This window comes from Budorcas taxicolor, chromosome 22 (genome assembly GCF_023091745.1).
Source record: "Budorcas taxicolor isolate Tak-1 chromosome 22, Takin1.1, whole genome shotgun sequence".
NCBI lineage: Eukaryota > Metazoa > Chordata > Mammalia > Artiodactyla > Bovidae > Budorcas > Budorcas taxicolor.
In genome coordinates, this window is record NC_068931.1 from 62,538,625 (window position 1) to 62,610,333 (window position 71,709).

At 43.8% G+C, this 71,709-nt stretch overlaps 2 protein-coding genes across 2 annotated transcripts; both read left to right on the forward strand.

Annotated features, from left to right (window-relative positions):
- The first annotated feature begins 9,394 nt into the window (after positions 1-9,394).
- LOC128067537 (plasminogen activator inhibitor 2-like) lies at positions 9,395-21,350 on the forward strand. Its single transcript, XM_052660574.1, has 8 exons — positions 9,395-9,565; positions 13,464-13,583; positions 15,569-15,697; positions 15,784-15,921; positions 16,335-16,452; positions 19,432-19,574; positions 20,255-20,419; positions 20,946-21,350. Exons 1-8 carry the CDS (start codon positions 9,395-9,397, stop codon positions 21,348-21,350), a joined length of 1,389 nt encoding a protein of 462 aa, XP_052516534.1.
- A 9,873-nt stretch (positions 21,351-31,223) lies between these two features.
- SERPINB10 (serpin family B member 10) lies at positions 31,224-50,616 on the forward strand. The gene is made up of 7 exons (XM_052660596.1): positions 31,224-31,391; positions 35,598-35,663; positions 36,108-36,245; positions 37,271-37,388; positions 44,722-44,864; positions 48,083-48,238; positions 50,212-50,616. Exons 1-7 carry the CDS (start codon positions 31,224-31,226, stop codon positions 50,614-50,616), a joined length of 1,194 nt encoding a protein of 397 aa, XP_052516556.1.
- The last annotated feature ends 21,093 nt before the right edge of the window (positions 50,617-71,709 follow it).

Below are 71,709 nucleotides of genomic sequence, written 5' to 3' on the forward strand. Positions count from 1 at the left end.
TGCCTTTTACAACTTTCTCCAGTTGCTTGATTGGTGAATGTCTTTTTCGGATGTTGATCTCATCAAATTGCTCTAATCTAGGCAGGGTGGTGACTTCCACACCTGGACACCAGCAATCACTCTGTCATACCAGCTAACACCATGGGGCGCTTGCCATGTGAAGGGTAGTATGTGAGGTACTTGACAGCCAGTAGCTCATTCAGTCTTCAGAAAAGTCTGTGTCTTTTCGGAGTGCTTTTGCTGCAAACAAGGACCCAAGATGCCTCACAACGCCTAAACAGTACAGATTTATTTACTATATAATATGACAGTAACAACAAGAGAAAAAACCGGAGGTAGGTGCTGCACCGGCTTAGGGACTCTGAGGTCAGGTTTCTGGCTGGGCATCTCTACAAGCCTTTCCGCCTTCCCCGTGGTTGCCATATGGCTGTAGCATTTCCTGGTATCACACTGCCATACAACGCTGCTCAAAGTTGGGTAGGAGGGGGTGGTGTAGAGAACAAGGGGTTCTCTTCACATATCTCCCCCTTATCAGGAAGGAAAAAGTTCCCCAGATTTTCCCCAGCAGGCTTCTCCCACATCTCATTGACTAAAACCATGCTATCTATCCACTCTCTAGATGAGCAACAACTAGATCCTTCTTCCCAAGATCAAGAAATCTCTGAATAATACTAAAAATCAGGAAGAAAGACGTGAGCAATGAGCTGCTCTTGCCTAAGCAATACACAGTACCAGCTGTGGGGCACGTTAGGAAATGTAGGCGCAGAGAAGTTGAAGCCTTTGCATAAGATTACCCATTCCAGCATTCTTGCCTGGAGAATCCCCATGGACAGAGGAGCCCGGTGGGTTATAGTCCACAGGGTTGCAGAGTCAGGCATGACTGAGTGACTAAGCGCAAGGACAGGACATACAATTAGTAAACAGCATCTTTGTTGTTGTTTCATCACGAAGTTGCGTCCAACTATTTTGCAACCCCATGGACTGTAAGACCACCAGGCTCCTCTGTCTATGGGATTTCCCAGGCAAGAATTCTGGAATGGGTTGCCATTTCTTGCTCCACAGGATCTTCCTGACCCAGGAATCGAACCTGCTTCTCCTTCATAGGCAGGTGTATTCTTTACCGTCTGAGCCACCAGGGCTTCCCACTAAATGGCAGGAAGAGGATCCAAATCAAACTTTCGGAGTCTCTCAGAATCCACATCTTTGCTCATCACACTATAAGGTCTTTCTAGAGAGTTTTAGCATCTTATTAAATTCATCAAAAAATATTCAGTACTCACTTGATGCTCAACACTGTTCTTGCTGCTAAAAGGAAATGAAGTATATAATCTAGCTGGTGACAGAAGCTCAACCTAGATGAAACAGCTGGAACACACAAGGTTAATTAATTAATAATCATACATTTTTATGTTGCAGGTTCAACTTGAAGGGGTATGGTTCTATGTAGCAGAAACTCACCAAAGTTGGTAGAAGTCAGACTGGACACTATGGAGTGTGAATCAAATCTCACAGCCTTGGTTCAATGGAAATAAAAGTGACTAATGTTCTAGGTATTAATATGTTCACTTTTTTTCTTTCTTTTAAAAAAATTATTTATTTTAATTGGAGGCTAATTACTTTACAATATTGTAGTGGTTTTTAACATACATTGACATGAATCAGCCACAGGTGTACAAGTGTTCCCCATCCTGCACCCCCCTCCCCCCTCCCTCCCCACCCCATTCCTCAGGGTCATCCCAGTGCACCAGCCCTGAGCACCCTGTCTCATGCATCAAACCTGGACTGGCGATCTGTTTCACATATGATAATATACATGTTTCAATGCTACTCTCTCAAATCATCCCACCCTCACCTTCTCCCACAGGGTCCAAAAGACTGCTCTATACATCTGTGTCTCTTTTGCTGTCTCGCATACAGTTATCGTTACCATCTTTCTAAATTCCATATATATGTGTTTGTTAGTATACTGTATTGGTGTTTTTCTTTCTGACTTACTTCACTCTGTATAATAGGCTCCAGTTTCATCCACCTCATTAGAACTGATTCAAATGTATTCTTTGTAATGGCTGAGTAATACTCCATTGTGTATATGTACCACAGCTTTCTTATCCATTCATCTGCTGATGGACATCTAGGTTGTTTCCATGTCCTGGCTATTATAAACAGTGCTGCAATGAACATTGGGGTACACGTGTCTCTTTCAATTCTGGTTTCCTCAGTGTGAATGCCCAGCACTGGGATTGCTGGGTCATATGGCAGTTCTATTTCCAGTTTTTTAAGGAATCTCCAGACTGTTCTCCATAGTGGCTGTACTAGTTTGCATTCCCACCAACAGTGTAAGAGGGTTCCCTTTTCTCCACACCCTCTCCAGCATTTATTGCTTGTAGACTTTTGGATAGTGGCCATTCTGACTGGCGTGGAATGGTACCTTATTGTGGTTTCGATTTTCATTTCTCTAATAATGAGTGATGTTGAGCATCTTTTCATGTGTTTGGTAGTCATCTGTATGTCTTCTTTGGAGAAATGTCTGTTTAGTTCTTTGGCCCATTTTTTGATTGGGTCGTTTATTTTTCTGGAATTGAGCTGCAGGAGCTGCTTGTATATTTTTGAGATTAATTCTTTGTCAGTTGCTTCATTTGCTATTATTTTCTCCCATTCTGAAGGCTGTCTTTTCACCTTGCTTATAGTTTCCTTCATTGTGGAAAAGCTTTTCAGTTTAATTAGGTACTGTTTGTTTATTTTTGCTTTTATTACTCTGGGAGGGGGGTCGTAGAGGATCCTGCTGTGAGAACACACTCACTATTGGCTTAGCAGACTGTTGTGCTGCCTGTGTGGTTAGACAACAGCTGAGCAAATCGGTTGTGGTGTCAGGGGTGCCCTCCAGGGGACTGAGCCTGAAACAGAGAGAGACCTCGTCACCAAGCGACAGCCCCACTGAATGCTCACTTAGAGAAGTGGCTGAGCCCCACTGAATGCTCACTTAGAGAAGTGGCTGAGCCCCACTGAATGCTCACTTAGAGAAGTGGCTGAGCCCCACTGAATGCTCTCTGAGACGGGGAAGTGGCTGAGTGCCGAGGGATGTGAAAATGCATAAAAGGGTCAGTGCTGCCTGCGAGGTTTCTGTGGGCTAATGAAGAAACCGAGGATTTGAAAGGTCACCCTTGAAGTGAAATTTCAGCTCCTTTTCTTTATGTGACCTGAGATCTTCCAGAAGTTAATAAACTGAATAATTTGGCTTTTGAAGGCCAGATTCTGAAGAACACACCTATCTCATGGCCCCTTTAATAATAATGAGACATTTGGGTTAAGTCTGGTGGTTCAGATGATAAAGAATCTGTCTGCAGTGCGGGAGACCTGGGTTCGATCCCTGGGTGGGGAAGAGCTACTGGAGAACGGAATGGCTACCCACTCCAGTATTCTCTCCTGGAGAATCCCATGGAAAGAGTAGCCTGGTGGTGTGTAGTCCACAGGGTCACAAAGAGTTGGACACAACTGAGCGACTAACACTTTGGGTTAAGTCAGTCCGCTCCTTTTTGGCCAGAGACTCACATTAGCAAGAAGAGTTAAAGATAAGTCTGGCTCTGTGGACCACAGCCAAGCTAAGAAGCTCACACAGGGCTCAAACCCACAGGCTTGGTTTCAAGGACACTCCAGATTGTCAACACAGCTCTTCAAGAGGAGACATGGGGCTTGCGACACCAGCAGAGAAGAGGCATGTGCTTTTGCTTCTTTCCACCCTTATCACTTTGGGCATTTCCTGTGCATAAAAGTTAAGTGTGCAGCTAGAGATGGTCATACTAGGTGAAGTAAGTCAGGAAAAGAAAGACTAATACCATATGGTATCACTTATATGTGGAATCTAGAATGTGATGTGAGCGAGCATCTGTGAAACAGACTCAGACCTAGTGATCAGACTAGTGGTCGCCACGCGGGAGAGAGGAGGGGCGGAGGGACGGTTGGGATTTCGGCGCGGGCAGATGCAAACCGCTGCAGCTGGAACGGCATGGAGCCAGGCCTTACTGCGCAGCACAGGGAGGCACACCCCTCTCCGGGACAAGCCATCACGGTGCTCGTGCGTGCTCACTCGCGTCTGACTCTGGCTCCTCTGTCCATAGGGTTTTCCAGGCAAGAATGCTGGAGCAGAGGGCGATTTCCTACTTCAGGGGATCTTTCTGATCCAGGGATCGAATCTACTATTAGTGTCCTGCATTGGCAGGAAGATTCTTTACCTCTAGTGACACCTGGGAAGCCCATGGTAGCAGAATATTAAAGACAACAGCAACAACTATATATGTGTATAAAACTGAGTCACTTTGCTGTGCAGCAGAGATTGGGAGAACATTCTAAAATAACTGTACTTCAATAAAGAAGTAAAGTGAGAAGAAAATCATCTTTACAATGTGTTGCAAACACTTTTCAATAAGCTCTAACAATATGAACATTTAAAAACTCAGACTCTCTTTCATTGTGCATATCTTTTATCTGTTTTTATCAGATTCCTTTGGCTGTATCTAAGAATCTAGTGATTTTCAGAATCATGATTTCAACATCACAGATTCCAATTAACACCTTTAATTTACCCACTTAAAAATTAACTTAAAGTGCACAATGGCTTTTCACTGTTTAATTAAGGATCAGATTTATGTTCTAAAGAAACGGTGAATGGAATGTTCTTTGGGTTGATTTGTGACAGATTAGGGTGGAACCCAGAATTATTTAGGGAATTATAGCTTGAGAAAATGTAAGACGGTTTAAAATAGAGAATTTATAAGGAAGAAAAGTGTATTTTTCTTCCCTGTTCCCAAAGAATTGTTTGGGGGCTGTCTAGATTCAAAAGAGAAAGGATTCCATTGCTTTTAAGTATTGCAAAAAGCTCCCAGGCTGATCTTGTCAAAAGATACAAGAGACATTGTAGAATTTCTTACCAAGAGAGCAAGCTAAAGAGGGGACTGTTGAAACTGGGGCTGGCAGATTTTAGCTAATTTTATTTTATTTTTAATTTTTTTTTTAGATTTTAGCTAATTTTAACAGGCATGTGTAGGTATTGCTAAATTTTAAAGTTTCTGAATGATGTCATCTTCTTAAATGATGCCTTAGCAAACAAGCATTTCTATTCTAATGATGTCTTTCTGAGTAAAATGTTGAATCACTCAAAGGACACAGATAGATACAGAGAAAAAAAAAATGCCACGTGGGAGGGGCAGAGCATTATAAAACCGGTCATTGCCATGTCTGAACTCTAGCAATGCTCAGAAGACCGTTTCCTGTCAGGCAGAGAAGAACCAGGTATTTCAGCCATTTCCATGTCTCTCTCTGGGAAATAGGGTTTTATTTTGCATACTGGTATTATTAATATAATGAAAATTAAACTGTGGGATGTTTTTAGAGGATGAGTAAAAGTTTAATGGTGTTTTCTTGTTTAGTTGCTTGTTTGAGAATATTTCGGTTCAAGATTTGAATTAAATTAAGTTATACATAATCTTAAATCTCAGAGATCAGAAGATGCCTATGTAACATTCACCAAACCCAAATGTACATTCTGGTTGTGATGTCAGTTTTACTGAACAGCTTAGAATGTGTGTGTCCTTTACTAGTTCTTGTTTGGCACTGAATTTAATGAAAATAGCTAGACCAATTAAAATGTATTTTTTTAGCAACTGAAAGTAATTTATAAATTGTACATAAATATAATAAAGACAAAAAGAGGACTCAATTTTTATCTTAAACAACCAGAAATAAAGCAGAAAACTGAGTGGTTCAGTTCAATGCCAGCATATACTGATTGAATTTAGTTTGATAATTGGTCAATATGGTGAAAGAGGAAGAATAGCCCAGTTAGTTGCTGGATGGACTGAAGTAATAGTTCAATAAAGAATTTAATATCCCATAAGCAAATAATTATTCATTATGAAATAAATCAAATACAGAAAGCCTTTTAATTTTATGGGGACAACTTGGCAATTTGGAACGGGGAATTTCCTTGAAGTTATTGTTTTCTCTGTGTCGCTAATTTTTCTGATCAATTTCAAATATTTACACTGTGTTGCTGCAAAAAAATTCACTTAAAAATGCTACAGCAAACTCAAATCTAACGTTCGATGCCAGTGAGCAGAGGGAGTGTGGCTGCGGGTCTGAGCTCTTTGTCGCCTGTGCCAAGTTTCAGTGGCACGTTTGTGAACTTGCGTTTTAGGAACCAACACAAACATCACAGAGGCCAGCCCACATACGCTTTTCATCTGTTTGTTCTTCTAAGATGATATCAGATGTTGGTTAGGAGTATAATATCTAGAAATTGGTGAAGTTGTGTAACTCACTCTAGTGTGAAGAAATCACAGCAGGTATTTCTTGTTCTGAGAGATTCTGATGTCACTCAGTGGCTTCGACTGTACGCGGTCTTAGGCAGATTCCCACTTAAATGCAGGGTGGACGTGTGGTAGAGTCAGAAGACACCGTGTATGTATACATATATGTATTATACATTCATAGATTCTACAGACGGGAGCTTCCCAACCCTTATTTGAAAGGTCTGTAGGGACGGCACTGGAGCTGGGATTGGAAGCCAGTCTGCGCTTGGAAACCAGCTGTGCTATTGCCATCTTCATAGTTTCATTGCTTTAACAAGAATTACTAGGTTTACCAGGCAAGTAATTATGCAAGGTAAATAAAACAGTGAGGCGAAGGAATTTGGTAACTGTGATATAGACATCACACATTATTTTTTATGTTAAATGCAGTTAATTGCACCTATCTGAAAGATAGAATTTAGACTATTTTTAAAACAAGTAAATACATCTGGGGTGATTTAATTCTGTCCTTACTTTTTAATTTTTTTTTTAACAAAATAGTCACAGTCAACTGGACTTCTAACTTGGCATTAAAAACCCTCACTCTTTATTTGTCTTGACAAATTTTGCTAGTGTCAAAGTGACTGACTATTTAGGTCATTATAAAGAATTAGGTATAGGAGAAGCCTGCACTAACTAGTTAATTAATTAATTGGTCACATGATGCAGCTTGTGGGATCTTAATTCCAAAGCCAGGGATTGAGCCCATGCCCTCAGCAATGAAAGTTCTGAGCCTTAAACACTGGACCACTAGGGAATTTGCAGGCTTAAGTTTATTTTTATAGCTCCAAATCTTTATTTTATTGCACACAATAGAGAAATATTTATGCTATTAATTCTCTGTTTTTGAAATGTTTTTGAGAGGAATAATTCATTATAAAGATGGTTTTAAAATTGAGAAGGAAGAGGAAACAAATTTCTGAGTCATCCAGGTTAATCTAACCTCAGTGATGAAGCAAGAGAAAAAAAAACCTGACTTTTTGAAACGTAAGCCTTCTAGTAGTATTACAAACTGGCTTCCTTCCTCTTTTTATTTCCTCTTTCCAGCATTTCTCAAACCAGTAACTGGCTGAAACTCTTACACGTAGTAGTTAAACATCAGCAGGTGAGGTGTAAGTGACGTTGGACAGAGTGGGTTTCTGAAGCTTGAATCCTAGGCTTGAATCCCTGCATCATTACAAACTCTGTGACCTTATATATGTCTCAGGACATCAGGATGTAACCTATAGAATAAAGATTAGAATATGTACCTCACATTGATCCTGTGAATATTATATATTAAAGGAGACAAGAAGACATGAGAGAGTTTTGGGGATATGTTTTCTTTAATTTACTATTTTGTCTTGATAAAATACAATTGGGTGGTATCTTGCATGAGAAATTTTGATACAAGTAGCAATCATTTTCTTCACCAGAAATGTTTGTGAACTGAGTGTTCAGGTGTCAGCCCTGGACTGGGGAGATGTGAGCCTGGGAGGCCCCGCCGAGGGAGCCCAAGGCTGTAGAGAGCCTCCTGCAGGGCCTCCCCCAGCGGCTCCCCAGCCACCGTCCCCAGAAGGCTCCTGTGGAATGATGAGTGTCAGCGTAGCTTGGTACATTTATAGATTCTGGTAATTGCAGGGTGTGTTTGAAGCCATTGTCAAAATGTAAGATATAGTCTGTTGGCTAGAACCAGCAGGTACCCACCCACACCCGGGTGTGTCCAAGCGTTTGGCTGCTGCGAGTCTTAGGTCACGGTAGGTGTGACTGTCATTTATCTTCAGATGGTGGATGGGGTGTGTGTGTTCATGTGTGTGTGTGTGTGTGTGTGAGCTCCATAAATCCAGGACCACTCCTGCAGAGGGACCTGGTGTTGGCTGCCCTGCTAGGGGTGGTGGGAGGAGGGGGCCTTTCCAGCATCTCCAGCAATGAGCTGCTCAGCACAGGGGGCGCTTTGGTAGAAAGGCTGTGGTGTGTGAGTGAGTGGAGGGGGTGTAGGAACGGGAGATAGGGCGGTGTGAAATGCTCACTCTCAAAAGGTGAGTCTAAGCCACTTCTAGAAAGGAGTTTGGCCATCTCTGCTGGGGCCAACAAGAGTATGTGTGCACGTGGCTTGCATTTGGATACGTGTGTGTTTTCCTCTGGTGTGTGTGATGATGACGGTTTAGTCACTGATCATGTCCATGGACTCTTGCGACCCTGCGGACTGTAGCCCACCAGGCTCCTCTGCCCACGGGATTTCCCAGGGCAGTATTCCCAGAATACTGGAGTGGGTGGCCATTTCCTTCTCCAGGGATCTTCCCGACCCAGGGAACAAATGTGGGCTTCCTGCACTGCAGGTCGTCTTCTGCATTGCAGGTGGATTCTTTACTGACTGAGCCACCAGGGGAAGTCCTAGTGTGTGTATCTGTGTGTCTGTACATGTGACGTGTGTCTGTAGGTACAACACAGAGGCTGAGAGTGTGACCCTGAAGGCCACCCACCCACCCGGCTTCAATTTCCAGTCCTGTCCCTTATAGTTGAGTGACAGGGGTCACTTTTCTGATTCTCTCTGGGAAGTAGATTTTTCCTTTGTAGGCACAAGAATAGCAGTGCCTTCCTCACAGGGCTTGTGTGAGGACTGACTGGTTTAGTACAGGTGAGAAGTTGAACACAGCATCTGTTACACAGGAAGAATCCGGTAAGGGCCACTCACTGCTACTGCTGTCATTGTACTTATTACGAGGTGGAGTGTCACCAGGCACCCCAGGACTGCTCCCTCTATCTCAGGGTCAGCTGCGTCATTTGCAGGACCCAGTGCAAAAGGGAAATGCAGGGAGGGCCCTTTGTCTAAAATTTTTAAGGAATTGCCGGATTGTGACCGCAGTGCACTGCGCCGAGAGTGGAAACTTTAGTGGCTGCACAGGTCGCAGGGTCATGATGCTGCTGGCCCTGTTCAGTTAAAGGAGAACAGAGAGGGACCCCCTGCCCTGTGCAGGGTGCAGCCTGAGCTACGCCGCTGACATCCCTCAAAAGGCTGAGTCATCTTTTAGAGCTGTTGCTTTGCCTCGTTTTCCTTCCAGATTGAGACAATGGAAGACCTTTATGTGGCAAACACAATCTTTGCCCTCAATTTCTTCAAGCACCTGGCAAATACAAGTGCCGACACCCAGAATCTCCTCTTCTGTCCCTGGAGCATCTCCGCCACCATGGCCATGGTCTACCTGGGCGCCCGGGGCAGTACTGCGGACCAGATAGCCCAGGTGAGTTTCTGTTAGGGTTCCCAACTGGGACTGAAGGGCTCCTGAACCGAATTGCAGAACTGCTCTGGTTATATGCTTGCAGGGTCTGGACTATAACAAAGTCCGCAGCTAGTGGGATTAGTTCCCCCACCAGGGATCGAACCCATGCCCTCAGCAGTCATCACAAGCCACTACAACACAAGTTACTCAGATTTGAATGCATAGAAGAGCCAAACCATGAAAACCCTCAATGGTGGATACAGTAGAAGGGTTATCAGTTTTCTTATCCTGCCACGTTAGAAATAGTTAATTATGACTATATCTGACATCTGATAATGTTTATATTTCTCAGAAGGTTTGTCTGCTTTATCTCTTACTGGTTTTAAGAGCATCAGTGACAGGTGCGCAGTGGGACTGAAGCACCTTTCCCTGGGTTCCTCTGGTTTCTGCTGTCTCATCTCAGGCTCTTTCCATCTATGTGAAGAATTCCTAGTAGTGGTTTTAAGAGCGTGCCATGAGGAGGAAAAACTGTCCCAGAGCTTGGTCCCTGCACTCTGGGGGAGGCACCGAGAGCAACACAACTTCGGAGGGCCTCAGCCAACACTCTCCGCCCCATGAGCTCATGTCAACAAAACGGGGCTGACGGGATGGCCAGTCTTCAAAGTCAAGGTGGTCGGGGGGGGGGGGGGGCGGCACTGTGGGGTCCTTCTGTCAGGGCCGCTGGCTTCCTTCCTTGGTGAATGGACACCAGCTCAGTCAGGGGACCCTCTCACTGGGTCAGGGACTGTGGAAATACATTGACCTACTTCACTTGTACACAGCGGTCATCCTCTGGGATGAATGTGGTGCTATTAAAGTTCACACGATCTTGTCTTCCCTGGGTCCATGAGCAGATGAGGTAATTATATCGTTAAAATTCTTTCCTAGTCCCGTGTGTACAGACGTCAGCACTGAGTGCTGGGCGTCCAGGCTCTGTTTCTCACAAGCGTGGATGCTGTCCTCAGTCACACCGGAGTTTCCCGTGAGAATCGCACCTGAGTGTGTGAGTACCGGGAGATGGACAGTCTTCCAGGTACACGGTTACCCACTTGAGGCGGGCCTTGTTTGGAGTGGCTCACTCAGAGCATTAGCCAATCTCACCGCAGGAGGAAAAGGGCTGGGAGCTTCTCTGTGGCAGTTTGAACATCAAGACTCACAGCAAAGCCCAGTTGCTCAACTCTCTGATACCAGCCACATTTTGCAAAACTCCTTTCCCTTTATTTTCTTTGCCTTGAAAAAAAAAAAAAATAAAGGCAGTGAACTCCATTAAAAACTTTGGAAAACATCAAGGACTTCAGTTTTTATTTTTATTTAGTTTTTGGCCGTGCTGTGTGGAATGTTAATTCCCTTCGCTCTGCACTGGAAGCATGGGTCTTAGCCACGGGACCTCCAGGGAAGTCTCCATTTTTTAAATGTAAAGGGATCAGAAGCGATTTTTTTTTTTTTTTTTTGAGGACAGATGCCAAACAAAATGCTCTAGGTGCTAAAGAGAAAATCTTAATTTTGCTACCAGAGGAAAATCACTTATTTGTCACTCATGGTACAACACAGCTTTTCTGTGTTTGGAAAGTATGTTCTGCATGTGGGACAAGAATTTTATATACAGTAGTTTTCTTGTAACTCTGCTACATGGGAAGATTATAAAATTCAAAGGCAAATTGGTTTAATTCTCTACCAAAAAAAGGAGGAGATGCTTTTTGGTTTGGATGTGGAAGCCTGGACTTTGGGGACAGACCTGCCTGTCTTTGGTTGGTGGTTTTGCCACTTACTAGGCGTGTGAATGAAGCCATTTAAACGCTCTGAGCCTCAGCTTTCTTATTTTTTATTTTATAAGAACAACTTTGTTGAGATATAATTCACATTTCATAAAATTCACCCATCTAAAGTTTACAATTCAGTAGCTCTTAGTATATTCACAAGGGCTGTGCAGCCACCACCACGGTCCAACTTTAGAGCATCTTCTTCCCCAAAGGGGGTCTGTGTGGTCTGTGGCTATACTGCCCTGAACCCTCCCAATCCTGGAAGCTAAGCAGGGCTGGGCCTGGTTCATACTTGGATGGGAGACATTCTGTGCCCACAAACTATATTAATTTGATCACACATAATGCGGATTATTAACCACCTATTTTGTACAATAGTTGCAGACCTCTCGAATACCATTTGATAACTCAAAAGAGTCTAGTAGTAACTTTCTTATTTTTAAAATGTAAGTGAAAATGTGTATTGGTCAAGATGAGTATGAAGATTAGAGTTAACAGGAGAGGCATGTGGTGGAACTGTTTTCATAGCTGATACTTACAGTGCCCCAGTCAGGCACCTTGCTGAGAATGTTCTATGAATTTATCCACAGAATACAAAATCCTGTGAGGTAGGTGCTCTGATTGTCTTATTCACTTTATAGATGAGAAAGTCAGGGCAGGAAGAGGCTGCCCACATTTGGGAACTGGTGTAGCTGGTAAGGCTGGAACGGTTGTAGTGGCGTAAAAGAGGAAATAGAATAAATAGATACTCTCTTACAAAGCACAGGCCATGTGAGATTTGCAGGAGTGTTTTCACCCAGCTCTTTCCTTTAGGATAAGGCCACTGACCGGCCTGGGCCAGGCCAGCTCTCTGGGCAGGGTGTCTGCCTCAGCCTGGCTCAGGAGCGTGACACACCCCCCGCCCCCACCTGCAAGGACTCTCGTCATGCCTTGAGTGGGCTTCAGTGCTGCCCAGAGACCCCGACTTATGGGTCAGCTTCCTCGAATGGTGGGACCACCAGGGAAGCTCTTACACGAAGTATTCCTCCCTTTTACACTGTCAGTCAGACTGATTTTCAGCGAGTATTAGGTAGGAACTTACAATATATGATCTGAAGAGCAGAGAAAGGCCCCAGAAACCCTAACACCTCTCCTTCCAGCCTAGAAATCCACCATCTGCTGGGTAAGGTTGCCTTCCCTCCCTTGGCAGAGCCTCCACCATCAATGCTTTACCAATAAGTTCCTCCCTGCCTGGGGCCCCATGGCGCTGGGACCCAAAGGATGCTGGGGGTAGGGGTGGGTGGGTGTCAGGGCCAAGTGGAGGAGTCTGCTGTACTGGGGGCGGGGGCTTGAGGCACCTTCCAGGGCCAGGCTGCACCTGCCAGTTTCACTGTTAGCTGGACCTGCCACTTTCACCATAAAGAAACTCACACTGGGATGCAAGGGGACCTGGGTCTGATCCCTGGTCGGGGAACATGTGGAAACCAAAGATCTTGCATGCTGCAACTAAAGATGCTGCCTGCCTCAACCAAGCCCGTGGGCAGCTGAATAAATACACAAATGAAAATAAATATTTTTAAAAAGGAATTCATATTGTCATCTGACCCCTGCCATCTTCCCCCAACATGGACAGAAGCGAGGGATTTCTTTATGTGTAAATGATGTATGTGCAAATGCTTTAGGTGACCCTTGGCAATACTGGGCACCCTGTTTTTGTGCTTAAGCTAGCTGTGGCTGCTAGTTGTTAACAGTCTAGAAGGGTATAATGTGTAAGGCCACTCAGCGGAGAGATACAAGGTCAGGAGTTAACCTTATTACTTCCTTCAAAATACTGGGATGTTTTCAAGGAAGTTTATGAGTTGGGTGATAATTTAATCAAGAGGTTATAAATCATCTCATTATATATATTTTGTTAAAATGGCCACTGTTTGAATTAGTATAAAATAACTCATGCTAATTCCCATGAAGGGAATGTCACTGACCGACACATATTATACTTGAAGAGCATCTGTGCTTGCTGCCCAGACACAAAGGCAAGGAGCTTGACGTAGGACCACTAAGAGGTACTCGACAGCCATTGGTTTAGAAGCTAAATAATGCAGCAGAAAAACGTGCCCAATTTTCTTGAATTCCGGTTGTAGGTGCTTCAGTTTAGCCACGCTGGAGTCCACAGAGGCGCCCCAGCGACCCCACGGAGCCTCAGCAGCTGTGATTTCTCACAGCAGACCCAGAGGGGCGCCTGTCCTGATGCTATTTTGCAGGTATTTGACTCATCCATTCCTAGTTCTTTCGTATTTTGTTTTCAGAAAATTCTTGTCTTAAAGTCACAATATTAGGGAAGGAACCTAGTACAACTTCTACCTTTCATAGGAAGGAAACTAAGACTCCCAGTCCTTGAGCAAATATCTTACAGTCACTCTCATAAGGAAGGGCAGAGCTGGGGTGGAATCTGTTTTTTGACTTCCAGGTCAAGACTGTTTGTAAATTCTGTCACATTACTCTGCCATTAGTTGGGTTTGTATAATTTATTCTAAAGCCACGGTGGAGACTCCTACAACACACATGTGTGAATGCAGTCCAGAGTAAGAGGTGGCAGGTCACTGAGGAGTGGAGGTGGCCAGGCCTGGTGACTTCAGAAGAGATCACTGGCCTTCCTGTGTCCTTTGTCTCCTCTCTCCCATCTATCTAGCGCTTCCCCGAGGCTCAGTGGTGAAGAGTCTGTCTGCAGCGCAGGAGACGTAGGTTCAGTCCCTGGATAAGATGATTCCCTGGAGTAGGAAATGGCAACCCACTCCAGTATTCTTGCCTGAAACATCCCACGGACAGAGGAGCTTGACGGGCTAAGTCCAAAGAGTTGCAAAGAGTCGGACACGGCTGGGCGACTGAGCACAAACACACATCTATCTCCATCCCTCCCTCCCTCCCTGCCGTCGTCATTGTGATCCTCAGCCACTGTCTGTCTATCTTCCTTCTCTCTCCCTATCTATCTCTCTCCCTCCGTCCCTGCAGTCGTCATTGTGATCGTCGGCCACTGTCCATCTGTCTATCTTCCTTCTCTCTCCCTAACCTCCCTCCCTCCGTCCTGTCGTCATTATGATTGTCAGCCACTGTCCATCTATCACATCTCCCTCCCTCCCTCCCTCCGGTCATCATTGTGATCGTCAGCTACTGTCTATCTATCTTCCTTCTCTCTCCCTATCTATCTCCCTCCCTCCCTCCCTACGGTCATCATTGTGATCCTCAGCTACCATCTGTCTATCTCCCTATCTATCTCCCTCCCTCCCTCCCTGCGGTCATCACTGTGATCGTTGGCCACTGTCCATCTGTCTATCTCCCTTCTCTCTCCTGGTCTGTCGATCTGTCATCATCATTATTAACAACAGAGTGACGCCAATCTATCCACCTGTTGTGATCATCGTCTACTCTCTGTCTGTCTACCCTCCGTTCATCTCATCAGCCTCGAGCCAGCATCTTTCCCCAGTGCTCCACTTCCTTAAACACCGCCCAGCTACATTTAGGAGCCTGGTGTAGATGGGATCCTGTTGGTAAATAACGTCCACAGTCACACCCTGATTTAGGTCCTCTCACAGGTTAGGAACGCTGATGCTCCGTCTACCTGTCACTCAGGGAATTACAGACTCAAGACGAGGACGAGAGGGCTTCTTCAAAAGGCGACTCTGTCAGGCCTGAGTGGACAGCTGACGGCCCATCTTCAGGGCTCTGACCTCAGCCTCACCCCGCCTCTGCTGTGACTAAGCCCCTGTCTGTCATCATGCTCGCAAACTTCAGGTTGGGGATTGGGATTCCCCTCGATTTCAAGTTTTCTAAACTCCAGATTCCATTGCACAGACTACCCCTTAACTATGCCAAGGGGCTTGTAGAAGTTCTGTAAACTTTTAGAAGAGCATTTCTAAGGTAACATTTTAATATAATAAAAGTTGCTTAGAGACTATAGCTTAGGTAAGTATCAAAGCAGCCTGACTTTTTCTAGGATCTCAGTTCTGTTACAGTTAAATCCAATCCTATGGGCACAGAAAAATCTGAAACAAGTAAAAAATTATCTGGAAAGTTTTAACGTACTATATCCATATCAACATTATTTCCTGAGTTACTTCTAAAGTGCCAGAAAAAAGTATATTGTAATACAGCATTTTATTGATATCCTAGAAAAAAATACTATTGCTTAAGAAATATCTTGTTTAGAAGTCCTGAGTTATATAAAATGAATCTCTCCTTTCCTTTTAAGGCACAAGCTGCGGGGGTAATCCATTCATCCTTCCATTCTCTCAGCAACGCCATCAACGTGTCCACGGGGGAGTATTTATTGGAAAGTGCCAATAAACTGTTTGGAGAGAAATCTGCAAGGTTCAAGGAAGTGAGTGAAACCTGCGATCTAAATGGCAGGGTCCCAAACTTGCAACGAGGTCACTTTCAAAGCTGTTTTCTCTGATTCATTCCCAGAGGGTCAGAATTCCACTAGGCTCACAAGGCTCCCTGAGGCCATGGGACATGATCCAACACAGTCATGCTTATGTTCCCTCCGTGGGTGCCTCCTGTTTCTACTGTAAAAACCCCACATGGAAAGTCACAAGTCAGGAGGTGCGCACAGGTGTTCCCAGAACCACTAACCCCACGCCCAGCCTCTCGCTCTGCATTCAGTGTCGTTGCACAGAGCGTGCAGGAGAACAGAGGCCGTCGGGACTGGACTGGGGGGGGGGGGTGGTCAAGAGAGCACACAATCAGCCCCAGCCAACCTCCCCCTACCCTGCTTCAGGCTCCCAGTCTTGACAGGAAACCTGCAGTCTACAAATGCACCACAGATGGTTGGATATCCCAGAGGAGGGCATGGCAGCCCACTCCAGTATTCTTGGCTGGAGAGTCCCGTGGACAGAGGAGCCTGGCGGGCTACAGTCCATGGGGTCACAAAGAGTCGGACACAACTGAGCAGCTAACACTTTCACTTGTTGGGTATATATTCTAAGTAATCTTGTCATTATTTTTTCGCTTTAAAGGAATACATGGAACTCTGTAAGAAATATTACTCTACAGAACCGCAGGCGGTCGACTTCCTAGAATGTGCAGAAGATGCCAGAAAAAAGATTAATTCCTGGGTCAAGACTCAAACCAAAGGTAAAATCAAGAAATAGTTTCTGCTCTTCCTTCCATGTAGAAAACTCTGATGTGTATATGTTTTAAAATCCTTGGACTTTGCCCTTAATCCTAACCTTAGTTATTTTGGCTAATGTAACCTGATTCTTGTTGAGCTTTGTGGTGTTTGAAGTGAGAAAAAAATAATCAAGGTCTATTAATAGAAGATATATATTCAGTACTTCAATAATCTGGTTTGGATTATTACTGAATAGAATGTAAGAAGAGGCAGACCTTTGCTAATTTAGGAAATATCAGTGTTGAAAGAATTGTGACTTTATGCACATTGCAAACAAAAACAAAGAAAAAAGGAACACTATCCAACTGAGCAATTGGCGTGAGAAAACGGGCAAGGGAAAAAGGAGGGATCATAGAACTTTAGCTTTCCTTCTGTTTCCCCGTCCAGAGTCAGTATGCTGTCCGGTTCTGTCAGTCCCTTCTTTATCTCCCATTAATCATCTAAGCTGCCTCCGCCTTTACTATGCGTGTCCTCAGTTCCTGACTGACTCATCCAAGATCCCAGTATCTTTTCGTGGTGCAGCTGGGGTTTCCTCTTCTTCTGAGCCTTAGTCTAATTCTGAAATTCTTCAAATTAACATTTAAAGAGTTTGATAATACAGAAAACTTATTTTCACGTATTTCCTATGCTTGTTTATTTACTTTAAAATACATTTTTATCTGGCGTGTTGGGTCACAGTTGTGGCATGTGAAATCTAGTCGCCTGACCAGGGATTGAACCTGGGCCCCCAGCATAGGCAACATGGAATCTGAGCCCCTGGGCTACTAGGGAAGTCCCTGCCTCCTGTGTTTAAAACATTGTTTCAGACCATAGTATGCTACCCTCGTTTCTTAGCTACCATCATAGAAAAAGCACTTGTATTACGTTCTGTAGAATTGAAAAAAGAATTATTGTTCCTCTAAAAACAGTTGGCCTACTTTAGTTCTTCATTTCTAGATTTTTAAATTACTGCTCTGAAAGATTGATGCACCACTGACAAAAAGGAAGCAGAGAAAGTGAAGATTTAACAAAAATGAAGTCAAAGGAGATTGCAAAATCAAAGAGACGCATGAAAGCTTTGCTCTTTTGAGAACAGCAAGAATCTCTCTTCTTTTTAAGCGTTGTGGTGAATGGCTATAAATCAATCAGTGAAATTGCAAAAATGCCAAATAGTCATTTAGATTGATTGTTTTACCAATTTTTATAGTAATTTGAGAAAGATTTCTTTTTTCCTTGCTATGATCAAATATTATGTGTGCCAAAGTTAAATAAAGTCCCAGTAGGTTTCCAAGTAGGGACCAGGAGTTTTATTTGCTAGGGGTTTTACTGATGAAGATATTGAATAACTATACTGAAACTGGTCAGACTACAGTGACCTTTTTGCTTGAGTCCTGTATCTGTCAGCAGAAATGGAAGATGGTGGAATTCTGACCAGCTCTCAAGCATTATGACCTTGGAAAGGTCACTAATATCTCACTATGGTGCCCGTTTGTGCTGTTGTTCAGCTGCTAAGTCATGTCTGACTCTTTGCCACCCCACGAACTGCAGCAAGCCAGGCTTCCCTGTCCTTCACTATCTCCTGCAGTTTACTCAAACTCATGTCCATTGAGTCAGTGATGCCATCCAACCATCTCATCCTCTGCTGCCGCCTTCTCCTCTTGCTCTCAGTCTTCCCAGCATCAGGGTCTTTTCCAATGAGTTGACTCTTCCCAGCAGGTGGCCAAAGTACTGGAGCTTCAGCTTCAGAATCAGTACTTCCAATGAATATTCAAGGTTGATTTCCTATTTGTGCAAAATGACACTAATAATACTCCCTTACTTGAATGGTTGTGAGGAGTAAATAGAATAATGTGGTTGAAATATTGCAGAGCAGGTATTCACTATAAATGGGCTGTTTCTTAAATGGACTTAAAAAAAAATCACAGTCAGATATCATCACTTCTGGGAACTTTCTTGGACCCGGTCATTCATTCCCTTCTCTGCGTTGTTGCAGTTCTCCGCATTATTCAGCTCTCTTGATAGAACTCACCGCACTTTCTTTCCTGAATGATTTAGAATGTCTCTTCCAGTACTCCAAGCCTGCCCTGCCCCTAGGACAGTTTTTCCTTTATTACTTCATGAATCTGTGCTATTCCTGATATAGGTGTAGCGCAACTTCCAAAACACTGTTTTTGGATGAATCAATGAGTTAGACCTACGGGCTGTCTAGAGCAGATCTAGAAGGGGCCCTACTGACATGCTGGGGAAATGCACTATTAAATACCTTGGCAGCGCCAGCCACTCAGTCATGCCGGACTCTTTGCAATCCCATGGACTGTAGCCGGCCAGGCTCCTCTGCCCATGAAATTCTCCAGGCAAGAAGACTGGAGTGGGTTGCAATTCTCTTCTCCAAGGGATCTTTGCCACCCAGGGACTGAACTCGGGTCTTCTGCGTTGGCTGGCAGATTCTTTACCATCTGAGCTACAGGGACGCCCATTATATTCCTAAAGTCTCTTTTTCACTCCCATCTGAATGAACTAACTTCATATAACTGTAAAACTTTGAGAAAACAGTATAAAAGGAATTTTAAAATTTCTGGGACTTCTCTGGCAGTCCAGGGGTTAAGACTCTGTGCTCTCAAAGCAAGGGATGAGGTTTAGTTCTTTGTCAGAGGACTAAGATCCTGCATGCAGCACAAAGAGAAAAAAATAAAAGAAACTTAAAATTTTTTTCCAAGTCTTCTAGCAATTCTAAATTTTAGTTACATTTCTTCTTCATTTGCTCTTGAATTTCACAAACCTGAAAAAATTTTACTTATGTTTTAAATAAATTAAGAGAAAAATTTGAATGTGAATATCAACATCTCTGCAGAGTTTGATAAATGTGGATGTCAAGCTTGATGGTGACTGAAAAGATTCAAGCAATCATAATGACTTCATAATTGTTGATCATGAAACATAAGCATACATCATATTTTCTGTAGGCAAAATCCCAAACTTGTTACCTGAAGGTTCTGTTGATGCAGACACCAAGATGGTCCTGGTGAATGCTATCTACTTCAAAGGAAAATGGAAGACTCCATTTCAGAAGAAACTAAAGGGGCTTTATCCTTTCCGTGTGAACTCGGTATGAGACAATGACAACAAAACAGATTTTCTTAATATATATTTTAGGGTCTTTGACAAAATAGAAAAAGAGAAATTGGGACCACTCATTGATACCCATACATGATTTGCTATTAATAGTTATAAGTTATACACACTGGATAGTTGATTGACTCTTTCAGGTTACTGAATAGCACTTGGTAATTTTCTTAGAGGTCATATGAGTAATGGTAATGACCATGGGCTTTATAATTACACAATCTTGGACTTATATGTAGGCTGTACCAACTATGATGTTACTTGTGGTTCATGCACTCCTTTTTTTGATCTGTGAAACTAGGATGATAATATCCAACTCAAAATGTTGTTGTAAAGATTCAATGAGATTTTGCAGAGTTCTTGACCCCTAGGAGGTCCTGAACAAATGTTTTAGTATTTAATTATAATTGTCCATTTTATTACTAATGGGTATAATCTTGAAAAGAACAAAATAGGTTAGAGTCACTGTGAGAGTATACAAATAACAAATTTTTATTTTTTAAAATATATTTTGACTTTTTTAGACAAATTTCAAAACAAATTTTTAATTAAAAAAATCTATTTCTTTAGCATGAAAGCAGAACCCATTCTCTTTTATGTCCGACTGTAAATTTTTTGACATCTTACTATCAACTTTCATATTTTACTTTTTAATTACTTTAGACTCAGCGCAAATCAGTAGAGATGATGTTCCTGCACGAAAAGCTAAACATTGGATACATAGCAGACCTGAAGGTCCAGATTCTAGAACTCCCATATGCTGGCGAGGTCAGTATGTTCCTGCTGCTTCCAGATGGAATTGCTGAGTCCTCCACGGGCTTGGAGTTGGTAAGAATTCCAGCTTACATTGTCTTAAACTCCTGGGGCTAAACGTGCCTTTGCGCATGTCTGCTGCTGCTGCTGTTCTTTAGCCGCTAAATCATGTCCAACTCTTTGAGACCCCCGGGACTGTAGCCCACCAGACTCCTCTGTCCATGAGATTTCCCAGGCAAGATTGCTGGAGCAGGTTGCCATTCCCTCTCCAGGGGATCTTCCTGACCCAAGGATCAAACCCACGTCTCCTGCATTGGCAGGGGGATTTTTTTTTATCACTGAGTCACCTGGGAAGCCTTTGCACATGCCTACATCAGAGGAAATGGTGTGTAGTTTGAATATGCGAACTTGTTTGAGATGAATTGTTCCAGGTTTCCCGGTCATTCAGAAGCCTTAAACACATCTCATATATGCTATCTTGCAAAATTTTTACCTAACTATTAAATTTTACTTTAATATAGTAAAGTCATTGGTTGTCAACATTAGAGGTTGTTGTCCTTCTCTGCTAAGCACTCAGTGGTTTTATGTTTTGGATTCATAGCTGGAGAGTGAAATCACCCATGACAAACTCAGCAAGTGGCTCAGCGAGGACACCATGGGTGAGGATGACGTGGAGGTGTACATCCCCAAGTTCAAACTGGAAGAGCGTTATGGACTCAAGACCATTCTCACGAGCATGGGCATGGGCGATGCCTTCAGCCAAGGCCGAGCCAATTTCTCAGGCATGTCAGAAAAGAATGACCTGTTTCTGTCTGAAGTGTTCCATCAAGCTTCTGTGGATGTGAACGAGGAGGGCACTGAGGCTGCTGCCGGCACTGGGGCCATCGTAACAGGGAGAACAGGCCATGGAGGCCCGCAGTTTGTGGCAGACCATCCTTTCCTCTTCCTTATCATGCACAAGATAACCAAGAGCATTCTCTTTTGGGGCAGATTTGCATCACCCTAAATTGAAAGTTTCCGTTTCTGCACAGAAATTTGTAATATGAGGTATAAGCCTCAGGATTTCTGCAAGTGCCAAAACTTTAGAGACCTCTGCATGTTTCTGCTTTTCTGAACTTCTATTCCACAATAACTAGAAACACAGACATGGTGTGACATCTGTCAATCATAACATCACCTCCCCCCCCCCGGCCATTAATCATTTGGCCTCCTAAAATGGGATGATCTCTCATTTAGCTCTTTCTTACTCTCAGTTTATTTTATAGCATTAACCTTTACTGTATTATTTATTGTTTTATATACTTTTTTAAAAATTATGGTCACTGTCTACTGTAGCTGATACATTTACAGAAGCCGGTCATCACTTATTCTTCTTTCTCAGGAAATATATGTATTTGTGGGCGTCCCTGGTGGCTCAGAGGGTGAAGAATCCACCTGCAATGCAGGATACCTGAGTTCGATCCCTGGGTCGGGAAGATCTCCTGGAGAAGGGAATGGCTACTCACTTCAGTGTTCTTGCCTGGGGAATTCCACGGACAGAGGAGCCTGGCAGGCTACAGTCCAGGGGTTGCAACAAGTGAGGCATGACTTAGTGACTAAGCATGTAGGCATATGTATCTGTTCTTATGATGAAGGATAAGTAGGTGGCCTCCCATGCCCTTTGGTAGGAGAGACCTAGAAGAAAGCATTGAACAACAGGGAAATGCATACTGCGTGCATTTCTAGCATGTGCACCCCATGCACGTGGCTGTGACTTACATAAGGTTGCAAAAATATAGAAAATAAACCTATTTTCACAAACCATCTGTTTGTTTACATTCTATTAGGTCTTTAGATTACGTGCATTTCTAGCACTGTGCATCCCATGCACGTGGCTGTGACTTACATAAGGTTGCAAAAATATAGAAAATAAACCTATTTTCACAAACCATCTGTTTGTTTACATTCTATTAGGTCTTTAGATTATGAGATCTGGCTATCTTGTCTCTCAGAAATCAGGCGTCACAGCTCTTTTGTGAGAACCAAGTAAACAGAATAAAGGAGCCAAAGGACTAACCGACTGCTTTGCAAGGGGCCCCGTGTCGGGGGTGGGATGCAGCTGTGTGAGAACCTGATTAGAGCTGCCTTCTCCCAGCAGGAAAAGTACAGCAGTGCGAAAGGATGGTTTGGGTCAGAGTCTTTGGGGGCCCCTGTGTTCAAATCAGGACACCAGGAATCAACACTGAGTCTAGCGGTGCAGACAGCACCAGGGTCAACTCCCTGAGTGCACCGAGCGAGGGAGGGTTCAGAGGGGTAGAGAAGAGCTGGGCACGAGGGCGGAAGGCAAACGCAAGCTGACTTCTTTTCAGTGTGTTTGCTTCGAATAGCACTGAGTACTTTTGAGTGGATCAGCAGCACAGAAAAACATAATTTAAGTCCTGAGAAATAAGGAAGATCTGAGGTTTAGGGAGTCTGACCTGGCTACAGTAGTGTGGCTGGTCCTGAAAATGCATTCCAGGCACTGCCCTCTTTATGATGAAATCTAGGGATGGGTGACCCACTGGAGCATCATGGCCAGAGAGGCAGCCTTATGGCCTTGACTTAACTGCACCTAAATCCCAGTTCGCACACTTCTGAGTCCTCTGACCACGAGCTGGGAATGATGCTTCTTCCTGCTTCAGTTTCCTTTCAGTGCTTTTCTCATAAGGTGGTTCTGATGCTGGAATGAGCTCATGCCCGACAAGAAATTCAATGAATGCTTAGCACATACAGCACTTAGCAAATACTAGTGAGTATAATTGTTTTCTTAGTTGGCAATAAAACTGTCTCACTGTCAGCTGGTCAAGCATAGAGTCCCCCAAAATTATCCAGCTAATTCTTTAAGGCTTGAATTGTGATTTATTTCCTCTCAATCAAACATTGTTAAAAATTAGAGGTTCTTCCTTGCTTTCTCCTACCTACTTTTAGATTCATTAAAAATATGTATTTTACCAATCCATTCAGCAAGGTGATAGATAGTAACTTGCTGAATCATTGTGAGGTTGTGAGTCTTAAGATGTATATCACCATCATTACTGAGTTAGAGCATGAGCATAGAATTCTAGGTTCAAATTGTTCTTCACACTTTGTTGTTATTTGATTGCTAAGACGTGTCTGACTCTTTGTGACCCCACGGACTGCAGCATGCCAGGCTTCCTTGTCCTTCATTATCCCCCTGAGTTTGCTCAAATGCAAGTCCATTGAGTCAGTGATGCCATCCAACCACCTCATCCTCTGTGGTCCCCTTCTCCTCCTGCCTTCATTCTTTCCCAGCATCTGAGACTTCTCCAATGAGTTGGCTTTTCCATCATGTGGCCAAAGCATTGGAGCTTCAGCTTTAGCATTAGCCCTTCTAATGAATATAAAGGGTTGATTTCCCTTAGGACTGACTGGTTTGATCTCCTTGCTGTCCAAGGGACTCTCAAGAGTCTTTTCCAGCACCACAATTCAAAAGCATCAATTCTTCAGTGCTCAGCCTTCTTTATGGTCCAGCTCTCACATCCGTACCTGACTACTGGGAAAACCCTAACTTTGGCTGTAGGGACTTTTGTGGGCAAAGTGATGTCTCTGTAGTTTTGCTTCTTGTAGATTAAATTATTAAAATTTAATAATTTTATTTTTGTTTTTGATGCTGTTCTTGATATTTTATTGCATTAGGAGTCCTTTTAAATAGTTTTCAAAAGTTAGCTTATTCATCAGGAGATGTTTTCCATTTGGAAACCTGTGTCTTGGTTCAGTTCTGGGAAACTCTCAGCCACCACTATGGCCCGAATATTTGTTATCTTCATTCCAACACAGATGTTGAAACCCTAATCCCTGATGTAATGTAGTTTGTAGGCTGGGCCTTTGGGGGGTAATTGGGATTAGAATTGGTCATGAGGGTGAGTCAAGGATGTAATCAGTGTTCTTATGTAACCGGGAAGGGTTAATTTTGAATTCACAATGGATCTGCTCTGTGACGTTAATCCTTATCTTGCCAGCTTTGTTATTACAGGCATACATAGTGGTCTGCCTCAGGGAGATAAGCTGACTCTGCCCACCTGTGAAAGACTGTGACATTCTTAAATTCTTTGTGTGGCATATGGTGAGGCTCCCCTCACCCGCTGCTTACTGGCGTGGCCCAGAAATTCACATCTGGGGAGGCGGGAATTGCAGACAGATGCAGCATCTTTGTTTGTTGATATGACAGGAGATATTCCATTTCACACTACCCATGAAATCACTGTAAGAAAGTGAAACCACATCCTCCTGCCTGAGGCTTGCCATCCTCAGCGACATTTGCAAGGTGACATTTTACTTTGTGGCCTCACCACCTCCCCATCTTTGATCCATAAAAGAACCTCGCATCTAGGCTTGGACAAAATGGTTATTTTGAGGTGCTAGCCTGAAGTCTTCTTGGTAAGCCAGCTCTCGAATAAAGTCCCTTCTTTGACTTAACACCTCGTCTCGGATTTATTAGCTTATCATAAGGTGAGCGAGAGAGCTTGGACTCTGTAACACCTACGCATGCTAAGTTGCTTCAGTTGTGTCCGACTCTTTGCAACCCTATGGACTGTAGCCCTCTAGGCTCCTCTGTCCATGGGAGTCTCCAGGTAAGAATAGTGCAGTGGGTGAGCCATTTCCTCTGCTACGGGATCTTCCTGATCCAGGGATTGAACCCACATCTCTTATGTCTCTCGTGTCTCCTGCACTGGCAGGCGGCTCCTCTACCACTAGTGCCATCTGTGAAGGCCTGGTGACTTATAGAGAAAGGGGAAAAAGACAAGAGCTCTCAGCCAAGTAAAGACCAGGAGGCAACCACCTGTGAGCCAGGAAGCAAGCCCTCGCCAAGCACCCAGTCACATGGCACCCTCATCTCAGACCTGCAGCACCCAGAACTGTGAAAAATGCATGTTCACCAGGCACCTAGTCAGTGGTGTCCTGTTACCCAGCCAGTGGTTGAATGACAGCCGTCACCCACACAACTGTCTCGGCTCCTCTCTATCTCCTCTCTTCTTCTGGTTTCCATTTGAATAATCCTGGTGGACCTAGAGTTCTTTTTAATGTTCTAATAGATTTTGAATACTTAACAAATTCCTGCAATCTTAACATCAAATATTGTAAAAACAAAACAAAAGCTAGAGCAAAACTCTCCTTCTACACCTGTTCTCCATTCATAGAGCCCCTATCCCTTCATTGTCATTAGGGACATTGGTACATATTGCTAAGCATACACAGGGCAGGCCATAACTAACAACAATAAATAAACATACGGCAAAATCCTGCTGACAATGTTATATTGTTGACTTAGGATAGCATTACCTCTTTCCCAGCCCGCTCCAAACAGCCATCAAAACAATGCAAAACCAAAATTTTATCAGTGTAGCTAGCAAGTGTACTCTGTCACTTCAGTTGTGTCCAACTCTTTGCAACCCTGTGAACTAGAGCCCACCAGGCTCCTCTTTCTGTGGGACTCTCCAGGCAAGAATACTGGAGTGGGCTGTCCTGCCCCCCTTCAGCCAGTCTTCCCAACCCAGGGATCAAACCTGCCTCTCCCGGGTCTCCTGCTCTGGCAGATGATTCTTGCCTACTGGCGCCACCTGGAAGGCCCATAGCGAGTATACCAACGTACACAGATTCTAGTTCCGTACTCACCTAGTTCCGGCTGCAGTGCAGCCTCTGGGACCTTGGCTTCCCTTGCAGCGGAAGTGCAGAGTCTTAAACAACGGCCTGCCAGGAACGTCCCCGAAGATTTTAAACAAGAGGTAAGTGAGAAAGGAACCTGGCGAAGGTTCGTGGGGAAGCATAAATAGAACCTAGTCTGTGGTTTTAGAGAAGAGGTTTTAGAGATGAAACAATTTCTTGTTTGATCCCCCAAAATCTATATAGATGCATTGAATGTAATGCAAATAACTATATCTGTGCAGTGATGAAGCCTGAGCCACTCTCTGGTGAACCACGGGCAGTCAAGATGGACAATCCCTCTATCTGGAGCCTCCATATGATGCGTGTGTGTGTGTGTGTGTGTGTGTGTGTGTGTGTGTGCTTGCTAAGCCGTTTCAGTTGTGTCCAACTCTTGGCGGCCCTATTGATTGTAGTCCACCAGGCTCGTCTGTCCATGGAATTCTCCAGACAAGAATACTGGAGTGGGTTGCCATGGCCTCCTCCAGGGGATCAGACCCAGGGATTGAACCAACATCTCTTAGGTCTCCCACACTGGGAGGTGTGTTCTTTACCACTAGTGCCTCCTGGGAAGCCTTGAGATCTTCCTGACCCAGGGATCAAGCCCGCGTCCCCTGCACTGGCAGGCAGATTCTTTACCAGATCCAGTAACTTCATCTAAAACATCCATCCAGACCCCATGTCCCTGGAGTGGGGACAGTGGACACGAAACAGAGTTATGCTTGGGGGTCAACACCAGAGCCCAAGTGAGAAGAACAGAAACATTTCTTGGATACTTCACTCAATACCTTGTGAGCAATTTAACAGCAAACATGCTGTTTATAATAATCTCTATTTCATTGCTCATAATTATTCTACTAACTTAAAACTTTCTGTTTTTATGGGAAAAAAAAAAAAAATCTAGGGGAAGCCACTAATCGCTGCCAGTTGGCAGACTAGGGAAAACATGAAGCCAGGAACGTGTGAGTTACAATTTGTCAGAATTCCAGGCTCTATGTACAGACAGACTTGGAAAATGTGGGCAATTAAGTAATTTTGGCAAAACCTTGTCTACCTTTCTTTTCATTTGAGCTTCTGGCCAAGATAAACTTGAAAGGAAGAGTGTATGGGCTTGTAAAAGTGAATCAGAGGGTGGGGCTAAGAAAAGGGTGGTGCTAAAACTGCTAAAAATTACTCCTACAGTTAAGAGGTTACTTAACTCAGCCACAGTCTCTTACTAAAGGGACCCACTGCCAATTCTGCTCCAGTGGAAGAAAACAAGGTATTGTAAATATTTCTTTGTTTAAAACGTTTATGTTTTCTTTCTTCATTGAACTGCCTAGATGAGTAACAAATTATCAAGACCTCCACAGAACAGAAATAATAGTTGAGGCCATCCCCCAAGAATTCTGTGCAAGTCAGAGATTTATCCCTAAACTGGTTCAAAGACTGTGCTGGGAGAGGCTGAGCAGGAGGGCGCCTTCGTTTCCGAAGCTGTGAGAGGTGGTTTGGCCGCGAACTGTGAGATTGCGAGTGGTATTTTTCCAGCCACATTTCTGGATTTGCTACCTCTGTATCTGTCACCAGGGGCTGAAAGAAATAGGATGTTCTCAGAATGACTGAACCAAAACCCTTCTATCCCTTTGAAAGAGTAGGCTTGGCAACATGAACTTGATCTCACTCATTTGTGTAGGGAACTAATGATTTGACTCTCTACCCCCTACCCCTACCCAATTTCAAGTCTTGGCCGTCATTCCAGGGGCTGTTAGCTTTCTTCTCTTTCATGGAATAATCAAGACCCTAACCTTATACTACATGCTCATCAGAAACCCTCCCAGACGACTAATTCCTTCAGAAATGGCTTCGGGTAAGCTCAGAAGTGCTGGGGGTGTGGAGAGGTCATTATCTGACATGCACGACTCCACCAAGTGGGCAGTATTATCAGCACCCTGGGGAGGTCAGGAGGCCTTGACTGTCCTCTAAGAGGAAAGCAGAGCAGAGTCCTTCTTGCTCCCTCCTCCCGCTCACCATCACCCCTCCTTTCTCCCTCCTCTTGTTCGACCTCTTTTGTCACCCAGTCCCTCCCTTTCACCATAAAACCTTAAAGGCAATAAAATATAGTGGCAAAAGGATTTGTATTTAGAGTCCAGAGACTGGGATTGCAATGATAGCCCTGCTGTTAGGTAGCTGTGCATGTTAGCACATTTTATCTCTCTGGGCCTTAGTTTCCTAGCAGATAAAATGAGACAATTTGATTAGGATTAGGAGATTCTTTCCAACACAGATTTGTGGGGAATATGTGTATCTATAATGAGACATTTTGATGAACAATACTATTCTTTCCTTATTTTCATATTTCTTTGGTTAAGCCCCTTTACAGACTGAGATATTACATATTTTACATAAATGTATGGATACTGATATATGGGTTAGGAAATGACAAGCCACTCCAGTATTCTTGTCTGGAAAATTCCATGGACAGAGGAACCTGGTAAACTACAATCCATGGGGTCACAAAGAGCCAGTCACGACTGAGCAACTGAGCAGGCATACTGATGTATCTATATTCCTCCTGGAAACGGCAGAAGAGCAGTTCGTTCTGCAAAGGGCACACATGGTTTTTGATCTAGACTTTAGTCTTTATTTATAGTCTCCTCTGAAAAGATCACTCTCCATCCCTTGAATGGATAAATTATTTCATGAGAATTTCATCCCCAAATTCTGCATCTTTCAGGAATCACTTTTAATGCTGGCTTAGCACTTCAGTACTTTTTTTTAAAGGCAAGAATTGTTCCTCTTGTATGTTCTAGGCTGCATCTGCTATATTAATGATGATATTAATGAGAGAGTTAATGAAGCTGAAGATAACTGTCTATTAACTTTCCACAAGAAATTAACTCTTTTGTCAGAGAGAATGATCATTTTCAGGAATTCGCTACCGGTATCTAAACTCTAGAATATTCATAAATCATAGGTAGAAAGATAAAAGTCCTCAGCTTTAAAATAATAATTTCTCCTCTCTTCTCTTCATGGTGATTATGCTTTGGCCATGGAGCCGAGCATTTTCCATATGAAAAATTCATGAGTTCTTAAAAGAGAAAGCTTAGGGGACTTCCCCAGTGGTCTAGTGGTTAACAATCTACGCTACCAAAGCAGAGGACCCGAGTTTGATGACTGTTCAGGGAACTAGACCCTACATTCTGCAACCAAAGACTCCACATGCTGCAAATAAGACCCAGTGCAGCCAAATAAGAAAATTTAAAAATAGAAGATAAAGCTTAATATATAGATAGTAAATAAAACATCATTTAAAGGTATATAGCTGTAAAGAAAACAGGGAGCTTATTTCCAAGATGGCACTGGATCTGTCAGGAGAAAGTGCTTATATGTAAATTTCAAACATTTTATGAGGGTGTAGAGTTATTACCAAACAAGAGTTGTTCCTTTTTCTCATTTAATAAAATAGTGTTAGCCTAGAGTTATCATCAGCTTCTGCAATAGGTAGAAGCTATGACTAGAGATGATTTAAGGGCTGAAAAGTTGTCTGGTTAAGGGTAAGCCTAGGACTAGGAGGCATTTCAACAGTATCACTGTTAATTCAAGTCATGGAGAAGTCAAGACTTTGTCTGCACATGTCTCTCCCTTGATTCAACCATTTAGCTAGAGAGATCTCCTGACTCCTCTAGAGTTCTCGTTCTAGGTTTCTCAGAGGGCCAGATGACATCAGTGCAAGACCAAGTTCTAGACAATGCTTGCCCGAATAGGACTCTCTAGACCTAGGAATTTGGTTTACTTTCAATTATTTCATCAGTTTGAGAAATTATTTGGTTATAAAATGACAATAGATTGAACTCACTATTTCTTTCATAGCAATCCAGTTTTATTAAAATTAAATGAGAATATCAGGGTGATTAGAGGTGAAATTTAGAAGCTGAAAACAATATTTTAGAAAATGAGAAAGCTTGAGTTCCTTTGTCCATTATGATTGGTTTCAGGGGGTCTCAAGTGAGTGAGAATAAAGACAAGAGGCTCTTGACTTCTCTACTTCTCTATAAGCATTTCCACTAGCTTGTGAAAGTTCCAGGTTTAAATAGGTTTTAAAAAATGATGACTAGAACCTTAAATATAAACACTCTAAATAAAAAATAAATAAATATTTGGAAGTTTCCATTTTGTACAAAGTCCTGAGCTGGGTGCTAGCAGATGCATAAAGCAGAGTAAGAAAATTTTGCTCTCGGGGAACTTATTCTAGAGATGGAAAGATGCGAACATATGAAAACAGAACTAGCAGTGTGATAAGCACCAGGCAAGTGGCAAAAGCTACGTTATGGGACTTTGGTGGCAGACACGCCCCTATGAACCCCAAAGTTCAGAAAAAGCATCCAGAGGAAAAGGTCTGGAGCAGAGTTGGGTTTCATCTTATTATGAAGGAGGATAAAGGGTCTCCATAAACCAGGATACCATCTATCAAGGTGCAAATGGATAAACAAGGTTAAAAAGTATAAAAATAGGGATGAAAGATAAGTGAGAAAAACTACAAAGTCAGAAACGTGTATAATTATTCCTCATTTACTGGTAAAGCCAGCAGGTATGTGGCGTATTGAAAAGAAGCACTTGGCTGATTCTGCTGCAGTTTAAACTCTGGAATTTCAACAGGGAGACCCAACTGGCCAGAATCCAGTTGTCCTCTCAGGTGCTTCAGCTCTAGAATTTGAGGGAGTCCTCTTAAACTCTCTGGACTTCAGTTTTCTAAGATTTATAATAATATTGGAATTATGTTCGTTCAGCTCTTAGGAGGGCATAAATACAGATATATAGATTGTTGTTGTTGTTTAGTTGCTAAATCATGTCTGACTCTTTGCAACCCATGGACTGTAGCCTACCAGACTCCCCTGTCCATGGGATTTCCTAGGCAAGAATGCTGGAGTAGGTTGCCGTTTCCTTCTCCAGGGGATCTTCCTGACCCAGGGACTGAACCCACGTCTCTTGCATTGGCAGGCCAATTGTTTACCACTGAGCCACCAGGGAAGCCCCATATAGATTGTTACATAGGTTATTATGTATATAATCAGGTTGGATAATACATTCTTTTGTCATTTCAATGAAGGATGATAGAAAAGATAATTGTGTAAGCCAAAAAATCCATTTACAAAAGTAAAATAAATGGAAACGATTATTAATGTGTTCTTTAACTCTGCTTCGTTTTTCTTAGATCTTCCCAATGGACTCTCTAGCAAAATCTATCAACCAATTTGCTCTGGAGTTTAGTAAAAAGCTAGCTGAATCTGCTGAGGGTAAAAATATCTTCTTTTCTCCCTGGGGGATCTCAGCCTCCTTGGCCATGGTGTATTTGGGCACAAAAGGGACCACTGCAGCCCAAATGGCCCAGGTGAGTAAGAAAGGTCAGCTATTCTCTACTGGCTTAAAATGAAATGCTTTTATTTGGCTTTTACCTTCATTCCTCTCCTGGAACCCAAATAGTCCACATTTTATAATCATGTCTTCCAAAATAAAAGACACACACATTTCCAGACCTTAAAAAATAAGGCTGAGAAAGTGAATCAACAAGCAACTGTTTCTAGGAAAGCTATTTAAGAACCTGTGTTCTCTGGCAAAATCACATGGAGACACGAGGTTATCAAGTTTGGTTCAATGTTAAAATTTTAAAAAAATTTTGATTATTAAAATATTTCAAGAAAGTCATGGCTCATACTTTAATAGAGTTAGTCATCATCTTTCTAATCTTGGAAGGATTTTCTTAAAGACACAAATAGAGGACTTCTTTGGTGGCTCCGTGGTTAAAATCTGCTCGCCAGTGTAGGGGACATGGTTTGATCCCTGCTCGGGGAAGACCCACAGGCTGCAGGGCAACTGCTGTAGCCTGTGCACCTAGAGCCTAGGCTCCAAAACAAGGGAAGCCCCACTCCGAGAGTGGCCTTCAGGCACTTCCAATAAAGAAAGCCTGCATGCCCACGCAAAGCAGCAAAGACCCAGCACAGTCAAAACTATATAAACAAAATAATAAATTGATTTAAAAAGACGCAAATGGAAAAATCAGGTGAAATCTGTTTCTCATGCTTTGTTTGGTTGTTACTTTGTTCGATCCCTGCTTGTCTGGGTGAATCTAACAAATACATGAAGAACATTAAAATAGTAGAACAGTATTACTGTTTGTTTCCAAGGCAAACCATTCAATATTGCAGTAATCCACATCTATGCCCCAACCACTAATGCTGAAGAAGCTGAAGTTGAGTGGTTCTATTAAGACCTTCAAGACCTTCTAGAACAAACACCCCAAAAGATGTTCTTTTCATTATAGGAGATGGGAATGCAAAAGTAAGAAGTCAAGAGATACCTGGAGTAACAGGCAAATTTGGCCTTGGAGTACAAAATGAAGCAGGGCAAAGGCTAACAGAGTTTCCAACAACACAAGAGAAGACTCTACACATGGATATCACCAGATGGTCAATACCAAAATCAGATTGATTATATTCTTTGCAGCCAAAGATGGAGAAGCTCTATACAGTCAGCAAAAACAAGACTGGGAGCTGACTGTGGCTCAAATCATGAACTTCTTATTGACAAATTGAGACTTAAATTGAAGAAAGTAGGGAAACCACTAGACCATTCAGGTATGACATAAATCAAATCCCTTACGATTATACAGTGGAAGTGAGACATAGATTTGAGACTAGATCTGATAGACAGAGTGCCTGATGAACTATGGACAGAAGTTCGTGACAGTGTACAGGAGGCAGGGATCAAGACCATCCCCAAGAAAAAGAAATGCAAAAAGACAAAATGGTTGTCTGAGGAGGCCTTACAAAGACAAATTCTCTTCTTTGAGAAAAGAAGAGAAGCTAAAGGCAGAGGAGTAAAGGAAAGATATACCCATTTGAATGCAGAGTTTGAAAGAATAGCAAGGAGAGATAAGAAAGGCTTCCTCAGCAATTAATGCAAAGAAATAGAGGAAAACAATAGAATGGGAAAGACTAGAGATCGCTTTAAGAAAATTAGAGATACCAAGGGAACATTTCATGCAAAGATGGGCTCAATAAAGGACAGAAATGGTCTGGACCTAACGGAAGCAGAAGATATTAAGAAGAGGTGGCAACAATACAAAGAAGAACTATACAAAAAAGATCTTCATGACCCAGGTAATCACGATGGTGTGATCACTCACCTAGAACCAGACACCCTGGAGTGAGAAGTGAAGCAGGCCTTAGGAAGCATCACTACAAACAAAGTAGTGGAAGTGACGGAATTCCAGCTGAGCTGTTTCGAACCCTAAATGATGATGGTGTGAAAGTGCTGCACTCACTAAAGCAACAAATTTGGAAAACTCAGCAGTGGCCACAGGACTGGAAAATGTCAGTTTTCATTCCAATCGCAAAGAAACACGATGCCAAAGAATGCGCAAACTGCCACACAATTGCACTCTTCTCACATGCTAGCAAATAATGCTCAAAATTCTCCAAGCCAGGCTTCAACAGTATGCGAACTTCCAGATGTTCAAGTTGAATTTAGAAAAGCCAGAGGAACCAGAGATCAAATTGCCAACATCTGCTGGATCATGGAAAAAGCAAGAGAGTTCCAGAAAAACATCTATTTCTGCTTTATTGACTACACCAAGCCTTTGACTGTGTGGATCAGAACAAACTGTGGAAAATTTTAAGAGATGGGAATACCATCCACCTGACCTGCCTCCTGAGAAATCTACATGCAGATCAAGAAGCAACAGTTAGAACTGGACGTGGAACAATAGACTGGTTCCAAATCGGGAAAGGAGTATGTCAAGGCTGTATACTGAGTATTTTTTTTGGCTCCAAAATCACTGCAGATGGTGACTACAGCCATGAAATTAAAAGACATTTGCTCCTTGGAATAAAAGCTATGATCAACCTAGTTACGTTAATCACTCAGTTATGTCCGATTCTTTGGGACACCATGGACTATAGCCCACTAGGCTCCTCTGTCCATGGACTTCTCCAAGCAAAAATACTGGAGTGGGTTGCCATTTCCTTCTCCAGGGGATCTTCCCAAGTGAGGGATAGAGAATGGTTCTCCTGCACTGCAGGCCAACTCTTTACCCACTGAGCCATCAGGGACGCCCATGATCAGCCTAGACAGCATATTAAAAAGCAGAGACATTACTTTGCCAACAAAGGTCCATTTAGTCAAAGCTATGGTTTTTTATTTTTTTATTTGGGCTTTCCTGGTGGCTTAGATGGTAAAGCATCTGCCTGCAATGCAGGAGACCTGGGTTCAGTCCCAAGGTTGGAAAGATCCCCTGGAGAAGGAAATGGCAACCCACGCCAGCACTCTTGCCTGGAAAATCCCATGGATGGAGGAGCCTGGTAGGCTACAGTCCATGGGGTTGCAGAGAGTCGGACACGACTGAACAAGTTCACAATGGTTTTTCCAGTAGTCATGTATGGATGTGAGAACTGGACTATAGAAAAAGCTGAGCACCAAAGAATTGTGCTTTTGAACTGTGATGTTGGAGGAGACTCTTGAGAGTCCCTTGGACTTCAAGGAGATCCAGTCAGTCCATCCTAAAGGAAATCAGTCCTGAATATTCATTGGAAGGACTGATGCTGATGTTGAAGTTCCAATATTTTGGCCACCTGATGCGAAGAACTGACTCATTTGAAATTACCCTGATGCTGGGAAAGATTGAAGATGGGAGGAGAACAGAAGGACAGAAGATGAGATGGTTGGATGGCATCACCTATTCGATGGACATGAGTTTAAGCAAGCTCCGGGAGTTGTTGATGGACAGGGAAGCCTGGCATGCTGCAGTCCATGGGGTCACAAAGAGTCAGACATGACTGAGTGACTGAACTGAATTGATTACTGTATAAGCAGTTAATTTGATGTAAGCATTCTCAAATCACAGTGTTTCTATGTGTGTGCGTAGCCTTATATAGCAAAGTGAAAGTGAAAGCCATTCAGTAGTGTTACTCCTTTCTGTGAGCTGCATCCAGGATGCATGTGGGGGATATAATTAAAGGGTCTTTTTCTCTTCTTGGACAATTTAAGGGAAACACAGAGTCCATATCCTTCCTGTGAATTTTCACATAAATGCTGGGTGAACACAAAGACTCTGACTCTATCATCAGATAATGGTCGGCAGTGAGAAGTGAAGCACTTTAGTAGAATAAACGACTAAAACTCCTGAATTTTCCAGATAATTAGGGCAATATTGGGTTTTGCTTAAATTGGCTCAATGATGCACTCAATTGAATACTTAGCTTTATTCTGAAAACAATGATAGATAGAAATGAACCATGGAAAACATGAGAAGTTTACATCTAAGGGTATTCCCAATGTTATTTTCAATGTCCAATGCAAAGTATTAAAGTAAAGATACTAACAACTTGAATTCAACTTAAAAATTTATTTAAAAGCAGCTCTTGACTTACTCTGTTAGTCCAGGTATTACACCAATTAAGTAAAATCAGAGCCCCCTTGATCCATTAATCATACGTTCTGCAGCTAGGGGAATGACTGGCTTGTAGTTACCGATGTGTATTTCGAATGATCACATCTCTGCAAAATGTGCTCATGTATTGCCTCTTTATTGAAACTATAGGTTCTTCAAGTTAGCAGAGACCAGGACAGCGAATTTTGTCCTGACAGTGAAAAGAAAAGGAAAATGGTATGTCTTGTATTTCAATATCCATTTGATAATTAAGGAAAAGGTACTTTTAGCATTTTTTTTTAGTGGCTAAATCAAACAACTTTAATAAGTAATTTTTCTTAGAAAAAGATATTAAAACTGTAGGAAAATTTTAGAGCAAACAATGTCTACGCTTTCTGAAAGAGTTATATTCTTTCCCCTCATCTCTCCCCTTTCTTTCCCTTCAAAACGATTTCACTTTCAACCTTGTTCTTATTTTTGCAAACTAAGTGTGAAGAAAATTATGCCTCAACAACTTTTATATCCTGCACTGAAAATAACAAAGAAAAAAAATTTACCTACCCTACAATTGATTTCATGATCAGTTCATGAACATGAAATCATTTCTTTTATTCTAAATTGTTCATATACATGTGTTTCTTTTTCAACATTTTTATTTGACCAATTTATTTTCTTTGAAAGGAATTCAGTGTGGGCAAGCCTGAAGAAATACACTCCTATTTCCAGACACTTATTTCAGAAATCAACAGTTCCAGCCATGCTTGTATACTTAAAACAGCCAACAGGATCTACGGGGAGAAAACTTATCCATTTCACAAGGTAAGTGCAAACCTCTTATTTTAAGTGGATGGGAAAGAAAGAGCCATGTGAAACCAATCAAACACTTGGTACTTTTCTACAGGGACCCTGGGGACAATCTTAATGTATAGGGTGTCTGTGGTTAGTATTTCTGATGATCATTTAAACTGACCAATGTGTCAAGTTGTAAAGGAAACCAACACTGTATCCCAAACCACATTGAGTGATCAGAATTTTATGCCCATAACAAAGGGGTACAACCCACTAACACACATAGAAATGTGGCTTACGTAACCCCTGGGCCAACATTTGTTTCATGGGAAATAGAACAGAAGGTCTAGGGTAGTTCCATACGGTGAGTCTGAAGGAGCAGAGGGTGGCATGACCATGAGAGGGTGGCTGGAGACTCTGTCCTCAAGAGCAAAGCTGACTTTAGGATCAGATAAATCGCTTCACATCATGACTTTAGAAACATTCTTTACATGCAGTTAAGTCATCTTCTCTTCTCTGGTGGCTGAGACCCCACAGTGCAGACCCTCAGAGGAGCCAACCCTACATCTGGCCAAACGTTCAGTTCTTCCTGTTTGTCTGTCCCACTCTTTGGCACGTTTCAGAAAAGAGCCAGAAGACCCAGGTGCCCAGTGGGTAAGAAGTAAAGAGACTGAATAGGATAGAAGGATAGCAATAGAAAAAGTCGAGCTGTGCAGTGGTGAAGACTCCTGGGAATAAGATCCCCCCTGCCACATGGCACGTATATGTATACGGATGTGGGGGCTCCAGAGCTGTGGGGGGCAGACCTTCCTTCTGCAGCTGCAGTTCTGCATGGCTAGTCTGCATCCAGCTAAGTTTGCACAGGGGAGCTTAGTTTTTAACCATAGCCGGAGTATGGAAAGACTGAAGAAAAAAATGGGGTGCAAGTTTGCAATTATCCATCTAGCTGGACTTTTTTTTCCCCTGATAATCTAAATAGACTTGATGTCTCAGCTTTCGTTAAAAAAAAAAAAAAAAAAAAATCTACAAAAGGAGATTTTGCCTATATCTTCCAGAAATATTTAGAAGATGTGAAAACATATTTTGGTGCAGAGCCACAGTCTGTGAACTTTACGGGAGCTTCTGACCACATCAGAAAGGAGATCAATTCTTGGGTTGAAAAACAGACTGAGGGTAAGCTTTCTCCAAGGTGATCACCAGTGTATTTTTGAAAAGTATCACTTTATCATTTTGAATTGTGTTATGTTAAGTATTTGCATTTCTTAACTAGAACTGTGGGCATATTCTAATTATTCAGAACATTTGTTTTTATTCTAAGTCTTATTTGAAACAGATAAGACAACCATTTTATTAATACCAAGTAAACAAGAAAATGATCAGACTCTAGTAGTTCCAAAGAGGACTCTAGAGAAATGCAAAAAGTTTTGGAATACTGATGCATATGCGGTTTCTAAAGAAAAGTGGCTGCTAATGAATGATTAAAGTGTGGCATTAAATATACTGTATAACCTTAAGTAAGTTTCAGAATAAGGTCATATATTAGAACAGATTTAAAATACAGTAACTATCCCAGTAATAGAACAGAAGCTTGTTGTTGCTGTTGTTGTTCAGTTGCTAAGTCGTGTCCGGCTCTTTTTGACCCCGTGGACTGCAGCACACCAGCCTTTCCTGTCCTTCACCATCTCCCAGAGTTTGCTCAGATTCATGTCCAAAAAAGACAGAAGTTTATCTCTGACCTAATCGTCGCAGGATAGATAAGCATTCTGTCCCCAGAGGCCTTCCAGAGATACAACCTTGTGTGTTAGAGCTGCATTGTCAAGATGTGGCTTTTATATTTGCCTAAGACGGTGAAGAAAGCTGAGCACCGAAGAATTGATGCTTTTGAACTGGGTTGGAGAAGACTCTTGAGAGTCCCTTGGACTGCAAGGAGATCCAACCAGTCCATTCTGAAGGAGATCAGCCCTGGGATTTCTTTGGAAGGAATGATGCTAAAGCTGAAGCTCCAGTACTTGGGCCACCTCCTGCGAAGAGCTGACGCATTGGAAAAGACTCTGATGCTGGGAGGGATTGGGGGCAGGAGGAGAAGGAGACTACCGAGGATGAGATGGCTGGATGGCATCACTGACTCGATGGGCATGAGTCTGAGTGAACTCTGGGAGTTGGTGATGGACAGGGAGGTCTGGCATGCTGCGATTCATGGGGTCGCAAAGGGTCGGACACGGCTGAGCGACTGAACTGAACTGAACTGAAGATGATTCTTGGGCTGCCCTGGTGGCTCAGTAGTAAAGAACCCATATGCCCATGCAGGAGATTCAGGTTCAGTCCTTGGGCTGGGGAGATCTCCTGGAGAAGGAAATGGCAAAACACTCCAGTATTCTTGCCTGAAGAATTCCATGGACAGGGGAGCCTGGCAGGCTACAGTCCATGAGGTCGCAGAGTGGCACACGACTGAGATTGTGCACACAGGGGATGACTCTTAACACTTGTCAGTTTCACAGTCAGCAGGAAATGGGGAAGATAAAGCCTCTTTGCTTTTAAGTGGCTGCCCTGAGACTTTCACACATCAGTTCCACTTAGATCCCAGACTTGGGGACATGGCATACATTGCGCTCTGGTGACCATTTTGTCTTAGCTTCCCTGGGAATTTCCTGGCTTTATTTTCTGAAAGTCTCTCAGTTCTGGACAAACCGAGATAGTCAGTTACCTGGACTTGTAGTAAAAGATGAATCCCAACTCCCTAAGCTGATATAGAAGCTCAGCGTGACTGCGGGGTCTTGCCTGTCTCTCCGTTCCAACTCTTACCATTCTCTGACTCAAAATTAATGCTCAGGAATTTCAAGTGGCACAGAATCCCAGAAGATTCCCGTGCTACTTCCCCACACATTTACTCCTGTGTCCCCTCAATCAGAAACTGCCCCTCTCCTGCCACTCCCAGCCCCTTCACGGCCACTGGATAACAACTCAGGGCCTCCCTCAGACAAACAGCTTTCCTCCTTGCTCTCAAAGCCTCTTTGGGAACATTTACTTTGACACTCACCACGTTGTTCCTAAAACTAACAATTGTTCAGTTCTTCATTGAAGTCCCTGCCTCTCCCACTAGATTCAAAGACCTAAGTGCAATCAGTTCAGTTCAGTTCAGTCGCTCAGTCATGTCCTACTCTTTGCGACCCCATGAATTGCAGCACGCCAGGCTGCCTGTCCATCACCAACTCCCGGAGTTCACCCAAACTCACGTCCATCGAGTTGGTGATGCCATCCAGCCATCTCATCCTCTGTCCTCCCCTTCTCCTCCTGCCCCCAATCCCTCCCACCATCAGGGTCTTTTCCAATGAGTCAACTCTTCACATGAGGTGGCCAAAGTAGTGGAGTTTCAGCTTTAGCACCATTCCTTCCAAAGAACACCAGGACTGATCTCCTTTAGAATGGACTGGTTGGATCTCCTTGCAGTCCAAGGGACTCTCAAGAGTCTTTGGCATCAATTCTTCGGCGTTCAGCTTTCTTCACAGTCCAACTCTCACATCCATACAGTGCAATAACACTACCTTATTTGAGTTTCTGCTATAAATCACTAACAAATAATAGCCTTGCTCATGGTAGCTGTTCAGAACATTAATGTTTATTGAATTGAATTGAGGAAGCTGGCAGCCGTAAATTCTCAGTTCTTATTTCACTGAACTAGTGACTCAGAGGAGAAGGCAATGGCACCCCACTCCAGTACTCTTACCTGGAAAATCCCATGGACAGAGGAACCTGGTAGGCTGCAGTCCTTGGGGTCGCTAAGAGTCGGAGACAACTGAGCAACTTCACTTTCACTTTTCACTTTCATGTATTGGAGAAGGAAATGGCAACCCACTCCAGCGTTTTTGCCTGGAGAATCCCAAGGACAGCAGAGCCTGGTGGGCTACTGTCTATGGGGTCGCACAGAGTCAGACATGACTGAAACGACTTAGCAGCAGCAGCAGCAGCAGCTGCAGCAGTGACTCAGAAGCTATGCTGAGGCAGGAGTGACTGTTTTTCCTAACTAATGCCTGATTTGGATTCATCCAAATGTGCGTCTGGTTTGAGAATTATAAATTAGCCTGTACTTGCAGAACGAAACTACTTGCATTGTTCCAGTTCATGTGAGAACCAAATGTGATTGTACAGGCAAAAGCACATTGAAACGGACACCACAGACTCAGCGTAGGAGCTATGCTAAGTCACTCAGTTGTGTCCGACTCTGCGACCCCGTGGACTGTAGCCCGCCAGGTTCCTCGCTCCATGGGATTCTCCAGGCAAGAATGCTGGAGTGGGTTGCCATGCCCTTCTCCAGGGGAATCTTCCCAACACAGAGATTGAACCCGTGTCTCTTATGCCTACCTGCATTGACGAGAGGGTTCTTTCCAGGGGAAGTGGAAGCGATTACAGTGTCGGAGCTGCCCTAAATCTCAGCTCTCAAATGCCTGCCCTCTGCCTGCTTGGGTCCCTAGAAGACGGAAGAGGGCCTTACAGATAGGAAGGCAGGGAGTAGCTCATATGCTGTCCTTCACCCAAGCACATCCTCTCAGAGCTGAGTAGGGAGTAGCTGTCCGATGCTCACGAGATTGGTTTGCATAAGGGTCTTGCCATCTTCCCCATATAGGCTGATGCACTCAAGGAGCATGACAGAATGCATTCCACCAGATCACAGAGCTGTCCAGACTTCCTATGATGAGAGAAGTGTGCCATAAATCTGAGGGCTGCCATAGCAAAGGACCACAGACTGTGTGGTTTAAACCAATGGAAATATATTCTCGGATAGTGCTGGTGCTTCCCTAGAGGCTCAGTGGTAAAGAACGTGCCTGCCAATGAAGGAGATGCAGGAGACGCAGGTGTCACCCCTGGGTTGGGAAGATCCCTTGAAGGAAATGACAACCCACTCCAGTATTCTTGCCTGGGAAATCCCATGGACACAGGAGCCTGGTGGGCTACAGTCCAAGGGGTCGCAAAGAGTCAGATACCGCTTAGTGCTAAGCAGTGTGACCGCACAGCTCTGGAGGCTGCACCCCTGAAATCGAGGTGTTAGCGGCCTTTGTTATGCAGTCGCTAAGCTGTGTTTCACTCTTTGCAACCCCGTGAACTGTGGCACGACAGGCTTCCACTTCTTTGGAAAGTTTTAGGAAAGAAGCCATCCCACGCCTCTCTCCTAGCTGCTGACGGTTGCTGGGAACACTTGGCCTGTAGAAGCGACTCTCCGGTCTCGGCCTCTGTTGACAGATGGCTTTCCTCTCTTCTGCTCCTTTGTCTTTGTGTTTTCACACTCTGTGTGTCTGTGTTTGAATTTCTCTCCTTTTATAAGGACACCTGTCATTGAATTACAGGCCCAACCTAAGCCAGTATGACTTCGTTTTAACTTGATTGTGCCTTCAAAGACCCTGTTTTGAAATGAGATCACATTCACAAGGACTGGGGGTTAGGAACTAATGTATCTTTTGGGGAGGACAAAATTCAGCCCACAACAGCAATCAGTTCAGTTCAGTCACTCAGTTGTGTCCGACTCTTTGCAACCCCATGAACTGCAGCACACCAGGCCTCCCTGTCCATCACCAACTCCTGGAGTTTACCCAAACTCATGTCCATTGAGTTGGTGATGCCATCCAACCATCTCATCCTCTGTCGTTCCCTTCTCCTCCTGCCCTCAGTCTTTCCCAGCATCAGGGTCTTTTCAAATGAGTCAGCTCTTCCATCAGGTGGCCAAAATAAATATTAGAGTTTCAGCTTCAACATAAGTCCTTCCAATGAACACCTAGGACTGATCTCCTTTAGGATGGACTGGTTGGATCTCCTTGCAGTTCAAGGGACTCTCAAGAGTCTTCTCCAACACCATAGTTCAAAAGCATCAATTCTTCAACGCTCAGCTTTCATTATAGGCCAACTCTCACATCCATACATGACCACAGGAAAAACCATAGTCTTGACTAGACAGACCTTTGTTGACAAAGTAATGTCTCTGCTTTTTAATATGCTGTCTAGGTTGGTCATAATTTTCCTTCTAAGGAGTAAGCCTCTTTTAATTTCATGGCGGCAGTCACCATCTGCAGTGATTTTGGAGCACCCCCAAAATAAGGTCAGCTACTGTTTCCACTGTTTTCCTATGTATTTGCCATGAAGTTGATGGGACCAGATGCCATGATCTTCGTTTTCTGAATGTTGAGCTTTCAGCCAACTTTTTCACTCTCCTCTTTCACTTTCATCAAGAGGCTTTTTAGTTCTCTTCACTTTCTACTGTAAAGGTGGTGTCATCTGCATATCTGAGGTTATTGATATTTCTCCCGGCAATCTTGATTCCAGCTTGTGCTTCTTCCAGCCCAGTGTTTCTCATGATGTACTCTGCATAGAAGTTAAATAAGCTGCTGCTGCTGCTGCTAAGTCGCTTCAGTCGTGTCCGACTCTGTGCGACCCCATAGACAGCAGCCCACCAGGCTCCCCCATCCCTGAAATTCTCCAGGCAAGAACACTGGAGTGGGTTGCCATTTCCTTCTCCAATGCATGAAAGTGAAGAGTGAAAGTGAAGTAGCTCAGTCATGTCCTACTCTTAGCGACCCCATGGACTGCAGCCTCCCAGGCTCCTCCATCTATGGGATTTTCCAGGCAAGAGTACTGGAGTGGGGTGCCATTGCATAGAAGTTAAATAAGCAGGGTGACAATATATAGCCTTGATGTACTCTTTTTCCTATTTGGAACCAGTCTGTTGTTCCATGTCCAGTTCTAACTGTTGCTTCCTGACCTGCATACAGATTTCTCAAGAGGCAGGTCAGGTGGTCTGGTATTCCCACCTCTTTCAGAATTTTCCAGTTTATTGTGATCCACACAGTCAAAGGCTTTGGCACAGTCAATAAAGCAGAAATAGATGTTTTTCTGGAACTCTCTTGCTTTTTCCATGATCCAGCGGATGTTGGCAATTTGATCTCTGGTTCCTCTGCCTTTTCTAAAACCAGCTTGAACATCTGGAAGTTCATGGTTCACGTATTGCTGAAGCCTGGCTTGGAGAATTTTGAGCATTACTTTGCTAGTATGTGAGATGAGTGCAATTGTGCGGTAGTCTGAGCATTCTTTGGCATTGCCTTTCTTTGTGATTGGAATGAAAACTGACCTTTTCCAGTCCTGTGGCCACTGCTGAGTTTTCCAAATTTGCTGACATAGTGAGTGCAGCATTTTCACAGCATCATCTTTCAGGATTTGAAATAGCTCAACTGGAATTCCATCACCTCCACTAGCTTTGTTTCTAGTGATGCTTCCTAAGGCCCACTTGACTTCACATTCCAGAATATCTGGCTCTAGGTGAGTGATCACACCATCGTGATTATCTGGGTTGTGAAGATCTTTTTTGTACAGTTTTTCTGTGTATTCTTGCCACCTCTTCCTAATATCTTCTACTTATGTTAGGTCCATACCATTTCTGTCCTTTATTGAGCCCATTTTTGCATGAAATATTCCCTTGGTATCTCTAATTTTCTTGAAGAGATCTCTATTCTTTCCCATTCTATAGTTTCCCTCTATTTCTTTGCACTGAACACTGAGGAAGGCTTTCTTATCTCTCCTTGCTATACTTTGGAACTCTGCATTCCAATGCGTATGTTTTTCCTTTTCTCCTTTGCTTTTCATGTCTCTTCTTTTCACAGCTATTTGTAAGGCCTCCTCAGACAGCCATTTTGCCATTTTGCATTTCTTTCTCTTGAGGATGGTCTTGATCTCTGTCTCCTGTACAATGTCATGTATGTCCATCCAGAGTTCATCAGGCACTCGTCTATCAGATCTAGTCCCTTAAATCTATTTCTCACTTCCACTGTATAATCATAAGGGATTTGATTTAGGTCATACCTGAATGATCTAGTGGTTTTCCCCACTTTCTTCAATATTCTCCCTCAAATACATAGCCTAAATATTATCTTGAGGAAGCATCAGAAACATCTGAGCTGAGAGGCAAGCATTCTAAAAAAAATTTTTTTTCAAAAGTATCAAGGTCATGGAAGACAAAGAATGGAATGTGAAACTGCCTCAGCTTAAAGAGGACTAAAGAGGAAATGGTAGCTAAATGCAACTTGAGCCCTTGGATTGATTTCTAATCTAGGAAAAAAGGACACTATTGGAACAACAGATGAAATAATTTAAACAGGGGACACCTCTTGTGGTCCAGCGGGGTTGGGATTTTGCCTTCCAAAACATGGGGTATGGGTTTGATCCCTGGTTGGGGGCTAAGATATCGCATGACTTGTGGCCCAAAAATGAAAACATAAAACAGAAACAGTATTGTAGCAAATTCAGTAAGGACTTTAAAAATGGTCTACATAAAAATTATTTTTTAGAAGAAGTCTTAAGAGATCTGTTAATATTAATAGTATTCTATCAATACTGACTTCCTGGTTTGAATTTTTATGGGTATAAGATGTTACCGTTAAACAGTATTTCATGATCATCAGTTTTATAAGCATGGCATTTCACCAGGAAGTAACTATATCATTTGGAATCTGTCCCTTTGCTTTTGTAGGAAAAATCCTGAATCTCCTACCTGATGACGCTGTGGGCCCTACAACCAGAATGGTTCTGGTGAATGCCCTTTACTTTAAAGGAGTCTGGGAACATCAATTCCTAGTCCAAAATACCACAGAAAAGTCATTCAAAATAAACAAGGTAGGAGCCTGTTAATAACCAGTATGTATTTTATAAGACATTGCAAATGAAATTCTATTTTGAATTCATTCTATCTGAATATATGTTCCTGTAAACTTGGGCAGGGATGACTGACCTAAAAGCCCAAGCTTCATCCCACCTGGACATTACCCTTTCATTATTTTAATCTCTGTAAACAGACCATGCGCAGATTTCATCACTCACCCCTTGCTGCGATTATGGTAGAGTAGGTAAGGGAGTTACTGCACTTATTTTCCAAGTTAGAAATGCAGTGGGGCTAAGCGGCCAGGCTCATTTCAAGTTTACTTGTTTTGGTTGCATTGCAGTTTCTCTGGTCAATAGAGGAACCAACCAGTAAATGCCCGGTGTTGGGGTGTGTGTGTGTTACTTGCTTTTTGCGACCCCACAGACTGTACCCCGCCAGGCTTCCCTTTCTATGGGAGTGTCCTGGCAAGAACACTGGAGTGGGTTGCCATTTCCTCCTCCAGGGGATCTTCCCAACCCAGGGGTTGAACCTGGGTCTCCTGTGTCTCCTGCAGTGGCAGGCGGATGCTCTGCCACTGAGCTACCAGGGAAGCCCCAAGTGCCTCGAGCTGTGCCTCAGTTAGCAGGCTGTAGAACCATGATTCCCTGCTCTTCACTTACGAGTTCTGTTCTTGTTCTAGTAAACTAGCACTGTCTTACACCAAACTGTTACTTTTCCAGAAGAAAAAGAAATAAAAAGCATTTTAAAGTCTCATCTCTTTCTTTAAGTTTTCCCTCTGGGCTGGCACACAGAGCATCTGTTTTTGTAGTGGGCACTTACTTCAGCAACAAGGGAGATGAGCAGGAGGTCACAGATACACCCAAGGGCTGAAATGTGGCTGGGTCTTGAGACTTGAATGGAAACTAGGATTCAAATATTGTCAGGATTCATTCTCTATCTTCTCAACTCTGTTTCTCTCATCCTTCTTCTCTCAATCTGCAGTCTGATCTCCATTCTAGAGAGGAGTTTGATAGGTCACATTCCAAATTCTTAGGTAAAGAACTGACTGGCCAAAGTTTGTGAAAATGTTTTAGTCCTGGGTGGATTATCTCACTTAGACACTGCTGCTGATGACATCTTGCTGTAACAATATATTGTGTGCAATAGGCAATTTTCAGATAATCTGTGGGGAAAAGATGTAGAAAGGACTGAGTTTATAATCCAACAGGCTAACTGGAAATAAGCTGGATAGTTACTTGGCTTAATAAAACCACTAGAAATTTTCAGCTGCAGGTGATAGAAAAGCATTCCAAACTAGCTCCAGTGACATGAGAATTATATTAGTGTTAGCTCGGGGGCTTCCCTGATGGCGCAGGAGTAAAGAATCCACCTGCCAATGTGGGAGATGTGGGTTCGATCCCTCAGTCAAGAAGATCCTCTGGAGAAGTAAACACCTCCAGTATTCTTGCCTGGGAAATCCCATGGACAGAAGACAGTGGCGGGCCATTGTTCATGGTGTCACGAAAGAGTCAGACACGAATAAGAGACTAAACAACATCAAAGACACTAAGAGGAACCAGGAGCGGGGCCTCTAGAGTCTCAAACAATCTGTCCTCTCTGCCTCTACCCTTGAGCCATCATTCTTGCTCTCCTTCTCTAACATTAAGGATGGAGTTTATCCATATGACCAGGGAATAGGACTGCCCTTTATTCTAGCTTCACAACGCCACTGTGAATACAGAGAGAGTCTTGGCTGCTAGCTCTAGCAGAATGCTCCCAAAGAACACTCTGATTGGTCCCACCCGTATGCTTATCTTTGAGACAATCATTTCAGCACAGAGCATCCTGAGTGAACAGCCCTGGTCACGAGGCCACCACCTTAGCAGAAAGGTAGGGCTTTGTGACGGACATTCAGCACCACATAGAGTGGATGGATAAAAAGTATAAAATATCTGAATTGCAGGGTTTTGCTTTTGCTTACCGTTGGCTTTACTAACATTTCATAATGTCATGTATCTACCATTATAGTATCATACAGAATAATTTCATTGTCCTAAAAATTCCCTGTACTCAACACATTCACCCCTCCCTCGAAGTCTCTGGCAACGATGATCTCTTTACTGTCTGTATAGCTTTGCCTTTTCCAGAATGCCATAAAATTGGGATTACATAGTATGTAACCTTCTCAAAGGCGCAACCACCTTCTTCTACTTAGCAATATGTCTTTAAAGTTCCTCCAATATGTATTTAAAGCCACTTTTTCTGGCTTGACAGGTCATTTCACTTTATTGCTGAATAATCCTCCATTGTATAGATTTAAGATTTTGTTGATCTATTTGCCTTTCTGAAGGGCATTTTGGTTCTTTATGACTCAAACTGCTATAAGCATTTATGTGCAAGATTTTGCGTGAACATGTTTCTAACTCATTCTGGTGACTATCCAGGAGCACAGTTGCTGGATCACTTGGTAAGGTCGTGTTTAGCTTTGTAAGAAACCACTGCACTGCCATCTGGTGTGGCTTCCACTTTGCATTCCCATTGGCAGAGAATGCAGTTCCATCTTAGCTAGAAGTGTGTGTCATCAGGGTTTTGAACTTTGGGCCATTCTATTAGCTGTGACACTCCACAGCTAATATTCACTGTTTTAATTTGCAATTGCCTAAGCACATAGGATTGAACACTTTTCACATGCTATAGGTTTTCCTTTGGTGAAATATCAGTTCAGATCTTTTGCCTATTTTTTAGGTGGGGTTTGTTGCTTTATCATTGTTGAGTTTTAAGAGTTCTTCACAAATTTCAGATACTGGTATTTTATCAAACATATGTTTTGCAATCCTTAGCTCCTAGCTTATTGCTTGTGTTTCCCTTCTCTTAGTGGATTTCAGTTTTATGATATTAAAAGGCTGTCTCAAATGTTTGCATCTGAAATGCAACTTTGTTTCCAAATCATTGGTATTTTCATAGTTTGCTTAAGATTATATATTCTTTTAAGTGTTTGGTAGAATCCAGCTTGCCATGATTCATAGAGGATGCCATAATACTATTGGAGAAAGAAACTCTCACATCATTTATTGATGATGTTATCCAGTAGAACACATATTTCCAGAAAGCAAGGTTTGAATAATTTTATTTAGTATTTAGCAGAGGATCATCATCTTTGTCAGTGTCCCAGATGGCTGGGAACCAATGTTGCTAAAGAATTGAGAATTTGGTGAGATACCTCCACAGTGATGGTGCTGCATATACTCTACAGACTACAAGCAAACCAGTGCAAATGATGTCCATGAAAGAAAAACTTGAAGTATTTTACATAGAAAGTCCACAAGCCATAGGCCTTCAACTCTACTATGAGAGCCGTGACCTCAGTCTGCTCATACTACTGCCAGAAGGCACTGATGGACTGGATCAGGTAAAGGGGTCAGTCTGTTCATACCTCCCTCCTTTCCTCTCCCCTTTGGTAACATTTCTTTTCTCTCTGTGAGTCTATGTCTATTTTGCAAATGCATGCAAAATCACTTTAGTGATGTTTGACTCTGTGCAACCGCATGGACCCACCAAGTTTCTCTGTCCATGGGATTCTATAGACAAGAATACTGGAGAGGGTAGCCATTTTCTCCTCCAGGGAAACTTCCAGATCTAGGGATTGAACCTGTGTCTCTTATGTCTCCTGCACTGGCAGGCAGGCTCTTTACCACTAGCACCACCTGGGAACATTTACTTGCATGGAAAAATAGCTTAAAAAAAAAGACAGCAGTCTGACATGAAGATGGTTCTACTGTTTATCTGTCCCGGGAAAAAAGATATGATCTTATAAAGATATGATCTCCCAGTTCTTGAATTTCTGCACAGGAGGGCAACCAACACACCTTCAGCCCTAGGTACTGTATTTTCACGTATCACCTAAGTTTACAAAACTTTGTAAGGTTGATGTTACTATTTCTCAGGAAGGATAAGTAGTCTACAGAGACCTTTAGCATTGAGTAGACACACAAACAACCGCTAGAAATATTTATTGTGAGTAACAAAACTGTGTAGATTGATTATAACAATCTTTCAGGTAGTATAGGTCTTTTTTCTCCTTCTGGTAGAACCTACCTAATTTTTAAATCACATGCATTAAGCTAGCCTTAGATATACATTTAAAAACATTAAACAGAGTCTAAAACATTTGTTAAAGAATGCTTTTTATCAAGTAAACACTCTTCAGAAGATATAGTCTGTATCAGCGCATCTTCAGGTTATTGCTTAAGTTGTTCACCAGTTAAACATCTCTTAAGCCTGATTTTGGCCAGATCACATTTCTGAGCAATTCATGTGCAATAAGTGGTCTGTCTTTCTTTGCATTGTGAGTAAGTTTTCATGTGTGCCAGATTGTTTATATTTCTGCTTCCACTGCCCTCCTGTTGTTTAGAAAGATTTCTAGATAGTGTCATAAAATTTGTGAAACTGGAGAGGATGGTAAGACCAAGTGTGAATACTAAACCATTAGAGTTACATCATTATAGGCCTTTGTTTTTTTAGAAAGTGCAAGTTCCTGACCTGAAAACATTATCACTTTAATGCACATCATTTACATATGTCATTGATAGCAATACTTGGATCTAGAAAACTCCAAAGTAGCAAAATCATGTGCTTTAAACAAACATGTTATTTAAAAAATCAAACATTGCTTTTTATCCTATATATGTAATGCATATGTGTATATACGTATATATTTATTGTTTTAAAATTTTAAATATCAAGAGAAAAAGCAGCTTCAAAATTACTATTTAAAACGTTATTATTCTTAAGATAGAATGATTTTCCTTTCTTTACTATTCTTTTTTCCCCATAATTTATAGTTACTAGTTTCATATTGGTGTGATTATAGAGTATAGGCATTTTATTTTATCTCAGATTTTCTTTTTGAAGGATTGGATACTGTGCTAATGAAACTAATTTAATAAATTAGTTATGAACTAGTTTATTAGTTAATAAACTAGTTTTAAACTAGTTAATGCAACTAATAAAAATAATTTTTTTGGTTCCCTGGCATACAATGTGTCCTAGAGTATATGCTTTTGTGTTGATGACATCTAAATGTATATTTATACTAATATATTTGTGTATGTAGTTGCTGTCTTGGAAATATAGAAGTACTTCTGTTTTGAATCAAGGTCTAACTTATTAAGCCTGAGAACTGTTAATCTGCAAAATGATATATCAACAATGTGAAAGATCTCTTTATAAACAAAAAACTTCCAAATGTGTGTGTTTTGTTACCTTTGGTAATGGGAGTGATTATAATTCATCTATGTAATATCTAGAGATTTCACTCAACCTTTATTTCTTATTTCGTAATTGGAAATTACTGATTCTTTCTTCATTGGCCCCAAATTGCAGCTGGAAAAGGCCATCACCTATGAGAAGCTGAGTGAGTGGACCAGCGCAGACGTGATGGAGTTGTGCAATGTGCAGTTAAACCTTCCCAAGTTCAAGCTGGAAGAGACTTACGACCTCAAGTCAACTCTGAGCAGTATGGGGATGAGTGATGCCTTTAACCAGAGCAAAGCTGATTTCTCAGGAATGTCCTCAGAGAGAGACCTATTTCTGTCCAATGTTTTCCATAAGTCTTTCCTGGAAATAAATGAACAAGGTACAGAGGCTGCAGCTGGTACTGGGAGTGAGGTGAGTGTAAGAATGAAACTCCCCTCCATCGAATTCAATGCAGATCACCCGTTCCTCTTTTTCATCAGGCACAACAAAACCAACGGCATTTTATTTTATGGGAGATTCTGCTCCCCCTAAACCCTGCATCTCTCTCATCAAACAAGAGCATCTTACAGTGTGAAAAATACATGTGTGATGGAAAACACAATTACAATAAAACCAGTTTGTAGCCTGACTCTTTCATATGCAGAAATATTAGAAAGATTATCTTGAAATAATATATTCTAGTGATCCTATCAGGCCTATATAGCTAGAGAGAATGCAAATTTAATTTTTAAATCATTTTAATGTGATTTTTATTTACATTTCAGAAACTTGGTTATTCAATCAAATGCCTTACAATGCTTGGCCTACCTGGTCACTGTATTTCCATTGTCACTTATATTTCACATGCATCATTTAGTGAAGAAAAATCTTTATAAAGGTGATATAATGATATAACTGATATTGATATGTGAATTTAAAAGTATTCTAAAATAAAAATTTTATTAGAAAGAATTACTATGGGTAACAGTTGTCACATTATCTTTGCTTTTAAAAATCTTATAAACTAGAAGAGTAAATTTCTAATTTATATAAATGAATATTGTTAGGGATAAGAAGATATTCTTATTAAAATTTTATCTCCACAAAAATTGCCTGCATTTTTCCAATTTCTACTAAAAATGCTCCTACACAACGGCTTATTGGTAGTTGCGTCAGCTGTTATTCTAATTTTAGAGACTGAGTGTATCATTCTAGTCTCTTTTTCCATTTTAATTTACTAAGTGAAAGATATAATCTACTAGGGATCTGATATGAACAGTGTATGAACTAGTACAAGAAAATGTGTTTTCTGCATCAAATCTTGTTTTGGTATCATAGAATTAAAAAAAAAAAGATCCTATACTTCGGGCTTCCCTGGTGGCTCAGATGATAATCTGTCTGCAACACAGGAGACCCGGGTCCTTTGCTTTAGCTCCAAAGAAGGGAAATCGTAGTATATGTGACATTTTTCACATCATCATGAAACATTTTGCCTCTACCCATAGCACCGCACCCTAAGTAACAATGAAAGAAATCCCTGTGTCTGTGTTCTACCAAATTAAAAGTCCTTATGTTTTGGGTGTCATGTGGACTCAAAAGAAAAGCATATTAACAAGTGAACAGGGAGCCTGGAAACCAAGCCAAGAGAAAGGAAGACCAGAGTGACTCTGTCAGAAGCTATCAGTCGAAGAGTATTCAACACAGCATTTTCCAAACAAGAAGGAAAAGGATGATACTAGAAATTGCAGGTTGGTAAGATGCATTCTGAAAGTTATGACCAACCTAGACAGCATGTTAAAAAGCAGAGACATTACTTTGCCAACAAAGGTTCGTCTAGTCAAGGCTATGGTTTTTCCTGTGTTCATGTATGGATGTGAGAGTTGGACTGTGAAGAAAGCTGAGTGCCGAAGAATTGATGCTTTTGAACTGTGGTGTTGGAGAAGACTCTTGAGAGTCCCTTGAACTGCAAGGAGATCCAACCAGTCCATCCTAAAGGAGATCAGTCCTGGGTGTTCATTGGAAGGACTGATGCTGAAGCTGAAACTCCAATACTCTGGCCACTTCATGTGAAGAGTTGACTCATTGGAAAAGACCCTGATGGTGGGAGGGATTGGGGGCAGGAGGAGAAGGGGACAACAGAGGATGAGATGGCTGGATGGCATCATTGACTTGATGGACATGAGTTTGGGTGAACTCTGGGAGTTGGTTATGGACAGGGAGGCCCAGCGTGCTGCGATTCATGGGGTCGCAGAGTCGGACACGATTGAGAGACTGAACTGAACAGAACTGAAGATGCATTTAGGCAGTCATTCATTTAAAAAATGGTTACTAGACATCTATGCTGTATCAGTTGATATTTAGGGCATGAAGACTATGTTTCCGAACATAAACCCCCTGGTCCCCTGTCTCTTGGAGTCATGGAGCTTATAAACTCAAGGGGGAAATAGACTCAAAGTGGATGCTAGTGCAAAGAATGATTGCAAAATAAACTGCAGTCATCCTGGACACACATGTATGTGTGTGCACGCATCAGACTTTTTCAAAAAAGAGGCTTAAAATATTCGCTGATGATATTTGTTTTTCTCCCTTATTGCAAATGTATATATATATATAGCCTGCCTTTTTAGAAGTATCACAGACTTTAGAACAATAGATAATAATCATGGTCTGTTAACCTCCTTTCTCCCCCCAGGGAAAACAAAACTATTTTTTTTTTTTAAAAAATGGAAAAGCAGTATAGTAATTAAAGAGCATATGGGTTTCCCTGGTGGCTCTGGTGGTAAAGAATCTGAAAACCAACACAGGATATGCAAGTTCAATCCCTGGGTCTGGAAGATACCCTGGAGAAGGAAATGGCAACCACTCCAGTATTCTTGCCTGGAGAATCCCATGGACAGACGAGCCTGGAGGGCTACAGTCCATGGGGTCACAAAAAGTCGGACAGGACTGAGCAACTAAGCAACAACATGTTACATAACATGGACATTCATGTAGTGGCCAAAAATACTACTAGACAGGCTGGAATCTGGATTTCGAAAGTGCTCTTCCATAGGCGCACTAAACAAGGCGTATTAAACAAGCTTGTGCGTGCCTGCTGAGTCGCTTCAGTCGTGGCCCTCCAGGTTCCTCTGTGCCTGGGATTTCCCAGGCAAGAATACTGGAGTGGTTGCCGTTTCCTTCTCCAGGGGATCTTCCCGACCCAGGGATTGAACCCACATCTCATGTCTCCTGCATTGGCACGGAGGTTCTTTATGCCACTAGCTCCACCTGGGAAGCCCAGTAAATGAGCTAAGACTGCGGCAAATTAACAGGAAAGCACTCGCATTCTCTAACTGGAGAGGCCTTCCGCAAACACCCTCGGAGGCCCAGGCGCTAGCTTCCGCCGCCAGTCCGTCCGTTCTCAGGCCGGGGCAGGGGGACACGCGCGAGGCTCGGCCTGTGTCCACGGTCCAGCCGCTGCACAAGCCGGGCTGTCTCCCGGAGTTCTGAGTCATCGCCAGAAGCCCGGCGGACGCGAACCATCCACTGAGCTGGAAGAGCGCCGCCGGCGGGAAAGCAGGAATCTCCCAGATACCCGGTGTGGGGGCGCTCCCGCGCCCTCGGGGTTCCCCGGCGGCCTCCTGGAGCCTGGAGCTCAGGCGGAGAGATGCAGGGACGGCGGGGGGCCGGAGGCAGCCGCGGTCAGGGAAGCGAGGGGACCAGAAGGACCGCCGGCGGTGTCCGGGCGGGAGGGCCGCGGGGCTGGGGTCGCCCCGGTCCCCGACGCACCCTGGGGACCCCGGCCCGCTTGGTTTGGGCCTCAAAGGTGAGTCTCCAAGGGTGAGGCTGGGAGACCCGCGCTCAGGAGCGCGGACCGGTCCTGGTCACAGGGCGATCCCTCCACTGCGCCGCGATTTGCGGGCAGGGAAGGCGCGGCCTGAGCCCCTCCTGGGCGGTGGTTGCTGGAGAAGGACGGGGGCGCCCTGGCGGGGGTGAGGGTCTGTGGGCGTCTGTGGCCCCCGATGCAGGCGGGAGTGGAGCGTCGGGCGAGTTCCGGGAGGTGCTGGGTGCCGGCCACCTCCAGACCAGCGCGGCCCCGCTGCGGTCCAGCTCATCGGGTGTGACCAGCCACCTCCCCTCCCCTCCAGTTCCTCCCCATTCTTCTCTCTGCTCCTCCTTCCCTCTGTCCCTCCCTTCTTTCTTTCTGCATTTCTTCCATTCTTTTTCTTTTTCTTTTTTTTCTTTAACACCTTTCATCTGTTCTTACTCAGGGACCGCTTCCTCTGTGTTTCGCTGTGCTGAGTCGCTCAGTCGGTGCCTGGCTCCTTGAGACCCCATCGGCTGTGTGTAGCCCGCCAGGCTCCTTCGTCCACTAGATCCAGGTGAAATCCAGGCAGGAATACTGGAGTGGGGTGCCGTGCCCTCCTCCAGGGATCTTGGGGGATCTCAACCCAGGCCTCCCGTGTTGAAGAACCCAGGCAGATTCTTTACCAGCTGAGCTACCAGCGAGGCCCTCTCTCTCGCGTGAAAGAAAGTTTCCTCCCAGGTTGGGCTCTGCAGCAGCCACAGAATGGATCCCACCACCGCCCGTCCCCCCCCACCCCATACGCCAGCCCCCTGGTTCCTGCTCCCACTAACTCTGCTGAGGGATTTGAGGTCCGAACTGCCCTCCACGGCCCGCTCCCCAGGGCAGCCCGGGGTGCTGCCTTCCTGCCCTCCATCCTCCCCAGGTCCCTGGCCCCTCTCTCATGTCCGGCTCTCCCAGGACATCCAGGTTGTCGGGCCCCAGTCTCTTGGCTTTTCCTCTCACTACCTGCACAAATTGGAAATTCTCAGAACGAGGTGGATTTTTCTTTTTTTTTGTCTTAGGCCTCCACTTGTTCATTCTAATTTCACCCATTTACCTGGAGGTTCCTGGAATGAGGTGCAGACTGAGGGCGGTCCATCTTTTGCTCTAGAGCTTCTAGTCATCGCAAGGCCTGTCCCTATGTTGACAAACACTCCTGGGCTGTCTTTGCCATAGGATCCCTTGAAATGGTATGTTCCACTCATCTCAAATGGAATGTAGCATCTTCCCCATTCCAAGCTGATTCATACACCTTCCTGTAGTTGGTGTCCCACCCTTCGGGTGGATTAGCTAAGAGCCTCAGCATGGGACTTGGTCCTCCTTGTGCTTGGGTGACCAGCCCCCCAGCCTGGCAGTTCTGTCTTCCACTCTCTACTGCAGACCTTTCCACTGTGTTGGGGAGGTGCTGGTCAGTAGCAGGGGTCCCCAGTTTTTTTCTACACCAAACCATGAGCCACAATATTTTTCTGAAACTCATGTAAGGCATTTGTTTGAAAACAGTGCCTGACTTCCTAGATCACAGCTCATGTTCCAAACTCTCAACCTGGTGTGTGGGGCGCCTCCTTCCGGTCTCATGCGCCATGTCTGTCTTAAGAAACTGAGCTCGTGTGCTTCCCAGGCCCCACGCGGATCCGGCCCTTCCTCTCCATCCTGTGCACCTGCTGGCCCTGCCTTCCAGAGCTCCTGCCCAGTCTTGGAGAACCAGCTTACTGCTCCCCTTCTCCTGGGCTTCTGCAGAGAATTCTTTCTGCTTTACTGTTGGCTTCCTTAGTACTTTGTTGTTTATCCTGGTATATAGCACAAAGCTGGCTTGAAACTGAACATTTATGCCTGTGTGTCTCCCCAAGGGTGGGAGCTCCCAGTCAGGAATTATGGCCTTTGTTTTTTACCTTGCTTTTTTTCCTCCAGAATCTTACAAGGAAAGTTCAACATAAATGATCTTTGAACAAGTTCACTTTCGGATGTATGTATGTGTTAGAGGTAGAGGGTGGAGCAGGGAGGTGGCAGGCATTCAGGGCCCCCAGGAGAAAATGATGCTGAATACAGTCTGTCCTCCATTCTATCAGAGGTTCCACTTCTGCAAAACCCACAAGAGACTGTAAAGAAAAATCTTAAGATGACCAATTGCCTAAAGTAAGTTCTTTAAGGAAAGGGAGGTCAGGGATTAGAGGTGGGAAGAATCTTGTCTGTAGTTTAGTTAAGCTGGGGAAAGGTCAAGGCTGGATCTGTAATGAGTGCCTGATTCAAAGTGCTCATCTGATGCCTTGAGATCTGAGCTTCATATCCCATCTGTGTTCCCAGTGAGGGGGAACGTTGCTTAAGATTATGCCAGAGATGCCAAATTGAGGGAGAACGATCAGTAATAGGGGGATTTATCTCATACTTCTGGAGGTCAGAAATCTGTAAGAGGTTGGCAGAGCTACTTTTTTCCCCCCCTCTGGAGGCTCTAGGGCAGAGTCCAGTTCCTTGCATTTTGCAGCTCCGAAAGGCTGTTCTTTGAAATGTGACCCCCACATCATCCTCATCTTTACTTCCATCTTCTAACCCTAACCCTAACCCTAATTTCCTTCTCTGCCTCTGACCCTCTAGCCTTGATTTTTTTTTAATAGTGATTTATTTGGCTGTGCCAAGTCTTAGTTTTGGCACTCGGGATCTAGTTCTCTGACCTGGGATCGAAGCTGGACCCCCTGCCTTGGGAGTGCAGAGCTTAACTACTGGACCACCAGGGAGCTCCCTTGTGGTCCTTATAAGAAGCGTGTGATTACACTGGGCTCGCCCGGTGATCCAGGTGACTGTCTCCTTTGCACGACCCTTAATTCAGTCTCACCCACAGGTTTCCGGGATTTGACGCGGATGTTTGAGGGTGCAGCTTCTCTGCTGACCACACCCAGGGTCCACAGGCGGGGCACGAATGAGCAGGTGACTAGTGGAGGGCATGGTTGATGAGCTTCTGTTCGGATTTTGATACAGACCTCCACCAATGAATGTTCTCTGTGAAGCAAACAGCACTTTTGCCACCAACTTATTAAAAATGTTGGGTGAAGAGGACCACTCGCCACACGTGTTCTTCTCTCCGCTGAGCCTCTCCTTTGTCCTGACCGTGGTCTTAATGGGGGCCGAGGAGGACACGGTGGCCCAGATGTCCCAGGTATGTGGGTTTCTGCTGTGTTCTCATAGAGCTCGTCTGTTCTTACTCCACATTGGCTGATGGAAGCCAGTGAGGCCGGGAGGTGGGAGGGGCACCGCGGTGGTGGGGAGACTGCAGCCCAGAAAACGGCGGGAGGACTGCTTGAGACGAGACCTCCTGCCAGTGTCCACGGGCTGCACTGGGTGTTACTCGCTGCGTCTTTGATAAGCAAGGGAAATTACAACTCTATTCCACAAGAAAGCCAAGAGTTTCAACTTTGTTCTGTTTTAGACTTTTACTGATGCCATTTTTCAAATGGAAACGCAATCTTGTAAATAAGCTTTTTGTTTAATGCATTGTCTCTAGCATAAGGTTAGACATAAGGGGGAAAGTGCAACACAAATTGGGGATTATATCTTCTGGGGTTTTTTATATAGAATCTTATCTATCTATCTGTAGATCAGCCTTATATATCAGTTCAGTTCAGTCACTCAGTCTTGTTCAGCTCCTTGCAATCCCATGGACTACAGCACACCAGGCTTCCCTGTCCATCACCAACTCCCAGAGCCTACTCAAACTCATGTCCATTGAGTCGGTGATGCCATCCAACCATCTCATCCTCTGTCGTCCCCTTCTCCTCTGCCTTCAATCTTTCCCAGCATCAGAGTCTTTTCCAATGAGTCAGTTCTTCACATCAGGTGGCCAAAGTATTGTAGTTTCAACTTCAGCATCAGTCCTTCCAATGAATACTCAGGACTGATTTCCTTTAGGATTGACTGGTTTGATCTCCTTGCTGTCCAAGGGACTCTCAAGAGTCTTCTCCAACACCACAGTTCAAAAACATCAATATATATATATGTGTGTGTGTATATATATAAAATCAATCAATATATAATCTGGTTGATCTGACATGGTTTATATATAACCTTAGATACAAATGAAGTGGGCTTTCCAGGTAGCTCAGAGCATAAAGAATTCGCCTGCCAATTCAGGAGATGCAGGAGACCAGGTTTTCTCCCTGGGTTGGGAAGATCCCCTGGAGAAGGAAATGGCAATCCACTCCTGTATTCTTGCCTGGAAAATCCCATGGACAAAGGAGCCTGGTGGGCTACAGTCCGTGGGGTCACAAGGAGTGAGACACGACTTAAGTGAGTGAGCACACACAGGCACCAGTGAAACAGTGGCTGTTACTTTAGGGAAGTAGACTCCCTGGTGAAAGTGTCTCAGAAAACTCTCACATACACATCACATTCTCATGAATACCAGGGCGCACGGACCCTCCTCAGAATCTGTCCCCAGCCCCAGTTGAATCCCTGGTGGGTGCTTCTTTCAGCTCCCTGGAGGAGGGAGGCTTTGGACTGGGATCACTGGGAGATAGGGAACAGCCTTAATTCTGATTTGACATTTAAGTACAGTCTAGACTGGAGGACTTCTGTGGAATTCCTAACGAAATATTTCCATGTCTATTTCTGCTTATTCCTGTACTGTAGAGGTTATTCCATATATCTGTTTGTTCTGTTCAGTCTCCCTCCTGAGTGACTGCGTGCTGCCTTCCTGGAATAGATACACCTGCTGAAGCAGGGCTGTCGGCCCCCCTGGGGGCGATTTTTCACCCCCTTGGACAGTTCACAAGGTCCTTACAGTTGGTTGTCATACCCGAGAGGTGCTGCTGACATCTAGTGGACAGAAGCCAGAAATGCAGCTAAATATTCTATTGTGTGCAGGACCGACTCACAGCAAAGTCGTGGTGGTGGCTTAGTCGCTGAGTCATGTCCAACTCTTGAGACCCCATGGACTGTACCCCACCTTGAGATTTCTGTCCATGGAATTTCCCAGGCAAGAATCAAACCCGCGTCTCCTATGTCTCCTGCATTGGCAGGCGGATTCTTTACCGCTGAGACACCAGCTTTGTGGCCCCAAATGTCTGTATTTCCAGGTTGAGTAACTCTGTGTTAGATGGTCAAACCAAACTTCTTTTAAAACAGGATCCCTTGACCCACAGAGATGTTATGGGGAGGGAGGTGGGAGGGGGGTTCATATTTGGGAACACATGTAAGAATTAAAGATTTTAAAATTAAAAAGTTAAAAAAAAATAACAACAACCACAAGAAATAAAACAGGATCCTTTGTGCTTTTCAGCACAGACATTTGTTTTGGAAGAGCTCTTTGAGGGAGAAGATGGCATGTTATAAGCTGGTGTTCTTTTTTTCTATCACCAGGCACTTTGTCTGGATGAAGGTGGAGATGTCCACCGAGGTTTGCAGGCCCTCCTCAGGGAAGTGAGCACGCCCGGCCCACAGAGCCTGCTCACAACTGCCAGCAGACTCTTTGGGGAAAAGACGAGTGATTTCCTGCCAGTAGTGCTCCCACACTGATGAAAAAGAAACTGAAAAGAAAACAAATTACAGAAGAGCAGAAATAAAGAAGAGCTGTACTGCCTTAAAAATGTGCTTAGACTTATACTTCTGTAAAGTGAGAATTTTGTGATTGCCTCTGAATTGTGTCCTTTAAAAATGATTGTTTCTGATATCTCATGCTCCCAGATGTCAGTTTCAACTTGTCCATCCTCCTGCACCCACACCTGCCTTCCCCCATCCCCATCTCAGTGACCACAACCTCTAACCCCTGTCTCATCTCTGCCGGGCACTTTCTGTGGAGCTGACCTCGTGAGGTCTCTTAAATTTGACCCCTCTTCTGAATCACCATTGTCATCGCCCATGTCCAGGTTCTCACATCTTCTACACTGTTATTTTAATTGTTTTCTAACTGATCTCTCCAAGTCCTTCTATACTACTAATAGAATAGTCTTTCTAAAATTAAAATCTGTCCCTAAAAAATAAGATTTTGTATCTGAGTATTTCCTATTTACTGCAGCGTGTAATTCCAAAGTTCCCTAGTCCAGTAAAAGCCTGTCATTATTCAATAAGTGAGAATCAAACAACTGTGCTAAACGATAAGCAGTGGGATGCTGTTTTAAGATTAATGAAATGATCAGGGTAAGTCTGGCCATCTTACCAATTGGCAGCTCTAAGGATTATTCTGTAAGTTGCAACTATAACCTTGTCCTGGATGCTATTGGGTGCTACCCAGGGCAGATCGCCTGCTCTGGGCTTCAGTGTCCTTGGAGATGATTCTGAGTGCTTCAGCTAGTTAGGTTTTCTAGGATAAGTACTTGTGATTCCAGGAATCTTCTGGTTAACGGATGCTCATTTTTGAATATGAGGCAGATCTTTGAATATGGTAATCGGGGAATATTGAAGACACCGGGGATCATTCTCCACTTTTCACGGTTGCTTGGGTTCTTCTCTCTATATCTTCTTTCCTCTGTAGAAGCTAAAATGTTTGAGGACAGGAGATGGGCAAAGGATGGGAGCCAATTGCCAGGCACGTGATATCAGAAAACAAGTTTTCATGAGGTGAGTTATCTGTGAATTTTAATGTGTTACATATAATGCCCTTCCTGATTTGACTCCGGCTTACATTTCATGACTCATCCCTTGTTACTTTTCCCCCTAATTCCCTACACACAGACACACATGCACACAGACAGACATACACACACACATGCATGCACGCCTTTCCCACCCCACCGTGGGTGCACGCACAGGCACACACACACAGATTCTACTCCTGGAAGACCTACAAGACTTTTTGATAACCTAGTTCAAGCCTCCCAATCATTCCATGAGGGTGTTTCAGACCCTCTGGTTGGTGTTGGTGGCATAGAAACGAGTAAAACATGATCAGGCCACCTAGTGGAGGAGGCAAAATCAAACAGAAGGTCAAGATGGAGTTACATGTTTAACAGGAATCTTTGTGGGCTGTTTTATTCATAGCTGCTGCTTCCCATGTTCTGAGAACAGCCTGCAGCTTCTCTGTGTGTGTGTTTCTCAGCAGACTGTGAGCCTCCAGCTTCTGTGTGTGTGTTTCTCAGCAGACTGTGAGCAGTCTTCAGGTGGCCAGAAAGGCAGGATTCCAGCATTTTCTCGATATTGAGAGAACTTTTGTAAAGGAAAAGTTGATTCTCCCCCAATAGCTGTAACTTTCTCTCATACTCTTTATAGGTAAGATATCAGAGACACTGGGGGCTGGGACAATCTGTCCTCTGATTAAGCTCATTCTGGTGAATGCCACCTATTTCAAAGGCAAGTGGAATGAGCAATTTGACAGAAAGCACACAATGGGGATGCCGGGGGCCAGCGTGAGGAACTCCGCCCATGGCAAAGGTCATGAGGAAGGAGGCTTGGCGCACGCAGAGGCGTGATCAAGCCTCAGGAAACCCCCCGTTCCCGAGCATCTACCCCCAAAACCAGAGTCTGTTTTATGCTCTCACCTACACCTCTGATTTTACAGGGGGCTCTCCTCCATCACCATTTCTCTCGGAGAAATTCCTGGGTGTGACAAGAGTGTTTCAGCTTACAGACTCCTCTGAAGGTTATCTAGCCCGCCTGTATAGGTTCGTCTGGCCACATGTGATTGTTTACAGCCTCCCAACCTGAGAGGCACGAGATGTTTTAGACTTACTAAAGGAAAATTCCTTTGGGAAGTTGGAAATTGTCAGTATAGTGGGTTGGTTAGGAATTATATTGGTGAAGGGTTTTTCATTTGTTGTGCCAATAATTGCTGCTAATTCCCTGCCCTGGGCGTGACAAGGGTGTCTCAGGTCAAACCTCTCTGCTGACAGACTAGCTTGTGTGACAGGATTATCCATACTGCTGCCACTAGGCACATGATTGTTTACTACCTCTCAACCATAAACAGCACAGAGAGTTTTGGAGTACTTTGAGAGTCTTAATTAGCATAGGGCTTTTTCTTCTCATTGAGTCAATGATTGCTGCCAGGCCTCCATATCCTTAGGCACCTGGGAATATATTAATCAATGTATTTGGAATATAGTAAAGGAAATATAGTAGTTTTTGATGTTAGCCATACTAGACTTTTTGAGTTAACGAATTTTCTCTTTTGTAATAGATCACTGTACTTTGTTATAAATCACTGTGTCCTTGCTATGTAAAAATGTAACTTTATCACTATCTTAAGACTAAATAGATCTTAAGGGGAACATTGGTGAAAGGATTTTCATTTGTTGGGCTGACGTTTGCTGCTAAATCTCCATATTCCCTGCCCTTATAATGAATATAACTAACATATAGGAGAAATAAGTATTAACCTTTAAGCATATAGGAGAAATAAGTATTAACCTTTAAGATTAATCATGTTAACCTTGGGTTAAATAAATTCCTTTCTTGATTGTAACTCACTACACCCTCACCCTATAGGAATGCAACTTTATTTGGAGGGGTGGTGCCTGGCTTAAGAAAAAACACCCTTGGAAAAAATAAGTTTTTTGGTTATCAGAAAAAAAGGGTTGTAAAATGTAAGCAGGTCTCATGGCCAGAAGATGATGTAAAACCCCTAAGACCTTTTTTTTTTATACATTTATGTGAAGTACCTGATTTTGATAAAGGTCAGGACTGCTGACCCCCACGTGACTCTGTATTCATCCCTATGTGTAACAAAAGGTATATAAGCAAACCCCAAAATAAAGAAATCAGATCAGTTTCCGGAAAGACTGATTCCCCCATGTCGTTCTTTCTTGCTCCCCATTTTTCTGGCTGAATTCCCACCTGGAGCGTGGGTGCTCACCATGTCTGCTTACTTGCCCTGGTTTTCAAGCCCACCCGAGAAGGAGCCCAAGGAGGGGCACCTTCCGATATTCAAGTGGCACCGGTGGCCCAACGTAGATGGTGCAAATTCCTTGTCTTGGAATTTTATTGGTATCCCATGTAAACCAAGTTATTCAGCCTCTTTTTCTCTGCTAATTTTCTAATCCCTCTCTATCTGTAATTAAGTAAGTTATTTCCGAGGACGCCGACTCTGTCCCCACCTTCGAATCACCCTGGATCCACCAAGGCTGGACCCCAGCAGGGGAATGCCCTTTAAGATTAACCAGGTAGGAAAACATTTTGCAGACATATTGTTACTTTCTAAAGTAATACTCTGGGAAAGATGCTGGGAAAGATTGTGAAGACTGGAAAAAATAATTTATTTCACATTGTCTTGATTCTTAATTTATTTCTGAATGAATTTCATATCCCCTGTATATCTCTTATTGGAATGGGAAAGAGAAATACTAAAATAATTGTTATGTTGATCTATTTGTCTTTGGTCAAATCAGTCTTCTGTCTCCAGTCATGTTATTTGGATTGAAAGAAAATTTCTGCTAAGCCTTGGAGTTGTGTTTGTATTATTCTATCACTGACTATATTTAGAGTTTTCCTTGCAATTGTCAATGACAACTGTGACTATTTATTGCTTTAGAATTCATGGCTGTACAATTCGGAATATAAGAAAATAAGTGTTAGCAAATGTTCAGGACAGCTTTGTTTTTATTTATTTTTGGATCTTTTAAAAAAAGTAAAAATTGTACATATTTAAGGTGTACAAGATGAGGATTTGAGATATCTAGTGAAATGATTACTGCAATGAAGCTAATTAAAATATCTTTCCCTCACATAGTTACCATATATTTTCTTGATGACAGCACCTGAAATCTACCCTCTTAGCAAATGTCCAGCATTTCATATTATTATATTATTAATCCACAGTATTATTAACTATAGTCATCTTTCTGTGTTTGATTTTTATACTTCTCTGCCGAACTCCCCTCCATCCAGCTGCCACATACCATTGTGCAGAGTTCTGTGTACTCTACAATAGGCCCTTGCTGGCTATCCATTTTAAATATAGCAGTGTGTATATGTCCATCCCAATCTCCATAACTATCCCTTTCCCCAGTCCTCCCCCCTGGCAACCCTAAGTAGCCTGAGCTAATAAAAGTCCAGCCACTGGATTGCATTTGAGGCATTTCCAATTTAGGGTTGTGGTAAGTAAGTGAGTGAGAGTCGCTCAGTCATGTCCAACTCTCTGTGACCCCATGGACTGTAGCCTGCCCAGCTCCTCGGTCGGTGGAATTCTGGAGTGGGTTGCCATTTCTTTCTCCAGAGGGTTGTTCTAATGGGTGCTAAATGAACACCAGTGCATAACTTTTGGTGAACATGTGTTTGCATTTCCACTGAGTGTACATCTAGGAGTAGAACTGCTGGTATAAACAAATTCTGATGAAGCCTAGAGGAGAGTTCCAAAAATAAGAACGTTATTATTTATTCTAAAGAGAGAGGCTAGTTGAGAGCCCAGTACTTATTGAACAAAAGAACAGGAAAAAGATAAAGATGGCCCTGAGCTGTGTTCCTCAAACATTAATGTGCGTATTAATCTAACGAGATCTTGTTAAAATGTAGCTTCTGATGCAGGGGGATTATGGCCTGAGATTTTGCATTTCTGACAAGATTCCAATGATGCAGATGCTGTTGGTCATAGACCAGTTTTGAGGAGCAAGAGTCTGAAGTATAGGTGAGGAATTTTTCCTAGGAGGAAAAGGACATTTTCCCATGACAGGAAAAGAGGGTTCAGGTTGAGGGTACGTAAATTTATAGGGTGGGAGGTGCAGGAGCGACAGTGTGCTGGCTCCTGGGGTGTAGGGGAAGCCCTCGTATTAACATTTGCTGATTCCTGTGGTGTAAATTCCTGCACCAGGGGTGAGTTTAGGCTCCTAAGGGTTTGACGATTGACTTTTGCAGAAGATACAAGCTAGCTCCTGCACACCCACGCATGCTGGCTCATCTCTGTGAGGGGAGGGCCTGCCTGATTTCCTTGGCTTCTCTATGGAATCAGGAAGCTGGCATAAGTCAAGGAAGAGATCTGCCATGGCAACTTAAAATTAGATGCAGACATAGGGAACAGACCTGTGGACGTGGCGGGGGTGAGAGAGGGTGGGATGAACCGAGAGAGGCGCCCGGAATGAACATGGGTAGAGTAGGCGGCCGCTGGGAACTTGCTCTACACTGCAGGGAGCTCAAACCCTGCTCAAACTCTGTGATAACCTACAGGATTGGGACAGGGTGGGAGGCAGGAGGGAGGCTCAATAGGGAGGGGAGATACACACACACACATACACACACACACACACCCCCCCATGGCTGATTCATGTTGATGAATGGCAGAAGCCAGTACTACATTGTAAGGCAATTATTCTCCATTTAAAAATAAACAAATTAATAAAAAATGAAAGATAGTTATAGAATATAATAGAGGTATTAATTTTGCTATCATGGCAAATATATTTCAATACATAAATGTATGAAGGTAAAATGCACATGTCAAATTTACACGATGTTTTATATCACATATATTTTAGTTTTTTAAAAAGCCCCTCACCCACCACCCAAAAAAGAAAATTAGAGTCTAGGAACAGAACTGACAACCAAACGTCTGTCACTCAAGAAGAGCTCTCACCTGGACTTCTGCTGGTAGAAGGAAGATGCTCTTCCTATATTTTTTCCCTTGTGGATAAGCAGAATGAGGGCTTGGTCTGGGAGGGTTTGAGGCTACCCCCAGAACAGGCAGAGGACAAACAAGGATGCCAGGAGCAGCAGTCCTGTGGAACTTCCTATTCCTTCCCTCCCTTCCCCAGATCCCTGAGTTCTCCCTCTTTCATCCAGCAGAGTTCTGAACCATGATTTTCGCTCTTTGGTTGGACAGTTTCGCAAACTCGTGGTACTGGATATTGCATTTGCTGTTGTTGCTTAGTCGCAAAGTCATGTATGACTCTTGCAACCCCAAGAACTGCTTCCCTGTCCTTCACTATCTCTTTGAGATGGCTCAAACTCACGTGCTTTGAGTCGGTGATGCCATCCAACCATCTTATCCTCTGTCACCCCCTTCTCCTCTTGCCCTCAGTTTTTTCCAGCATCAGGGTCTTTTCCAATGAATCAGTTCTTCCCTTCAGGTGGCCAAGGTATTGGAGTTTCAGCTTCAGCATCAGTCCTTCCAATGAATATTCAGCAATGATTTCCTTTAGGATTGACTGGTTTGATCTCTTTGCTGTCCAAGGGACTCTCAAGAGTCTTCTCCAGCACCACAGTTTGAAAGCATCAATTCTTTGGTGCTCAGCCTGCATTATGGTGCAACTCACATCCATACATGACTACTGGAAAAACCATAGCTTTGACTATATGGACCTTTGTCGGCAAAGTGATGTCTGTGCTTTTTAAAACACTGTCTAGGTTTGACATGGCTATTCTTCCAAGTATCAAACTTCTAATTTTGTGATTGCAGTCACCGTCTGCATTGATTTTGGAGCCCAAGAAAATGAAATCTGACACCATTTCCACATTTTCCCCATCTATTTGCTATGAAGTGATCAGACTGGATACCATGATCTTAGTTTTTTGAATATTGACTTTTAAGCCAGCTTTTTCACTCTCCTCTTTTACCTCATCAAGAGGCTCTTTAGTTCCTCTTCACTTTCTGCCATTAAAGTGGTATCATCTGCATAAATACAATAAGTTGGTTGTGAGAATTTCCTAAACTTAAAAACCAGCTTGGGATGAATTTGGTACAGATAGTTAAAAATAAAACCCTACCCTTGTCTCAGGTGTTTCCTAGCTATTGTTCTCTTGAATCCATAAAACAGGGAAAATGCAAGAAATAGAGGGAAAATCTTGGTGTGTTTATTAGAGGAAATACCCTGTAGATTATCTTGGAACAGAACTCAGTATCTAGTCACAGGGCATGAGGGGGAGGAGTTAATGAGCCAGTAGGTGGGTGGGTACCAAGCTATTGTCATGTAGCTTTTAAGACTTAACTCATTATTTCAGGTGGAAAAGCATTTACGTATGAGAAGGTCAGAGCCTGGACAAGTCCAGAAAAGTTGACTGAGGACAAAGTTCAAGTTTTTCTTCCCAGATTAAAGCCGGAGACATTATGACTTGGAGGCTTTTCTTCGAAATTTGCGAATGGCTGATGCTATCTGGGAAGCCGAGGCAGACTTTACCAGAACGCCAGCTAAGAAGAGCCCACCCCTGTCCAAGGGCGCACACAAGTGCTTCGTAGAGGTCGATGGTGAGAGTGTGCAGGCAGCTGGGGCCACGGCCGTGGTCACGAACTCCCGGTGCTGCAGAATGGAGCCAGAATTCTGCGCAGATTGCCCTTCCCTCCTCTTCATCAGGCACCAGGAAACCAACAGCATTTTGTTCTGCGGCAGGTTCTGCTCTCCATAAGAGGTGCAATCAATCTACTTCTCTCTCCTCACTTACACCCACCCTGGCTTACTCCAAATTCTGGTGGCCAAATGGATCCAGTGGTTTGAATACTGAATAAAGTGTGATTACGGTAACAGGTCTTCCTGTCATTGAGTTGTTAAGAGGATTTAATTGGTTGATAAAAAGCTTGGAGGCTTGCCTGGTGGCTCAGATGGTAAAGAATCTGCCAGAAATGCAGAGACATGGGTTCAATCCCTGGGTGTGGAGGATTCCCTGGAGAAGGAAATGGCAACCCACTCCGGTACTGTTGCCTGGAGAATTCCAAGGACAGAGGAACCTGGTGGGCTACAGTCAATGGGATCGCAAAGAATTGGACAAAACTGAGTGATTAGGACTTTCACTGTACTTTAGAACAATATCTGTTATAGTAGACAAGGTATCATTATTTGAAAACAGTCAATTGCATTTTTATGCATCTAAAAACAATAGAAAATGTAATTAATTGGTAAGGGATTAGGGGTTAGGGATTAGGGGTTAGGGGTTAGGGTCGGGGTTAGGGATGAGGAGTTAGGGGTTAGGGTTAGGGGGGTTGTGAGGGTAGAGGAGGGGGTCAGGAGTGTGGAGAAGGGGGTCGGGAGTGTGAAGGAGGTGTGGGAGGGTGGAAGGGCTGCTGTCTGCACATAAGTCCCCACCCCTGACCATCTTCAGAATTGCTCATTGGTGTAGCAAGCATCCTAATTGGGTTTCACCTGTGTAACTGGCGGGTTCTTAATGAGCAATGTGAAGTGACATTAAATGTCCTCAGTCAGGACTAGGTACTTACTAAGCCACACACAGGTGTAAGAAGCTGGGGAGGCATGTGCAGCCGGTACCCCTAGGGACAGGGTTCAGACTTGACCCCTCAACATTTTGGGGTCCAGCCACTGCTTTATCATTTCTGAGGGCCCACTTCTGACTCTAAGGTTCTGTAATCCAGCCTCCAGCCTCCTTTAGTGAGACCCACACTTCTAGGACCCTACAGAGCAGGGCCTGTGTGAGTTCTCTGTGGCTTCTCTAATAAACGACCACATGTTGGGAGATTTAAAGCAACAGGAGTTCATCCTCCCCCGGTCCTGGAGACCAGACCCCTGAGACCAAGGTGGCGCAGGGCTGAGGTCCCTCCAGAGGCTCCAGGATGGGGTCCTTCCTGCCTTCTCCAGCCTTGGGGCTCCAGGGTCTCAGGGCTTGGGGCACCCCCTCCCACCTCTGCCTCCATCTTCACGGGGCTTCTTGTCCGCATCCCCTTCCATCTCCTATAAGGACTCTGTCAGCTGGACTGAAGGTCACCCCCACCCCGGATGCCCTGACCTTGAGACCCTAACTCCGTCTGCAAAGACCCTTTTCCCAGATATGGCCCTGTTCCCATGTTCTGGGGGGGCACATCTTTGGGGGCCACCATTCACCCCATTATCTGTAAATAAAATAACCTCATTTTAGGAGATCACCACAGGCCCATATAGACGGGCACAGACAGCAGCCACACACATGGGGTCTGGAGAGAATGAGGGTCCTGGAGTCACCTGGAACAGATCAGGCCTGGCTTCATCAGGTGAGGGGAATCACAGGGAGGAGCGGGCATGGTCTTGTTCAGGCTTCAAAAAGACCATGTTGGGTGGGATGTGAGACGCACCGTGAGGGCTGGGAGCTTTGCAGGGCCTGATGGAGGGATTAGGCTTGGGCCAGGGCCGTGGGTGTAGAGGGGAATTAGTGTGGGGGTTGGCCATATGTCCTGGAGAAGAAGCTGACAGTCCCTGGGGCACAAGGAACTGGGAACCTGGGAGGCTTCTGTGTTACTGAACCAAACTTGAGTCCACACACCTGAGTGCAGTAAAGCCAGTCGCCTGACACCGGGTGCAGTAAAGGAAAGGGCAGCATTAATTGTAAAGGCACCAATACGTGGAGACAGGGAGCTCGTGCTCTACACCCTGAAATCCCTGAAGCGCTTCAGGAAAGCAGTTTTACGGGCCACATGAGGGAGGGGGTCGGTCACAGAGAATGTGATTGGCTGGTGCATGGTTCTCTGGCTGGTGAGGTAACAGGCAGCTAACCTCACAAATCCTCAGGCACTGGGCACTCTGGGGGTGACGTATTCATGCTCATCAAGTAGTTAACTTCTTCCACTCAGTGGGGCTTTCAGCAGCGGTAAACACCTCCCTGAGTGTGCCTCAGCTACTGTCATCTCCATACTTCAGAGAGGGGCTACGGCAGGGGATACGGGACGGGGTCTGTCCTGGGAGGGCCCCTAGGCTCCTGCTCGGTTTCACCAGGTGTCTGGGCTCAGCAGCTGGAGAAGTTGGGGCTGCCTCCTGGGCGTGGGGAGCAGCAGGATCGCAGTCCTCAAGGGGCCTGTTAGTCCCCAGGATGAGATGGGGAGGCCATGGATGGACAGATGCACCTGGCCTGGGAGAGGGGTGCAGGCTGGAAATGTCACTGGAATCATCACAGGGAGGAAGGGGAAAGGCCAGGAGGGGCAGGTGGGTTATAGCACCCATGTGCAGGTGATGGTGGTCCTGTTGGACACAACTCAGAGCTGTAAGGAGTGGTGGTCAGGGGCCCAGCTTCGTCCTCTTGTTCTCTGCTTATCTGTGACTCCCCACTCCTGCAGCAAGGAGCCTGGCCCCCACCATCTGCATCTGTCAGCTCTTTCCTCCTCTTCAGATTACGCGTACAGCGGTCTCAAAATTGCTAGCTACTGTACTCTGGAGTCAGACACGACTGAGTGACTTCACTTTCACTTTTCACTCTCATGCATTGGAGAAGGAAATGGCAACCCACTCCAGTATTCTTGCCTGGGGAATCCCATGGACAGAAGAGCCTGGCAGGCTACAGTCCGTGGGGTTGCAAAGAGGTGAACACGACTTAGTGACTAAAACAACAAATAGCTTTGTATACAGGGGAGCTACCAAAGAAACCTGAGTCACTCCCTGAAATGTCCAAAGTCGTCACCTTAAATGCCATCTTCAGCTAAAAGCAAGACCCTGAAGAATGGGAGAAGCCTGTTATGGAAGGTAACTACATGAAACACAGTAAAGAAGGGTATGATTGTTTATAGATTTAAGTCGGGACCTCTCCATTGATAAGTCACTTGAGTTTTAATTATCCTTTTGTTTCTGGTGCAAACAGGGACAACCCTTAAATGCAGAGATTTCTCTGTTGTAAATGTCCATCACAAAATGGCAATTGCTACTTAGTTTACTGAGAGTCCTCTTTTTTTTTTTTTTTTTTTCATGGAAGTGGACTTCAGCAATCCTCACAGCAGAGAGGCATATTTTGGGGTGGCATGTTCTACTTGCTTTGACATGGATATACCCCAATTTGATTATGCATTCATCTATTGAAGAATACCCTGATAACTTCAAGCTTTTAACTATTACAGATAGTGCTGCTGTGCCTAAGTTCATCTTTGTTTGCATTTGGGCATGGATTTTTCAAAGCAGTTTCCTAAATACTGGAAGTACGATTGTTGGATCCTAAGGTGAGGTGTGTTTAGGTTTGGAGAAAACTGCCCAGCTGTGTTACAAGGTGGCTGTGCGTGCGTCCCACCAGCAGTGAGGGAACGTTCCTGCTATTCCTCAGCCTCCAGCAGTTGGTATTGTCATATATTTAGAGCTTAGCAGCCTAATATGTGTAGTGTGGTAGCTTGTGACTTTAATGTGTAATGCCCCAAAGGCGTATGATGTTGACCGTGTTTCTGTTTTGTACTATCTGTGTAACTTTTTTTGGCTGGGTGTCTGCTCAGATCTTTACTTACTGTTTATAGGGTTGTTCAAGAGGTCTTTGTCTATTTTGTGTCCAAATCCTGTATCAGATATGAATTTTGCAAATATTTTCTCCCAGTTTGTGGCTTGTATTTTGATTTTCGGAATGAGGTCTTTCAGAATAGACATCTTAATTTCTATAAAGTCCACAATGTTTTTCTTTTGTGGACTGACAGCTTGTGTGTTGACACTCAGAGCTCATGATCCACAGGCCAAACCCAGGGGCATGTGGATTTCCTATGCTTATGTCCACAGTTTTGGTAGTTTCAAAATTTAAATGTCTGTTAATAAATTTGAGTGAATTTGGTGACTACATTTCATTCTATACAGTTTCAAGTTAATTATTCCTTAACTATTTTGGAGAAGTTTTGGATATTGGCAATATTTCAGTCTGAATTTCCGTAGTTTAATGGACCTAGCGGAACTGCCCTGAGGGGCGGAGTCTCCACTGAGCTGTGCCTGCGCGAGGGAGGGCGGCTTGAGCTGCAGTTCCCATTGGCTGGCAGGGAGCGAGAGCCCGCCTCCCCGACCCACCCCCACCCCAGGCGGAATTCCCGCTCCGCCGGAGCGCGGGGCTGCCTGCGGCTGCTGCCGGGAGTCCGGTCTCCCCAGGGCCCGTTGGGGCTTCGGCTTTGGGACGTTGTGGGGTTCCGTTCAGGCTGAATGGGTGACCCATCGGTGTTTCGGCTTTGGAACATTGTGGGGTTAGTTCAGGCTGAATGGGTGTCCTTCTAAAGCACCGGGAATAAACGCGGTGCCCCAGGAAGCTGTGTCACAGACACTCTTTTGCGT

Bases quoted from the DNA above. Each gene is read 5' to 3' on its own strand.
- LOC128067537 (XM_052660574.1), top strand. From the start codon at position 9,395: ATGGAAGACCTTTATGTGGCAAACACAATCTTTGCCCTCAATTTCTTC. The intron at 13,584-15,568 runs GTATTTGACTCA...TTTCCTTTTAAG, and splicing joins GTCCTGATGCTATTTTGCAG to GCACAAGCTGCGGGGGTAAT. The intron at 15,922-16,334 runs GTGCGCACAGGT...TTCGCTTTAAAG, and splicing joins GGAAAGTCACAAGTCAGGAG to GAATACATGGAACTCTGTAA.
- SERPINB10 (XM_052660596.1), top strand. From the start codon at position 31,224: ATGGACTCTCTAGCAAAATCTATCAACCAATTTGCTCTGGAGTTTAGT. The intron at 44,865-48,082 runs GTAGGAGCCTGT...TATACTCTACAG, and splicing joins AGTCATTCAAAATAAACAAG to ACTACAAGCAAACCAGTGCA. The intron at 48,239-50,211 runs GTAAAGGGGTCA...CCCAAATTGCAG, and splicing joins GCACTGATGGACTGGATCAG to CTGGAAAAGGCCATCACCTA.